This window comes from Rhinichthys klamathensis, unplaced genomic scaffold (assembly GCF_029890125.1).
Source record: "Rhinichthys klamathensis goyatoka isolate OS25496 unplaced genomic scaffold, OSU_Roscu_1.1 h1tg000330l_1, whole genome shotgun sequence".
Taxonomy (NCBI): domain Eukaryota; kingdom Metazoa; phylum Chordata; class Actinopteri; order Cypriniformes; family Leuciscidae; genus Rhinichthys; species Rhinichthys klamathensis.
In genome coordinates this window covers 1,227,433-1,299,521 of record NW_026606845.1, presented here as the reverse complement: position 1 = coordinate 1,299,521, position 72,089 = coordinate 1,227,433, and the positions used below count along the sequence as shown (strand labels likewise).

General features: G+C 39.1%; 1 protein-coding gene across 1 annotated transcript; it reads left to right on the top strand.

Annotated features, from left to right (window-relative positions):
• The first annotated feature begins 27,215 nt into the window (after nt 1-27,215).
• Nucleotides 27,216-42,748, top strand: LOC130105931 (B-cell receptor CD22-like). Its single transcript, XM_056272118.1, has 8 exons — nt 27,216-27,258; nt 33,377-33,724; nt 33,823-34,068; nt 40,437-40,691; nt 41,153-41,395; nt 41,479-41,572; nt 41,750-41,795; nt 42,674-42,748. Exons 1-8 carry the CDS (start codon nt 27,216-27,218, stop codon nt 42,746-42,748), a joined length of 1,350 nt encoding a protein of 449 aa, XP_056128093.1.
• Nucleotides 42,749-72,089: the final 29,341 nt, after the last annotated feature.

Here is a 72,089-nt window from a genome sequence, read left to right as displayed (position 1 = left end):
CGCTCCCGAGCCCCGCGACGATAGATTTGGATCAAGATCCCCGAGAGGACCTTACCATCAAAATTTGAGCGCGCAGAGACTTTCCGTTTTCGAGTTATGAGTGAATTTGTACTTGGGGGGCGTGGCCCAATGTTTTACTTTCGTTTTGAGGCTTCCTGTGACAATTAATTATAGAGGCAAATTTTGTCTGATTTGTCTGAAATTTTTCAATGCCGTACAGAGTGATATTACACATGTTCTTGACCGTTTTAAAGAAGATCTGAGCATTCATTTAAGAGATCAGCATTTACAGCCAATACAGGCAATTTACCATAGGAAATGTATGGTTTTAAAGCTTTTTGACAGTTTTAGCGCCAACTATGGTCCGATCTCCATGAAACTTTGCATGCTTCTTCACCATGTTATGACACATATGCTCACCAATTTTTGTTTAGTACTGAGTTTTTATTTATGATTTATAGGCTTTTGTGTGTATTTGACACGCCCCTTTTCTAAATGACCCTGTTATAGCCATACGAAAAATGCAAAAGTTCAACTTTTTTTCAATGATTATTGATCTAGAGAGTCCAGAGAATTGTCCTAGACTGGTCTGGTTCCGATCGGGCGAAAATCCAGGGACTAGTTCGCAAAAGTAGGTTTTTAACATATTCGTGAATATTTAATGAACGATTTGATTGACAGCAATGGTTCTAGAGGCAAAGTTGTTCAACCTGAGGAGATGTATCAAATGATATGCATATTTTGGGGATGTGTGCAACACCACGTGATTACAGAGCCGTAAAACTCGTTAGCACCAACTAGTGGCCAATTTCTTTCAAAACTCTTACAGACCTCTTTGGCCATGAGTCGAACATGCCCATCGAGTTTCGTTCCGATTGGCCTCCGTTAACCTCGTCTAATAGGTGCTCAAATTCATTGGCCAATGGCGGCCATGTTTTTTTAGTTACGCCAATTTCCTCATACACATACATGGCACCTTGGACCAAGACACTGCATACCAATTTTCAAGTCAATCGGACTAACGGTCAGGTTGTCATAGCCCCATTTAGGTTTTTTGTGTGTTATAGCGCCACCTAGTTTTAGGTCGACGCGATTTTTTTACTGTGACCTCAGATTGAACTCATACACATGTGTTCCAAGTTTGGTGAAGATATCTCATTTCTTTCTCGAGTTATAGCCATTTTAGTAAAATAGGCTCCTCCCACAACGATCATTTTACTCCCCCTAGCGACCGTGAATCGAAAATTCAACTTTTTTTCAATGAATATTGATATTCAGACTCCAGAGAACATGTATGCATTTGTCTGGTTTTGATCGGGCAAAAAACCAGGGACTAGTTCGCAAAAGTAGGTTTTTGACAAAATTCAAAATGGCCGAAAAATTTGCATACCGGAAATGAAATCGGAGATATACGTTTTGTTCTTCAGGCCTCCAGCTTTCCAATGATATAAGACACTTGAGCCTACGACATACGGTTTAGGAGTTATGAGCAGTTTCGCGCAATTGATTGCTGTAGCGCCACCTATAGGCCAATCGGGGTCATACTTTCTGAGGCTCTCCTCGATTTTTGTACTACCATCTGACAAAGTTTCAGAGCTCCAGCACTTACGGTTTGTTCTGCACGATGCGTTTTACGGCAGAAGAATAATAATAATAATAATAATTAAAGCTGCAAGCAGCATTTAGCGGTGTTCAAGCAGTTGAGGCCTTTAAGGCCGTTAAGCACAAAAGCATCAAAAGACATTAAGTTTTATGTAGCAAGCATTTAACCATTGACATCATAGATGGAATAGACCATGTTTTAGCATGATTTACCATGATATACCAAATTTAGTGTGATTTTTCATGATCTACCATGTTCCAGTATGATTTACCATGAATCTAGCATGATTTACCACAGTTTATCATGATTTACCATGATATACCACATTCTAGAATGATTTACCAGGATTGTAGCATGATTTACCATGATTCATCCCATTGCTAGCATGATTTGCCATGATACACCATGTAATAGTATTTTTTACTATGATTTACCATGTTTCTATCGTGATTTACCATGATTTACCACATTGCTGCATTGATGTGAAGTGTCAATAAAAATGAAGTGATAAACTCTGACAAAAAATGATTGTGTTATAATAGTTAACATGGAAAAACTGGTTTGCTTTAGTGCAGAAAAATGATGAAAATTAAGTGTGTCAAAATGAGAGTGAGCCAATAAGTGGTCTTCTACTGCCCTCTGCTGGCCACTCTACTTATTAATAAAGTGTTTTCACAGGTGCGTTTGCACTCATATGTAGACATTTGCTCACACACACACATACACACACACACACACAGAGACACACACACACACACACAAAGTCATTATGAAAATATATTTTGATGGTCTATAAGCATTTCATGTCTTTGCAAGCTATTAATCAGATTATTTAGAATTTATTCAGAAACATGGGACCACACACACACACATTATATTGTAGATTAAACTGTCTCATTCAGGGTTCACATTTGTCAGTGTGACAATTCATTTTGACTAAATGTGAGTGTAAATGTTAAAATAGTGATTATGTTAATTCTAAATAAGAATTATAGAATATTAGTAGTTAGTAGCATGACAAAATGACTATTTTAAACAGCAGGGGGCAGTAGAATACAACTTATTGGCTTAATGTGCCATTATGTTATAACTTTAACCTTTTTAACTGTTATAGATGCATTATTTCTTATCTTATTTAGAGTAACATGTTCTGACTTGTTTTTAAGAAGATCTGAGCATTCATTGAAGAGATATAGGCTTTCTTGGTCAAGGCTACATATTGAAGTGACCCTAATACAGCCATCCAAATGAAGAAGTTATAACTTTTCTGATAATTATTTATCTAGAGAGTCCAGAGAATTGTACTGCACTGATTTTGAACATTATGATATAAATATTATATGATCATAGATGGAACACACCATTTACAGCCAATACAGGCAATTTACCATAGGAAATACATGTTTTTAAAGCTTTTCAACAGTTATAGCGCCACCTATTGTCCGATCTCCATAAAACTTTGCATGCGTGTTCATGATGTTATGGCACATATGCTCACCAATTTTTGTGAAGTTCTGAATTTTTATTTATGATTTATAGGCTTTTGAGTGTGTTTTGACACGCCCCTTTTTATAAATGATCCTGTTATAATGTAACAAATGGCAAAGTTCAACTTTTTTTCGATAATTATTGATCTAGAGAGTCCAGAGAATTGTCCTAGACTGGTCTGGTTCCGATCGGGCGAAAAACCAGGGACTAGTTCGCAAAAGTAGGTTTTTAACATATTTGTGAATATTTAATGAACGATTTGATTGACAGCAATGGTTCTAGAGGCAAAGTTGTTCAGTATAAGGAGATCTATCATATGATATGCATTTTGTGGGGATATGTGCAACACCACGTGATTAAAGAGCCGTAAAACTCGTTAGCGCCAACTAGTGGCTGATTTCTTTCAAAACTCTTACAGACCTCTTAGGCCATGAGTCGAACATGCCCATCGAGTTTCGTTCTGATTGGCCTCCGTTAACCTCGTCTCATAGGGGCTCAAAATTCATTTGTCGATGGCGGCCATGTTTTTTGAGATATGCCAATGTCCTCAGACACATACATGGTGCCTTGGACCAAGACACTGTATACCAATTTTCAAGTCAATCGGACTAACTGTCAGTCCTTTATATGTTTTTTTCATGTTATAGCGCCACCTAGTGTTCGATCGTCGCGATTTTTTTACTGTGACCTCAAATAAAGCTCATACATACGTGTACCGAGTTTGGTGAAATTATTTCATTTTGTTCACGAGTTATACCCATTTTAGTAAAATTAGCTCCGCCTCCTGCGAACGTTTTGACGCCCCTTAGCAACCGTGAATCGAAAATTCAACTTTTTTTCGATAATTATTGATATTCAGACTCCAGAGAACATTTCTACACTGGTTTGGTTCCAATCGGGTGAAAAACCAGGGACTAGTTCGCAAAAGTAGGTTTTGGACAAAATCCAAGATGGCGGAAAATTTTTCCAGACGCAAATAAAATCGGAGATATACGTTTTGTCCGTCTTGAGCCAAGGATTACAGGGATATAAGACACTTGATTCTGGGATAAATGGTCTAGGAGTTATGTACGATTTCCTACTTTTGCTTGCTATAGCGCCACCTATGGGCCAATCGGGCTCATACTTTGATAACCTCTCCTCGATTTTTGTACTACCATCTGGCAAAGTTTCAAGGCTCCAGCCCTTACGGTTTGGGCTGCACGATGCGTTTTACAGGAGAAAAATAATAATAATTAAAGCTGCTAGCAGCATTTAGCGGTGTTCAAGCAGTTAAGGCCTTTAAGGCCGTTGAGCACAAAAGCATCAAAATACATTAAGTTTTATATAGCAAGCATGATTTACCATGATATACTACATTTCAGTGTGATTTTTCATTATTTACCATGAATCTAACATGATTTTCCATAGTTTACCTTGATTATACCATGTTATATGATGATTTACCATGATATAGTCAAGTCAAGTCAAGTCACATTTATTTATATAGCGCTTTTCACAATACAGATTGCATCAAAGCAGCTTCACAGTGATAACATGAAAGTAGTACAACACAGTTCAATAATATTGTTGAATATTAAATATCCCCAACTAAGCAAGCCAAAAGCAAGGCGACATTCTAGAATAATTTACCAGGATTCTAGCATGATTTACCTTTTTTACTATGATTTACCATGTTTCTGGCATTATTTACCATGATTTACCACGTTGATAGCAATTATATGAAGCATAAGAACAATTGAAGTGATAAACTCTGACAAAATATGAATGTGTTATAATAGTTATTGTTATATGAGTGATTTTATAGTGTCTATATACAAAAAAAGACTATTAATAAGAAGAGTGGCCAGCAGAGGGCAGTAGAAGACCACTTATTGGCTCACTTTCATTTTCAACTACTTTGTTTCTCCAGTATTCTCCACTGAAGCAAACCATTTTTTTCATGTTAACTCCATAATGCATGCTTACACACACACACACACACACACACACACACACACACACACACACATTTTTGGGATATGTTATTGTGAAAATCAGTTTTAATGGTATATGAGCATTTCACATATTTCTTTGCAATGTAATAATATAAAACTAATTAAAGAAAATGCTTTAAGCATTTGTTTGTTAGCCAATGCTGAAAGCTGATAAAAAAAGATTAAAAATGTCTAATGCTGCTGCTCCATCTAGTGGACAACAGTGCTATTACAGCCTACTTATACAATAGGCCATGTTTTTCATATAATTTAATCTACACACGCTCATTCTGATGTAGATAGAGACATTTGGAACTTCAGGATCCAATGTGACTCAATTGTCACTTCAATAGATGATTTTTGACTAAATGTTATTGTAAATGTTAAAATAGTGAATTTATAAAGTCTAAATATTAATTATAGTTGAGTAGTGTGACAAAATGACTTTTTTTAAACAGCAGGGGGCAGTAAAATACCACTTATTGGCTGTTAGCCTTTTTCAAGCTGTTATAGCTGTTCTTGACCTTTTTTTAAGAAGCTATGAGCATTTATTGAAAAGATATTGGCTTTCGCTCAAGGCTACATATTGAAGTGACCCTATTATAGTCATCCAAATGAAGAAGTTATACATTTTCCTATAATTATTGTTCTAGAGAGTACAGAGCAATAGATGAATTTTGACAAAATGTGATTATTAAATCATTATTTTAACATTTACAAAGTCTAAATATCAATTATATATAAAAATATTAGAGAGTAGTATGATGAAATGACAGCAGGGGGCAGTAAAATACCACTTTTTGGCTGTTATAGCCATCCAAGCTGTTATAGCTGTTATAGCCATCCGATTTACACTCTATTATAGCCATCCAAATGAAGTAATTATACCTTTTCTGATAATTATTGATCTAGAGAGTCCAGATAATTGTACTGCACTGGTTTTAAACATTAAGATATGAACATTATACGATCATAGATGGAAAAGACCATTTACAGCCAATATAGGCAATTTACCATAGGAAATGTATGGTTTTAAAGCTTTTCAACAGTTATAGCGCCACCTATTGTCCGATCTCCATGAAACTTTGCATGCTTCTTCACCATGGTATGACACATATGCTCATCAATTTTTGTGAAGTTCTGAGTTTTTATTTATGATTTATAGGCTTTTGAGTGTGTTTTGACACGCCCCTTTTTATAAATGATCCTGTTATAATGAACCAAATGGCAAATTTCAACTTTTTTTCAATAATTATTGATCTAGAGAGTCCAGAGAATTGTCCTAGACTGGTCTGGTTCCAATCGGGCGAAAAACCAGGGACTAGTTCGCAAAAGTAGGTTTTTAACATATTCGTGAATATTTAATGAACGGTTTGATTGACAGCAATGGTTCTAGAGGCAAAGTTGTTCATCATGAGGAGATCTATCAAATGATATGCATTTTGTGGGGATGTGTGCAACACCACGTGATTACAGAGCCGTAAAACTCGTTAGCGCCAACTAGTGGCCGATTTCTTTCAAAACTCTTACAGACCTCTTGGCCCATGAGTCGAACATGCCCATTGAGTTTCGTTCCGATTGGCCTCCGTTAACCTCGTCTCACAGGTGCTCAAACTTCATTGGCCGATGGCGGCCATGTTTTTTGAGATACGCCAATGTCCTCATAGACATTCATGGGGCCTTGGACCAAGACACTGCATACCAATTTTCAGGTAAATCGGACTAACGGTCAGGTGGCCACACCCCCTTTTATGTTTTTTTAATGTTATAGCGCCACCTAGTGTTAGATCGACGCGGTTTTTTTACTGTGACCCCACACTGTCCTCATACACATGTGTGTCAAGTTTGGTGAAGATATCTCATTTCGTTCTCGAGTTATAGCCATTTTTGTAAAATAGGCTCCTCCCACAACGTTCATTTTGCGCCCCCTAGCAACCGGAAATCGAAATTTCAACTTTTTTTCAATAATTATTGATATTCAGACTCCAGAGAACATTTCTACACTGGTTTGGTTCCGATCGGGCAAAAAACCAGGGACTAGTTCGCAAAAGTAGTTTTTCAACAAAATTCAAAATGGCGGAAAATCTATCATGGCGGAAATGAAATCGGAGATATACGTTTTTTAAGTTAAGAGTCCAGCTTTCCAATGATATAAGACACTTGAGTCTACGCCTTACGGTTTAGGAGTTATGAGCCGTTACGCGCAATTGATTGCTGTAGCGCCACCTATAGGCCAATCGGGGTCATACTCTGATAGGTTCTCCCCAAGCTGAGGCCCTAGCACCTGGCCAGGTTTCAAGTCTCTAGGCCTTACGGTTTGGGCTGCACGATGCGTTTTAGTTTTTTTTTTTTTTTCAAATAGCAATTACAATAGGTTTTCAGCACTTCGTGCTTGAACACCTAATAATAGGGGACCTTTTTGACAGTTATAGCGCCACCTTTGGTCCGATCTCCATGAAACTCTGCATGCTTCTTCACCATGTTAGGACACATGTGCTCATCAATTTTTGTGAAGTTCTGAGTTTTTATTTATGATCTATAGGCTTTTGAGTGTATTTTGACACGCCCCCTTTTCTAAATGACCCTGTTACAGTGAACCAAAGGGCAAAGTTCAACTTTTTTTTGATAATTATTGATCTAGAGAGTCCATAGAATTGTCCTAGACTGGTCTGGTTCCGATCAGGCAAAAAACCAGGGACTAGTTCGCAAAAGTAGGTTTTGGACAAAATTGGCCATAACAAATTTTGTTTTGCTCAAATCGAGAATCCGAGATATACATCTTGTCCGCCTTGAGCCAAGGAACACAGTGGTGTGCAAATCTTGATTCTAGGTCAAACGGTCGATGAGTTATGGGCAATTTAGTACTTTTGGTTGCTGTAGCGCCACCTATAGGCCAATCAGGGTCATACTCTGATAGGTTCTCCCCAAGCTGAGGCCCTAGCACCTGGCCAGGTTTCAAGTCTCTAGGCCTTACGGTTTGGGCTGCACGATGCGTTTTAGTTTTTTTTTTTTTTTCAAATAGCAATTACAATAGGTTTTCAGCACTTCGTGCTTGAACACCTAATAATAGGGGACCTTTTTGACAGTTATAGCGCCACCTATGGTCCGATCTCCATGAAACTCTGCATGCTTCTTCACCATGTTAGGACACATGTGCTCATCAATTTTTGTGAAGTTCTGAGTTTTTATTTATGATTTATAGGCTTTTGAGTGTATTTTGACACGCCCCCTTTTCTAAATGACCCTGTTACAGTGAACCAAAGGGCAAAGTTCAACTTTTTTTTGATAATTATTGATCTAGAGAGTCCATAGAATTGTCCTAGACTGGTCTGGTTCCGATCAGGCAAAAAACCAGGGACTAGTTCGCAAAAGTAGGTTTTGGACAAAATTGGCCATAACAAATTTTGTTTTGCTCAAATCGAGAATCCGAGATATACATCTTGTCCGCCTTGAGCCAAGGAACACAGTGGTGTGCAAATCTTGATTCTAGGTCAAACGGTCGATGAGTTATGGGCAATTTAGTACTTTTGGTTGCTGTAGCGCCACCTATAGGCCAATCAGGGTCATACTCTGATAGGTTCTCCCCAAGCTGAGGCCCTAGCACCTGGCCAGGTTTCAAGTCTCTAGGCCTTACGGTTTGGGCTGCACGATGCGTTTTAGTTTTTTTTTTTTTTTCAAATAGCAATTACAATAGGTTTTCAGCACTTCGTGCTTGAACACCTAAAAATCAGGACGATTACAATAGGTTTTCAGCACTTCGTGCTTGAACACCTAATAATAAAAATCAGTACAAATACAATAGGTTTTCAGCACTTCGTGCTTGAACACCTAATTATTAACATTACTTCCCAAACTACTTCTGAATAGGATGTCTACTTCATAAATATTTTTAAAAGTATGGAAATATGTGGTTAAGATCACTTAATCCAAATATGGAAATCGAAGAGTCCTTATATGGTCATCAGAGGAGTCTGGACGCCGTCTAGTGGAAAAGTACTGTGCTTTTTTTATTTTAGATAACCTCAAATTTGTCACAGAACTTGTTCAGATATTTAGCTTTGATTTTCTTGAAGTTTTAGTTGAACATGTTTTCCAAAATATATATTTTATATACAAATATATATATTTTACATTTTCATAAACTTAAACTTCTATGATGTTTTTGTAAACTTTTACCATTTTTCCTATTTATTTCTACAATAATCTGTGAAGTGTTCCCTTTAAAAAAGATACCAAACTTAAGTCTGTGCTCTGAAGTATTTAAGATTTTTAACAAGATTTTTAAAGGGCACCTATTATACAAAAATTCACTTTTACATGGTGTTTGAACATAAATGTGTCGGCAGTGTGTTTACACAGCCATCCTATAATGATACAAATCCACACTCTAAAAAATGCTGGGTTATTTCAACCCAAATTTGGGTCAAATATGGACAAACCCAAATGTTGGGTTAAAAATGTCATTAAAAAATTTACAGTTGAAAGTGAAAGTCTAAGTTGGGTAAATGACATTTTTAACCCAACATTTGGGTTTGTCCATATTTGACCCAAATTTGGGTTGAAATAACCCAGCATTGTTTAGAGTGCACCCATTCCTTTGTTTTAATCCCCATAAATCATAAACGGTGACTCAGAACAAGCTGTATGCTATGCCTTCTCACACCCCCTGCCAAACTGTGGAGCCGGTAAGTGTTGCTCTGCACACTCAGACTCCGGGTCGGGTCCCTGTCCTCCACCTCGCTGCCCCACCACGGGTACGTCTGTGGTCCCATTGGTCATGCTGGTTCGGTCACTGGGATCCTGGCTAGCGCTTCCCAGCCCGTCACGCTGGCTCATTGGGACGTTCAGATGTTGCTATGCGATTCGATCAGGCCCTTCACAAGCTTCTGATCAAAATGCTAACGCAGAAACATCTTTTCGAATGTGTTCGCCCCTAAGACTGGTTCGTAGCAATCGACCTGAAGGACGCATAATTTCATGTCTCAATTCTGCCTCGACACAGACCGTTCCTACACTTTGAGTTCGAGGGACAGGCATACCAGTACAAAGTCCTCCTCTTCGGACTGTCCCTGTCACCCGTGTCTTTACGAAGGTCGCGGAGGAGGTGGGTGTTCGCATCCCCAACTATCTCAACGACTGGCTCATCTTGGCCCACTCGCGAGATCAGTTGTGCGAACACAGGGACCTGGTGCTTAGACACCTCAGCCATCTGGGGCTTCAGGTCAATTGGGAAAGAGCAAACTCGACTGCAGTGGCATATCAACTGCCTCAAATTGCTAGCAGATTCCTTGCTCTCAGGAAACTTGTTGTCAGTGGTCAGGCCCTGTGCTAGACTAGGTGCCCGTATGTTGTGATCCTGTGTATTCTTCCAAACAGGGGCGGACTTAACCATTAGGCAAAAGTCGGCAATTGCCTTAGGCCCCGAGCTACCTAGGGGCCCCCCAAAATGCCCCATTAAATTATGCTTAAGTTGTTTTTTTTTGTTTGTTTTTTTACTTTTCGCAAATTATATATTTCTAAAAAACATTTGCAAAAAAAGGCATCAAATCATTAGTGTCGCAGACAGGAGGCCCCCCCCCCCCCCCAACCTCACTACATTGGACTATACCATCATCTCACTTTCTGCGTGCGAAAGTGACAAGGCTGTAATGCGCCAAAAAACTGACGGAGAAAAATAAGTGATTGACGGACAGTGTAGGCTACCCAAGCGGTGCTGAAAAAGCAGGAAGCGGGAGGAAAGCAAAACGTTTTTAGCAAAATTGCAGGTCCGGAACTCTGTAATTTTTTTACATTCAAAAATAAAAATGTCAAGCTCTCTGAATGATTAATCAGCCGTTTAAAGGTGGCAGTAGTCTTCTGGACCGGTTTTTCTGATTTAGGAAGTTATTAAAGTGCTTATTTCCAAAACACAAGCTTTGAACTTAGTTCGGATTATTATTATTATTTTGTTTTGTTTTTCGTAGCAATATCTGGCAACATTTTACTGTCGGCATTAATAAAAAAAAGCTTATAGAAAAACTGTAATTGCATAAAGCTACCACATTCGGTAAGACAAACGAAATGATCATCGTGATTATCTCTAAGAAATGTATAACACTATCAAAAACAATAGCATAATACAGATCTATATGTTACAGAATGAAATTTGCCAAATATCTTACTGGCCAGCTGGAAGACGGCTCATGCTGTTTAGTTAACCTTTCACAAAGTCATCATAAAAACATTAATTAAAGCATTGTTTCTCAACTAGCAATCTATTCAGTCAGCATATTTGTGTTTGATCTGTGTGAATTACAGAAATATAAGACTTGCTAGACCTACTTTTTTTTCTATATTTCTTTGCACAAAACTCAGCACAAAAGAAAGTGCCATTTAATGGTTTATTTTTCACAAAAAAAAATCAGCCCCCCCCCCCCCCCCCCCCACACACACATACACACACACACACACACACATACACTCACACACACAATAAATCCCAATTTAACCCCTGTATATGTCAAATTCCTTTCTTTTTTTAAAAAAAAGGGTCGCAGCTTCATGTCCATGAGGAAATGTGGGTCCAATGGCCTAACCATTATTATAGCACAATTCTTTACACCTCACCCCCGATCCTCACTAATTTTCAAACCCTGGTTACGGCCTTGGTTACAACCACCATCACGACCGTTAGCACTGCTGCTAGCAAGGAGGAGCTACCCGTTGCTGCCGACAGTGCCAGGTAGATTAGCTTTACCTGCCTATCCACCATTCAGTCGGTACATTTTTTTTTCGTTCTCTTTTAAAGATCAGATGGGGGGGGCCTCATACTACCCAGCAGCCATATCACCCTGTAGCCCAAGACTGGTTGCCCACTGAAGCTAAGCAGGGCTGAGCCTGGTTAGTACCTGGATGGGAGACCTCCTGAGAAAACGTCTCGGTTACTGATGGAGGAGGGAGGAGGAGGGAAGGGGAGACGTGGCGTCGACGTGACGACGTTAGGGGATTGCCTTGAGAGACCAATCTACTTCGAGAGTATTAAAACGAGCCAATGCACATTGGCATGCGATAATTGCATCGGCTGCTCTGTTTGCAGCGCGAGCATATAACGAGCAGCAGGTGTGTCGCATATTGTTTTACGCTGAGGAGCCGAGACGTGTTCGGCCGTACAGCGATGGTCAGTAACTGTGGCGGCCGGACGTCAGGTCTCCCGTTCCCTCCTTCGGGGAACGAGGGTTACATCAGTAACCGAGACGTTCGTGACGACGTTATGGGATCCCATGGAAAACGCCACGGTTGCTGCCACATCCAGCGCCCTACGCAAGACTCTCAGACCCCCAACTGGCTGGGGCGGAAGGCCTGCGTAGAGGGAGTTCGAACTGCTGTTCCATTATAACCCACACAGTGGAACTCTTGGATAACACTGGGAAAGCGTGCCCCTCCAGGGGAGAGGGACGCTGCGGATCCACATCCTGCCCGAAGGGAGGTACCATGTGGAGAATACACATATGGACTGGCCGAAGGGGCAGTGCAACATATGGAATGTCACTGGGGTGGCTCCAGCCTGAGAAGGGGGAGACAACACCAGGCAGTGACGGCAGAGTGGGCTCTGCCAGGGGAAAGACACGGGCTCACCGCAGGGAGCTGGTCGTGGAAGAATACACATATGGGATCGCCGCAGGGATCACCACATATGGAACCCAGTCTAGCACAAGTTACACAAGCATACGAGCACTAGACCTGGCGTCGGACGCTCTGCAACGTCTGACTGCCGAAGGGATGCGGAGGAACTCTACAGGGTTCGCCTGATGGGGAACTCGACTGGAGCAGAAAGCGCACGTATCCGCTCCATGTGGAGGGGAGTGGCGCAGCAAGCCGACACAAGAGCGGAAACTTCGGTGTTACCGGCTGGTTGAAGCGAGCACACAGGAAGAAACCGGCTCAACACGTAGGCTATAAAACCTAGCGAACGTGTTAGGTGTCGCCCAGCCCGCAGCTCTACAGATATCTGTCAGCGAGGCGCCGTGTGCCGGCGCCCAAGAAGAAGCGACACTCCTAGTGGAGTGGGCTCTCAACCCGGGCCGGCAAGGCACGCCTTGGGCTTCGTAAGCCAAGGCGATGACATCCACTATCCAGTGGGCCATCCTCTGCTTGGAGACAGCCTTTCCCTTCTGCTGGCCTCCGTAACAGACGAAGAGCTGATCTGAGGTCCTGAGGCTTTGCGTTCTGTCCACGTACAAGCGCAGAGCGCAGACGGGATAGAGAAAAGCCAGGGCTGGGTCTGCCTCCTCCGAAGGCAGCGCTTGCAGGTTCACCACCTGGTCCCGGAAGGGAGTGGTAGGAACCTTGGGCACGTATCCGGGCCGGGGTCTCAGGATCACGTGAGAGTTATCCGGGCCGAATTCCAGGCACGATTCGTCGACCGAAAATGCACGCAGGTCCCCTACCCTCTTAATAGAGGCCAACGCAACCAGGAGAACTGTCTTACAGGACAAGATTTTTAACTCAGCTGATTGCAGAGGCTCAAAGGGTGGTCTCTGAAGTGCCGAAAGGACCAGAGACAAATCCCAAGAGGGTATAGAGAGTGGGCGAGGAGGATTCAGTCTCCTCGCTCCCCTCAGGAACCTGACGACCAGGTCGTGCTTCCCCAAAGACTTACCATCAACAGCGTCGTGATGTGCGGCAATAGCGGCAACATACACTTTAAGGGTGGAGGGAGACAGCCGTACTTCAAACAACCCTTATCCGGATCATTCGCACATTCAGACGCACCAACCCTGCTCACAACGTTTGATAAACCATCTGGAAATATATATATATATATATATATATATATATATATGTTAAAGTTTTAAAATAAATTAAACAAACCATAGCAGCATATAATAATGTATGATAAGGCCGAATTACAAAACACTTACCGAGGGGCGTACCATCCACGTTAACAGGCGTGCGACCTCTCTGAGGCGCATGTACTAAGGCCTTATTCGTTACCCGCTTCACCCCTGGTAGAAAACAAAAAAAACATAGAAGATAAGGTATTTTTTCACACAGCCACAACACTGTTTAAACACACGGGCGTAACAACATTTAACATTACCGTCCACAAGTGCTTCCGAGCTCTCTCGTGAAGAAGCACCCTCGTGCGATACAGCTGGTGTACTATGCCTATGTGCAGCCACGCCTCCTGGCGAAAACAAAACAAAACATCATCCGTCACACACACGCGCACACACACACACACACAAACGTATGCAACATTTAAACATAATTATACGTACCGCTGGCTTGATTTAGGAAATTAATCTCCTCAACAAGATCGAAGAGACTCAAACTATCACCATCTGAAGCGGGCAGATAAAACCTTTAGTAACGCAATAGAACAGCGACACTCATATAAATAAAAAATCATCCTTAACAATGTTACTAAATAATAAAAAAAACTTACTGTTAAGACTGGATTCCATCTTCTTGCACTCACGTATCCAACAACACAATTTGTCTTGGTAAATAGTAACGTTATGAGAACGAGAAAAAACTGCAGAGGAGCGTGACACAAGACACAGCGCTTCAGTGACTGGGTTCGCGTACTACGCACCTTTATACACGCAGCTTTTGGCGAAGTGTGAAAACGGGCCTCCCCAGCAGACAGAATACACAACGACATAACACCTATCTCGCGCAGGTAGACGGCCAATAAACCCGGAAGGCCAAGGGCCAGACACCTTTCTTTTACACCTCTGGCCAGGATGTCACTGCAGGAGGATGTCACATGGCGTCGCGCAGCCTAGACATACCGGAGCCTGTCAGCGACCCATCATAAATCAGAGACACATGGAACCCCTCATTCCCTGGTCAGCCATGAGTGACATGGGCCATAAATCAAGTCATAATCATAGTTTGATTGACATTTTGACACATTGTATATGTTAATACTACTTATATTTGTTATTTCTTTTTGGTATAGTGCTTAACAAGCATAATTTAATTTTGCCCAGTTTTTGCCTGTTGAGGGGCAATAAATATAAAAAGTTCCAAAACATCTATTATGTTATTTGTATCGATCCACTATATAAGCATATATCTATGTAGCGCCTCTCTAGCGTGTTGGACTATAATGAGAGGTGGCTATCCTGCGTTCTTTAAATACAATCAAATAAGTGAGGTTTCACTAATAAACTAATCAGTTTTTAACTTGTGTGTGTGTAATTGCTAATTACATATGAAATACTCTTTCCCTTTAAATCACTATTTAAGCAGTAATATTTACACACTTTAACTGGAAATTAAATGTATTGGAATTGTTATCCTGTAAACACTTTCACATTTAATTAACCATCTCTCTGCACCACCCTATTCAACGACTGTTCTAGACGTCTGAGGAAGTCAGACAGCCTCTCACTTGGTTGTTGCTGCAGTAAACGAAATGCAAAATACAACTCTTCTCCGGACTCTGCTGTCCCAAAAGCATGCTCCAGTGCCTCTAAGCAGTCTTCGGGGCTCACCTCAGGATCACTGGCTCGTGCTGCTTTTACAATGTAAAGCGCTGGGCCTCTGAGACTTTCCATCAGTATCCGCCTCTTTTCTTTGTGAGAGCAGTCACACTCTTCCACCATGAGCCGTGCTTGACCCAACCAGTGGTCGAACTGCTCTTCTCCAGCTGGGGTGGGCAAAAACCCAGAGAAAGTTCGTAGGCGGCGATAGCTTCCATGCTCACTTGAGGACTTGGACGCCTTGTCAAGTAAATCACTCACAGCTCGCAGAATAGCCTCTGTTGACTTGGCAGCATCCTCATCTTCAGGGAACAATGTGCGAACATCTTCAACATGTTTACCTGGAGATTGTTGTGTTTCTAGACTCATAAACTTGTGTACTGGTTTGTGTAGCTGCATCTGCTATGATAACAGGCCACGGCCCTCCACCGTCAATAGGAAGCACTTCAAAGGGAACGATTTCTCCTTTTACGACTTCCTTACATTCACACAAGACCAAGTATCGGTTTAGTTGGTTGTTGAAAGTTCGGCCTCTGACTCCCACACGTCCCAAACACTTCACTGTTTGCATTGTCTCTTCTATTGCACTTGGGTCTACATCTTCTTGAATGAGCACCATGACTGCATGAGCCTCGTCTAATGCCTCGCCATCCCTTTAAATCTGATACTAGCTCTTTCATACGTTCCATTTTTAGCTTATACATTAGCACTATTTAAAACTTCACAATGCTAATTTTCAATGTAAAATGTACAAAAATAAACAAGAAACCCACACTAATTATCCCAGCGGTGCCTCCAATTTATGTAGCGCCTCTCTAGCGTATTGGACTATAATGAGAGGTGGCTAAACTGCGTTCTTTAAATACAATCAAATAAGTGAGGTTTCACTAATAAACTAATCAGTGTTTAACTTGTGTGTGTGTGTAATTGCTAACTAAATATGAAATACTCTTTCCCTTTAAATCACTATTTAAGCAGTAATATTTACACACTTTAACTGGAAATTAAATGTATTGGAATTGTTATCCTGTAAACACTTTCACATTTAAACCAAAAAATACTATTTTTCTTAATTAACTAAAAAATATCAAAAGAGTCAGTGACCACAACTGTTATATAGAAAAAAGTATAACAGATTTACTCAGAAAAATTAGAAAGAGTTAGAAAGAGTAATTAAATATTTCTGGTCAAAATCACTTCAGATCACAAATGGATTCAAATTCACATTCAAAACATAAGGGCCCAAGAAAATAAAACAGCCGGCAAAACCCTAGTTGAATCTGAAATACCCTTCAAAATGTTCAACTGATGCAGGCCTGAATGTAGCTCGGGTACGTTGTAGCCTCAAATCAAATGGCTGCTTCACCACACAGGCCAAACAAACAATGGTACCTTTACTCAATGTGAAAGTAATCTCACGCGCACAGGATCAAAGTGTCAGCAGCAGAAGACAGCTATATGGGGAGGCTGCAGACCTGGAGCCGGCAGATATACGCCCCTGGCAGTTTTACGCCCCTGACAGTTTTACGCCCCTGTTGTTCCTGATGCGTCCAGTAGGGGATATACTGCGAAATAACATAATTAAATCGACGCGTGCACATTAATAACTCGTCCATAGACTTGACAATTTTTTTGTTTTTTGTTCATTTAAATATAAACGCTACAGTGTAGATAGGCACGGATTAAAATGTCTGTAGATATTCAGTTTGGCTTCACTCTCTTCACTCAGCCTACAAAAGACTATGAGTTTTTGTGAATTGAAAAATTAAAAATACACATAGTTGGATCAATTATGTTATGACAAGTATATGACCTGCTGCAGTTATAGGCCTATTAACCGTAGGTTTTTATGGGAGACTGAGTGAAATATGTTATGAATTTATATAAAGTTACATTTAGAAATTTAGCCCATTAGACAGTACCATGTAATCATATGGATCCTCGACTAAATATCTGCTGTAGCTACTATTCTCTATTGGTCGTCATACAGCTACAAAACAGCGTCCTAGCATTTTATGAAGACCAACACAATTTATCCCTTTTCTAATATTCCAAGGGCCATTTAAAAGAATTAGAAAAAGAGTCTGTTATAAAGAACCTTTAATTTTTTATATTGACAAAATGTAAAATTGTATTGATTTGTGTATAGCCTAATTCAATCTCTTTTGATGTCCCCCTTGTTTTGTTTTTTCTCTCTTGTCACTGTTAATGTCTGTATCCTTTCATTTACAATACAAAATAAATAAATTAATAATAATTTAAAAAAAAGATTATTTAGCATAACTCAATTCGTGTCGCTGTACAGCCTCCCCCTACTGGACGCATCAGGAACAACCGGGGCGTAAAACTGTCAGGGGCATATATCTACCGGCTCCAGGTCTGCAGCCTCCCCCTACTCGAAGACAGGATGAGAGGATTCGCGATGAAGAGAAGATGAAGAGAAGAGTCACATGGTTGACGATCTGGGCAAAGTCCACCACTCGGTAACGCTATCCGGCTCCGTCGGGTCTTTGATCATCGTCGATCTCACAGCTCCACACTGGCTTAACAAATCGAGGTCGCTGGTTGCTAGCTTGTTAGAAAAGTCCAAGCGCAAACACTAACCACTAGATCAGCGGCTAACTTAAACTTATTTCGGTCTTCGTGTGCAGAGTATGTCACTCACACAGACAGAATTATCACCATTAAAGTTTCGTATAAGAGTCCGGGTTGAACACTTTGACTAAACTGGTGAATTTCATTAACATTAATCGTGTTTCTCTTTCCGCAAACCACGCGCGTTTTTTTTTTTTCACTTCTTCGACGCTCTCTCCCCACTTCCTTCCCCTTTGACCTCAAATGTGATTGGATCATTCACAAAACTTTCAGAAATAAAATAAATTCACAAAACATTTGTGTAATTCTTTCTTCCTACTCTTACAGGCATATTTAAAGTATTTTCACATATATTATTACACAACAAATATTTAACCTTTTAAATGCTGTAGTCAGTAAACCATGAACATAACCCAATATGCATTTCTCTCATTGAACACAATCATAAACTCATTACTGGTCAATGAATCTTAACTTTTTAACCTTACATTTTATTTATTAAACTATGAAATTATTTATTCAATATTATTCTAATGAATATATTTCAACATGGTTTCATACATACATGGCATTTGATTGGAGGCTAGTCTCACTTTGTCCCACAGCAACATTAAAATAGTTTAGATTTGTGTACATTGTTTGTGTTAATAATGTATTGTATTAAGTGTCCATTTCATTATAATATTCAGATTTATCATAAATAATTGAACATGCACATGTATTTTAAGTTCCGTTAAAGAGAGGTGGAGGTGGGGTCACATTTGAGCATTTTAAAATTCACTCAAAATTTAAAAATTTTCTTGAAAGTAACGAAATAGTTACTTTGTGAAGTAACCAGTTACTTGTATAATTTGTAACTGAGTAACTAATTTAGTTACTTTTTGGAAGTTACTAAATACTTTTTAAAAGTAACTTCCCCAACACTGGTGATGTCAAATTTAATTTGTTATTTTCATACCTGCCAACTTTTGAGTTTTGCTCGGCGTGAGATTTGTTGACGGGGGGGGGGTAGAGACGAGTGAGATTTGTTGACGGGGGGTGGGGGGGAAGAGACGAGTGAGATTTGTTGACGGGGGGGGGGGGGGGGGGTAGAGACGAGTGAGATTTGTTGACGGGGGGTGGGGGGGTAGAGACGAGTGAGATTTGTTGACGGGGGGGTGGGGGGTAGAGACGAGTGAGATTTGTTGACGGGGGGGTGGGGGGTAGAGACGAGTGAGATTTGTTCACGGGGGGTGGGGGGTAGAGACGAGTGAGATTTGTTCACGGGGGGGGGGGGGGGGGGGGGGCGGTCTCGCTCGCGCAAGGTCTCTCGCTCGCTCTACGCGGTTTGGAGCACAATCTCTGTCTCGCATGCACGCTCGCTCTAGATAACGGGAGATTTTTAACGAATTTGCGGTATAACTAGTCGATCACGAGTGGCTCAACAGGTAGATATATAGATAAACTCATCTTCCAGGCATTTGACCGCCCGGGTTGACACTTTAGCGTGAGAAATCGGGAGTGTGGCGTGTGAGCGTGTGAAACCAATCAAATGCGGGTGTCTCACGGCCAATGCGTGAGAGTTGGCAGCTATGTATTTTTTCTGTTTTAGACCCACCCAGGAACGTCTCAGTGTTGATGTGTGGATCTGGTGTAATAGTGGAGGGAGATTCAGTGACTCTGAACTGCATCAGTGACTCAAACCCTCCTGCTCTGAACTTCAGCTGGTTTAAGGAGAATGAAACCTCACCTGTTGGATCTGGACAGAGTTTCAGTGCACTACAGAGTGGACGCATCTACTGTCAGGCTCACAATCAACATGGATCTCAGAGATCAGACGCTGTAACTGTCACAGGTGAAGCTTTTATTAACACACTCCTGTATCTTCACATCATTCATCAGTTTGGAGAGTTAATCATGATGATCTTCCTCTTTCAGTTCATCATGTTGCTGGTAGGAATGTGATTGTGATCGCAGCGGCATCTGGAGGATTATTCTTCATCATCCTCATCATCATCTTCATCCTGTTTATATTGTGAGCTCAATAAAAAAAAACTGCAGTAATTGTATAAATTCACTTTTGGTTTGATGTAGGAAATGGCTAATTTGAGTTTTTAATGAATAATCTTTCAAATAAATTCATATGCTGCTAATGTCTGTGATTATAACAGAAAGAAACGAAGGAGTGTTAAAGCTGAAGATCACAGGTTGAAACAGGTAAATCATCTAAACATGACTTTACAAAAGCAGAGAATGAATCGATCAGCCGTTCTCTGTTTCAGACTGTAAATGTACAAAGTGAGAGGATTCAAACCTTCCCAATCCAGCAGTGAACAGTTTGTACTATACTATAAAAAAATCATGAAATAATCCCACTGATTTTAGTGGGCAGTTGTGAATGGCCTTGGCCGGGAAGTTTTTCAGTGAATTTACCCAATCTGGTTAAGTTTTTAATTATAGTTCACTGTTAAATTTATGATGACTCAACCCATTAAGGGTTTTGTACAAGATACATTTATCATTGATATATATTTTATCTGGTCAAAAAACATGGTCTAATTTCTGTGTTGTGGTTTAAATTTGTTTCAGCTATATGCTCAAATTAAGAGAAAGCAAAGTGAGAAAAACTGCAGAAACTATAAAATCTACATCAAGACCAAACTTTGAAGAAATTCAAATTCAGAAATTTTAGTTAATTTTATATAGCTTTTGCTCATATGAAACATGGAATAAAATATTTAATCGGTAATCATCTCAGATGAAGGATGTTTTCGCCATTGTTCAGCTCATACTTCTGTGCACCTTACCGGTCCAGTTGATTGGACAAGTTTTTAATATTAATAATTTTATATTATTGATTGTAGAAGCCCTATGATTTTGCAGCACGTGATCCATCAGTGATGTGATAATCTGAAGAGTTTTAAAAACATTGTGTGCATTAAAGGTTTTCAGACACACACAGACATCATCTGAATGAGACTGAATCACATCTACCCGGTACTCTCATTCATTTCATTCACAAACGAAATGTACCAGATCGTTCAATTCGTTCACGAACGAGATCGCTCTCTCGTTCAGATTCAAAACAGCGATCTCGGTCAGCAGTGTTGGGCAAGTTACTTTTAAAAAGTAATTAGTTACAGTTACTAGTTACTTCTTCCAAAAAGTAACTAAATTAGTTACTCAGTTACAAATTTTAAAAGTAACTAGTTACTTAAGAAAGTAACTATTGCGTTACTTTCAAGTAAAATTACATTTTAAATGCTCAAATGTGACCCCACCTCTACCCCTATTTAACGGAACTTAAAACACATGTGCATGCTCAATTATTTATGATAAATCTGAATTTTATAATGAAATGGACACTTAATACAATACATTATTAACAGAAACATGAAACATTGTACACACATCTAAAAAAAAATATGTTGCCGGTGGACAAAGTGAGACTAGCCTCCAATCAAATGCCATGTATGTAGATATTATGTTTATATAGTGGATCAATGCAAATAACACAATAGATGTTTTGGAACTTTTGATATTTATTGCCCCTCAACAGGCCACAACTGGGCAAAATTAAATTAAGCTTGTTAAGCTGTGGAGTTATATGTTCTCATTAACTATATTATTTTATGTTTCTAACTGTTATTTTGTTTTTACTTTATGCTATTGACGGTTGTATACTAAAAATGTGCAAGAGTTCATTGTGCGCATGTGTGAACAAATGGGGACTTTTATTTTGACTCAGCTTGTGTTCCTTCCTTGAGATGAATGTCGTGCTGCTGCTCCCTCGTGCACTGATGTTATGCCAGCGCATTGAGATGAAAACTAACAAATAAATAACACTGAGAAATTGTATCTGGATTGTTCTTTAGTGGATGGATGATCGCAACATATTGTGCATGGACATGACGGACGGAAATGAAAACTTAACATAAGCAATATACCATTTAGAGAAGGCTACTTTTGGATTATTTGGGCTCGTCGGCATACCTGTCTCTCGTTGACTGACTGGCTTGTGTTGTTCGTTGTGTGTCCTGTCCTGTCCGACTATGCGTTATGATGGGTCGTTCGCAATTCATGAGCGTTAGCTGTTAGTGATGATGGGTCGTTCGCGAATGAGCATTAGTGATGATGGATCGACTCGTTCGCGATTCGCGAATGAGCCGACTCTTTTAGGTGAACGTTGGTAGCTGGCTCGCATATCTGAAGAGCCGACTCTTACAAATTTAGCCTATAGAAATTAAATAATTATGTAATAAAAATTGAAATATTATAGTCAAAGTCATTTAAAGAGCCGTTTGTGAGCCAAAAGAGCCGGCTCTTTTCAGTGAGCTGAGTCAAAAGAGCCGAATGCCCATCACTACTATGCGTGCTTTAGAACACCCGCCCAACTCTCCCTCTGATTGGCTTACAATGACATTTTACTCTACCTCAGCCAATCGTCAGCATGTATGCGCTTGTCTCGTGCTCTGCCCACTAACCAAGGAAGAACAGTAAAAAAAAGTATTTGCCTCTCGCTCGGAGATCTAGTTGGTCTGATGAAAAAAAACAGCTTCATCAGTTATAGTAACGCGCCGCATTTTTTGGCAGTAACGGTAACGGCGTTATTAAGATGAGAAGAGTAATCAATTAGATTACTCGTTACTGGAAAAAGTAACGCCGTTATTCCCATCACTGTCGGTCAGTGATGTATTCGTTCAGTTGATCCAACCAATTACATGCCCCTTCACAGCTGAACGGAAATGCTATTTGCTGACATTACACAAAGGAGACCTAACAAATATACTATCATATTTTTTGTTCGTTTTACAGTTTTTAGAGAAGGGCATGACATGAATAAAACATAATGAATTAATTTTTGATAAATAACACAAAATGAACACAAAACACCAGTGCTAACAGTACTGTACAGTACTCAAGTAAATTGTTCAAAGTACAAAATACCACAAAACTAAGTGTAAAACACACAAATAAAATATAAGAAAAGCAGGTATAGAGTAGTTTCAATTTAAATCAAGTAAATAGTCGAATGCCCAAACTTAGCTCAAACCAAGTAAAAAATGACAACGTTAATTTGTCTGTTACATTAAACCATCAACTTGCGTTATTAAACTGTTTTCATTACAATGGTAAAATGTCAATTTCTTTCTTTGATGCAAATGTGCAACTACACGAGCCGAGCTCTATCTGTTCGCCATCATTATCATAAACAACTGGTTATTTTCATTTACGAATGACATGTGCCAGTTCGTTCAACTCGTTCAAACAAGAAGATCTCGAAGGTCGTATTCGTTCACTACATTCAACAAATCACTTGCTCCACCACATCTCATACTCAAAGGCTATTGGCTCGAGGTTTAGTCCACAGAGCTACCCGGTTCACTGAGCTACGCATGCACTGCTAATAGCGCTGGGCTGTTGTGGAGGGAGAGATTTCAGTAAATGAGAAATATGAGTTATTGGATTACGTGAATGATTCGTTCACCTGAAAGATTTGTAAAAAAAAAACAAAAAAAACATTTGTTCATGAACGTAACGTCACTAAAACACACAATTAAAGCAGTCAGAGAAACTCTAAAGTCAGAAAGTCAAGGGTCAAGAGCCCAACTAAAGCAAACACTGATGTCCATAATGGTGACTTCAAACTTTATTTTTTATTTATTTTATATTACAGGCAACCACAGCTGGCAGTTTTTTTCAATTAAAACAGTGTTGCCAGTACTTTACTGTAAAACAACCTGGTAAGGTCTAACAGTGTGTGCTAAATGTAGTATTCAGGTCTGGCCATCGGGAGCAGCGGGTGAAACGGTGGCCTGGCTACTTATTTCGCCCGTTGCCCCACTGGTTTGTATTTATCTAGGCTAGCCTACTTATTCGTTATTACTTATATGCATGCCTCAATGCCCCGAATGATTTAAGAACTAGCCATTTGATAATTAAGTTCAATGCCATAAAACCCAAAATATTGTCAGGGAACTTTTTTGATAGTGTTTCCATAAAATTGTGTATGTTCCAAAGTTTATCATTGATCATGTTTTTAATCATTTTTATTTATTATTGTGATTGTGATATTTTGTGATGTTAGACTTTCTGTCTCTCCTGTAGATCTGTGATCCCAATGAAGACACATATACAGCTCTTGAGCTCAAGTCCACGACCTCTGACCTGTACGACACACTCACAGTAAGTGAGACGTCAGTCAGATACTCCATCACAGATGATCACATGACCGATCTCTCGCTCTCTTTCACACAGACCGTTGATCGCAGACCTCCTGAAGACTCCTGAAGACTCTTGATCCTCAGAGCTTTTCTAAACATGAGAATCCATCAGTAAGTGTCAGAACCTGCAGCTCTTCTCAATATAATCTATGAAACTCTCTTCAGTATAGTCTGATTGTGTTATGTATCTTGTGAAAGGTTTTATAATGTTGTTGAGGAACTTCAGTCAGTCTTTCTTCATCTTATTGTTTGTTCAGATCAACAGGAAGTGCAGTGAGAGGCGGAGCACAAATGAACCAATCCTGAGCTCTATGGGCGGAGCCACTGATGATTGACAGGGATCATCAGTAATGAGTCACAAGAGACTTATTTCTGCATAGTTTAAGAAACATGATGTAACGGTGGAATTAAATAAAAGTTAAATGGTGATTTGTCATGTGTAAATATATAATGTTAAAATTAAGTCAGCAGAGCAAAACACATAAAGTGATGTTCAGTTGTGGCAAACAAGCTATGCTTTCTCATTTTACAACATTTCCCTGCTTTTAAATCATAATTGATCATTTTATTCTGATATACTGAACAAACTCCTAATTGTGTGCATTCACAATGGAAAATGTATAGGTTTTTTTTTTTTTTTTGCTCTCAAAGTGCTCAATATTATGAGCTTCTGTTATTCTGTATTTTGTGTTCCTGTAATTCTTCCTTTTAATGTTCAGTTTTATTTGTGATCATCTCATATTTGCTTGTACAAACTTTATGAGCACATTGATACTGAAGTATATATAGATTCTCACAAGCTACTTATTTGGTATTGATTGCATTAAAATATCAATATTAAAATGGTATTAATTTCAAAACATGAGTTTCTGCATCACTTTTATTTGTTTTCAATACTTTTTCATGTTTGATCCAAAACACTCCTGACATTTAGCTGGGCAGTTTATGGATATGATTTTGTAATGTGTAATGTAATTTTTGTTCTAAAAAATATTTAGAAAAATCACATATCCTACCATTTAAGAAATAACTGGTTTTGACATTGGCATTGTAAAAACTGTAACAACAAGTATTGGTATCATATCAAAATAAAAAAGTGTGTTATGTTTTTGGACCATGTGTGTCCTTAATAAAGCTTTGATGATGATGATGATGATGATGATACTGATGTTCTTTCTCTCAGTGAGAGGTTCAGACAATATTCATCATTATTCTCTTGTGATTAAAGATGAAAAGAAGTGATGACGCAATGTCCACGAGTAGGCTAGCATGCATAGGACAGGATAGGATCATAGAGACACAGTATATAAGAGAAGAGATGACTGACAAAATCAGGATCAGCCTACGCGCACCACAACAAAAAAGACACTGGTGAATGCGCACCATAACACATTGTTACTCACTGTTATGACTACACACACATAGACCTAGGTCCAAATACATAAAAAAAAGATGCATTTTCCTCTGTGAGAATATGCATGTTCACTTGCCGACCCGGGGATTCCCCAGTCGCAGTTTTTGCGGTCGCTCTGTATATTTCCATGGCATCGCTGTCCAGGAGTAATTAGCTGGCGAAGTTGATTTACTTATTGTAGAGTTAACGAAAGTTATCATGAGCATTGTAATGTTTATGATAAGCATTGTAAAGCAAATGTCTTAACAAATGGACCTTGGGAATTTTTTTAACGAGCCGTTCATTCATAACTACGCAAGATCGCTGTGAAAATACAGACCGGAAGTCAAAAGACAATGAGCTCAGTGCGGAAAAGGGGCGTGGCTACATAAGGTCTATAGGGGGCGATTCAGACACAGCCTCAATGATGTCAAGGCTGTAATGTGATTGGTTATCAAGGCACATGTGATCCAAGTTAGCGTTACACTTTTTCCAGTGGTAGAGCCACAGATCCTGGTATCTCCCAGTAATAAGACCATCTCTGGTATAAAGCAGGCTTTAGGTGATCGTCAGCTCTGTTCGGTCTGAAGCTGCTGGCCTGAAACTGCTGACCCGTATATAGTTCTGCAGTCAGACACATCTCGTCTCATACGTTCAATCCCTCAAACTGCCACCAGAGGTCACCATCTCCTGCCACTGACATCCACCTTGATGATCCTCACCTGTATATCACTATCATTCACCTTCACAATTATTCACCTTCAACTTACAGAAAAATATCATAGTTTTTCTTTAGTTAGTTTTAGTTCAGTAATGTTGTTCTCTTGTTTAGGGAGGGACTGTGATATTTCCGTCGCTGGTCATTAATAAACAGTGTTAACCACACAAAGTCCTTCACTGTAGAGCTAAAAGTGCTTGTGTTAAAACAGTCAGTCATTTGGTTGCTGTTGATCTGATGAGCTTCAACACGGTAAGACAAACACACTCTTGCTTAAATTAAACTGATGATTATTGCTCATTATAACATACGTGTCTTTACATGAAAAATGTTAAGAATAGGGGGATTTACATGTACTTATTAATGAATATATTAATGCAAGTATTCATTTCTTCAATGAGCTCATTGTTTCTGTATTAAATTAATACATTTTTATCTAACTGTGATTTTGTATATGTACATTTCTGAAATACATAACTTACAGTTACATCTGATGACAGATCACTCTAAATTGTAATGTGGACTCGTGTATTTTCTGTAAAGCTGCTTTGAGACGATGTGTATTGTGTAAAGCGCTATACAAATAAATGTGAATTGAATTGAATGCTGTTTTATAGATGTATTTTATGCTGATGATTATATTAATGCTGTATTATAGATGTATTTTATGCTGATGATTATATTAATGCTGTATTATAGATATATTTTATGCTGATGATTATATTAATGCTGTATTATAGATATATTTTATGCTGATGTGGGTCAGAATGGCTCCTCCTCTTCCTCTGATCTTTCTGCTCATGATTCACGGTGAGTCTCTCTTACATTCACATTAGAAACACTGATGTTTTATTTAAGGCGTCATGAGCGGCTGATCTGCACTTTCTTCTGTCCTGTACTCGCATATTTCTCTCTGAAACAGGAAGTTTGTGTTGAACATGTCAAACGCTCCTCCCTTTTAGAAATGTCCAATAGTCTTTTTCTACTTGCTAGTCAGTGTCACATGGTTTAGGGGGAGGGACTTTCTCAGTTCAGAGCATTTGATTGGACAAAAATCACTATAGCAGCAGATCAGGGCTAGCCTGTACTTCAGCTCAATTTTCATTTTCCTTGTACGAGAGTCTGGTAGGACCCGGCTAGATCAGGGCTGCCAACTTTTGAGTTTAGCTTGGAGTGATGGGGTGTAAAAAGACTTGCATCACAATAAGTGCATTGTGATTGTCAAAACATTTGTTAACTAAACAGATTTTTATTATTTAAAGGGGTCATATAATGGTACATGCACTTTTACAAGTTGATTGTACTGAAATGTGTGTTGGCAGTGTCTGTACACAACCATCATATAATGATAAAAATCCATCCAGTGTTTTTGTTTTAATCTCCTTATATGTTTTCCCCTGCCTCAAATCGAGCCGTTCGAGCCTGTGACGTCACACGGTCGCACGCCCCTCCCGCAATTGTTGATTGACAGCAGCGTTTCAACACAGACCCGCCCTCGCTGGTCCTGTCAATCATAGTCTGCGCGGACCGGCGCGGTCATTGTTGATATGCTGGAGCTGTCTATGAGCAGAATGGCGTCTAAGCGATTGTGGTGTTCTGTTCTTGGGTGTAATAACGAACACAGCAGTCATTTTAATGTTCCTAAATCCGAACCGCTGAAGACGCAGTGGCTGAGTTTGTTTTCGAAGGGAATATTCCCCACGAGCAACGTCAATGCTCTCATGTTTGCGTGAATCATTTCACACCAGACTGCTTTATAAACGAGGGTCAGTATAAAGCTGGTTTTGCTAAGAAGCTGCACCTGAATAAAGGATCGGTACCTATTCGTGTTCCTATTGAACCTCTTGAACAACTGAAGTGAGTGTAACGTTTTATTAATCATTATATTAATCTTTATATTAATCTTTGCAAATCGCTAGCTGCACGCTTCACGATGAATGCGTCGGTTTACACTCAGGGTACATTACGGCATGTTTTCTATGTACAACGTTCTCAATATAATTCATACTCCCACGTTTATAATGAACAACTCGTTATGGTTATTGTGTTACAAACGGTGTACACACAGAACAGAGAGGCGGGGTGAGCAAAGCTCATTATCATTTAAAGTCATATGCACTGAAACGGCGTGCTGAAAACAGAGCTGTTTTTGACCAAGTAAAATAAGTGTTTTCTTACAACACACTGTAATGAATTGCTGTAAAAATTACAGCAATATTTTACAGCAGCTGGCTGTTTTCTAATAATACAGCATATTATTGCTGTAAACTGCAATGCATTCTGGGGTCGCGTGGCGGTTTTATTCAAAATACAGAATATTGCTGTAAATTTCAAATCTACAGAGGCATTGTGATCTTCAACGGTCGTGTCGTCGAATTTCGGGTAGCGGCAAGAGGAGTGATTCTCAACTCTGTGGTAAGTGACTTATTATTTCAGTTTCATATTTTTATGTTGTCTTACTCGTAGACTATGAAGGTAACGTTATATTCGCGGTTCATATTGGTAACCGAGGATCACGCATCCTCCGTACGGGGCGCGAGGGAGACTTGCGCGGGGCTTCAGCATCGCAGACGCGGTAGTATTTCACACATTCCTCGGGATCTATGGGCTCTTAAGAAGAATTACATGCTTTAATGACAACAGTCGGTATTCACACGAGCTTCGTGTTGATCTGCACACTTCGTCGTGATTATTTTATGGTGTAAATCAAATCAAAATCAAGTCATCTGTTAAAATGGGCGCCATAAAACCTTGCGTCAGAATCTGAATGTTGCTGTGTCGCATGTTTAATATGCCGGTGTAAAAATCCTTTATATTTCAGTACGAATATTGGCTAGCCTATATCCTATATATTTTAGCTATAGCCTACACTGTAAAAAAAATCTGTAGAAATGACAGTATTACTGGCAGCTGTTTGCCAGTAACTTACTGTAGATTTAAATTGATGTATATTTACTGGCAACAGTTTGTTCAAAGTTAAATGAACATTAAACATTTACAAGTCTTTATCTTTACAGAATAAAACTAAAATAACAGCCTCATGCAAAGCATTCTGGGAACCAAAATCTGAAGGAAAAAAACAGAAAAAGGTTGATGAAGATTTCTGGTTCCCAGAATGCTTTGCATTAGATTGCTATTTTATAATTTTATTCTGTAAAGACAAAGACTTGTTAATGTTTAATGTTCATTTAACTTTGAACAAACTGTTGCCAGTAAATATACATCAATTTAAATCTACAGTAAGTTACTGGCAAACAGCTGCATAATTACAGCAATTTTTTTACAGTGTACTCTCTGTGTGTAATTTGCTTATTGTTTTCATAATTCCTTTGTTCGTTTTATTTAAAAGAAAGAGTTCCTGCACTCTAAATACTAAAATATAGTTTAAATTTAAAAAGCTGAAAAATAAAAATAAACTATTGTCACATGTGGTATTGTTTTAGGAGACACTTTGACAAGTGGACACTGGAAGACCAAGTTGTGTGTGAGGAGAGCATTCAGCTCAGCTTCCTTTCTTGCCTTGCTACTGTTCACTGCATATTACATGAATCAGGAGGAGGCAGCCTGCACCTTGGAGTTCATTTAAAGGTAATGATTGAATTCTTAACAACCCCAGTACATTTTACACAGGTATTCAATATCAGAACTTGCCTTTAGATATATTATCTGTTGACTTAATTAGTTAAATCAGGTGTTTTAATTAGTTTCAAAAACAGATTTCAAAAACATGATTACAAGCATCAAAACATAAAAAACCAATCCTAATTACATATTGTCTGTTTCCTGACCCGTTAGGTGCTTTGTAAAAGAGGAAAAAAGAAGAAAATTGCCATCTAAAACGACAGGGCAAATGGTACAGAAGAAACAGGTTGCAGTGCACCCACATGTTGCCACTCTTCCCAGCAAAGTGGTGTGTTATCAGTGGAATTTCTGAAATGTAAGTAGTATACACACACACAAATATCTATTTTTCCTTTTCTTTAATTGTAACCTTTTAATGTTCTTTAACTGACTCTAACTGTATCTGTCATCCCTCTGTCTGTCTCTGACTGTATCATTATGTTTTGTAATATATCTAATGAATTGTCCTTTTCAATATGTCTAGCCACTCTTTGCATCCTGTGATGGAACAGCATCTGGAGCTGAATTATTCTCCATTTTTGATCATAAGTTTTTGGGACTCACTTGGGGCCATGTTGTTTGGACATGTTTGTCTGGTAATGAAGTGGTGAAAATTTATTCGTGTCTGTCTTTTTCAGAATCATTTTATTATGGTCATTTTGGTCAACTTGTGGTTTTAAATGTCATTTGCGTATTTCTTCTTTGTGTGAAGGGCCATGACGGCTAATTTGTTTCAAGTAATTAAAAAAAATATTTAATTTCATGTCCATTTAAAAAAAAAGTTTGTAAATAAAAATGAAATCAAAATAATACAAAATACACTGTTTTATGACTTTTTTTCATGCATATTTTAAAGTTATAAATTAAATAAATGTTGACCTGTTTTTCAAGATTAGGATGTTGAATAATTTTTCTGTTTTGTGAAGTAATAGGGGAATTAAGTTGTGCGTTATACAAGACTTAATGTATTTAAAAACAATTGTTTAAAGCTTATGCAGTTGATAAATAATTAACATTTAAAATTCAGCTGCCAGTCATTAATATTCAAAAATCAGGAAAATATATTGTATATACTGCATTTTACATACTTCCTCTAGATATAGTGAATACAAAGATTCATGTAACTTACTGTAAAAAAATACAACAATTAAAAAATACAGTTATTTACTGTAATCAGAGAATACAGTAAAAATCTGTAAATTAAATTACAGAAACGCTACTGTAAAACATACAGTAACTGGCTGGCAACCCTGCTGCCAGTATTTTACTGTAAAATTTACAGGAAATTTTTAACAGTGTACTAATGAGAATTTTTAATTAAAGTATATTACAAACTTTTAATTTAGACCCTAAAGAATCATATTAGCTTGTACAAAAATGGCATTATATGACCCCTTTAAAATAACTTAATTTTAGAAGTTTAGTGACAACATGTTCAAATGTTTACATGGTACAATGACTGGTCTACTGTTGTTTTTTATAGCTTGACAAAAATTTTCCCTATTTCAATTCGTTCAATCTCATTCACGAATTCAAATCTTGTGATTTGATAGAATATTACACAGCAAAATCCCCAGTGTTAAATTAACACTGCTCAGTGTTTATATGAGTCCACACTCAGAGAGTGTTAAATGAACACTGAAGCAGTGTTAAAGTTAATGAGATAATTAAGTGATTAATTGAGTGATGATTGAGCATTATTGAAGAATGATGTTAACAAGCAGAATCACTGAAGGAGAAAATCGTAATTGGTATGTTACCATTATGGATATCAGTGTTCGCTTTAGTTGGCAGTTGCACCTCACTTTTTTTGCACCTCATTGCAGTACACGAGATCCAGGGGGCGGAGTTGGATCCAGATCTAAGGGGTGGAGATGGCTAGGATTAGGGGTGGGGTTAGGGATCAGGGGGTGGAGATGGCTAGGATTAGGGGTGGGGTTAGGGATCAGGGGGTGGAGATGGCTAGGATTAGGGGTGGGGTTAGGGATCAGGGGGCGGAGATGGCTAGGATTAGGGGTGGGGTTAGGGATCAGGGGGCGGAGATGGGTAGGATTAGGGGTGGGGTTAGGGATCAGGGGGCGGAGATGGGTAGGTCCCAAGTGTGAAGTGCAGGTAATAAAGTCTCTTTAATATAACAAAGGTAATTGGCCACGTTACGGGCAAAAAGGCAGATCAACAGAATGTCTTCTTGATAATAAATAACAAAGGAGACCGGAAACCCTGGAACGGGCTGCAGTTGTCAGCGGGCAGACTCTGTAGTAAAGCAGAAAGCGGGAGGCGGGATGCAGAGCCGGGCCAGCTTTCAGCAGCAGGGTGACTGGGCAGAACACAATCAAGTGAACATAGAGCCATTAACGAGAATAGACTTTACCAAGCAGGACTCCGACAGGACTCCGACAGGGCTTGACATGATTGGATAGACAGAGGGACCTCAGACATCAGTTTGATACGAAATAATCTCGCAAGGAAGCAGACAGAGAGAAGGCTAGAAGTAGCAAACATTAGCAGAGGAAAGGGAGGACAGGTGTGAGATGATCAGCGCAATTGCTGGCAATAATGAGAAACAGCTGAAGTAGAAAAAAAAAGGTGCGTGAGGAAATGTGTGTGTGTGTGTGTGTGTGTGTGAGTGTGCTTTTGTGATATGAGGACACAAATGTGTATAATGATATGCATATTACACTGGTATTACAACTTACACGTGATATATGAGGACATTGCATGAGTCCTCAAATGTCAAATAGCTTAAAAAACATAAAAACCAATGTTTTTTTTTTTTTTTTATGTAAAAATGCAGCATGTCTCCTGTGATGGGTATAGGTTTAGGGATAGGGGCAGTTTAGGAGGATAGAATATACAGTTTGTCCAGTATAAAAGTCATTACGCCTATGGAATGTCCTCATATATCACAAAAACAAAGCTGTGTGTGTGTGTGTGTGTGTGTGTGTGTGTGTGTGTGTGTGTGTGTGTGTGTGTGTGTGTGTGTGTGTGTGTGTGTGTGTGTGTGTGTGTGTGTGTGTGTGTGTGTGTGTGTGTGTGTGTGTGTGTGTGTGTGTAAATGAGTGCGCGAGAGACTAGATTAGATTAGGAGAGATAGAGAAAAGAGAAGAGAAACCTGGTTCATGACACAAACTCCATCAAAGCTGACGAAGTAATTCACACAGAGACATTCTGAGAAGATGAGCTTATAATTCCTGTAATGAGTGTTTTCAAATCGTAATAAAGTATTGTCATGTTTCCATGGCCCAATATAACTGATAAAAAAAAAAAAAAAAAAAACATTTACAGTTTGATGAATTCTGTGTTTCAGGGGTTTCTAGTGATGATTGGAGTGTGAGTTACAGTCCTTCACACATCTGTGCACTAAAGGACTCAACAGTGATAATGAGATGCACTTATACATACCCTACTGGACATCAGATCAAGGAAGTGTTCTGGACCAACAAGTCTGCATCTGGAGGTGTTGAGCCTCCAGATCTGTCTAATGACCCTGAATACAGTCAGAGGCTTCAGTATCTGGGAGATAAACAGCAGAACTGCACCGTCAGACTGAGTCATGTGACACTGAAGGATTCACACAAGTACTATTTCAGATTCATCACTAATATAACAGATGGAAAATATACTGGTTATCCAGGAGTGACTCTTACTGTCACAGGTGACTTTGATGAGGTTTATCTCTTCTTCTGTGCATTATGTTGAATAATAATCAGTGTATGACAGCAGCACTAGATATAATGTGTGTGTTGTGTTCAGATCTTCAGGTGGAGTCTCCTGAGAGAGTGACAGAGGGAGATTCAGTCAGTCTGACATGTAAAAGCAGCTGCGCTCTGACTGACAGAGCAACATTCATCTGGTACAGAAACTCACAGCCATTAACTGAGATTAAATTCACTAACAAACTCTCCATCAATCCAGTCAGAAGAGAGGATTCAGGCAGATATAGCTGTGCTGTAGACGGACACACTCCCGTCTCTCCTGATGTTCAGCTCAATGTCATGTGTGAGTACAGATTCACTTTTTCTCTTTAACCCTCATTCACTTTCGATTTCTGGTTACAGCCTGTGTGGTCCGGGTCATTGTATTCAATACTCAATAAGTCCCCAATAATCACACTATAAAAATTATGCACAAATAATTAACTTTTAAAATCAATACTTTTCACACATTACAAAAGAAAAAAATCTGCATTTATGATTTATATGTTTTTAACCACTATTTTTAAGACTCCCCCTCCCCAACACCTGTGGGACACTTGCCATTATACATTTATAACAATAATATCTTAGTCTAAACCTAAAGTAATCTTGACAAACTATATAGCATTTGAAAGCGTTCAGACTGTAGTTTTCATATTTGGCGACTGATTTTCAAAAGATGTGGTGAAGAACTATAACACACGCTCTGACTCTTTCCGTATGTTTTTTAGAGATTGAATTCAAATCAAATTATTAACATTACTTCCCAAACTACTTCTGAATAGGATGTCTACTTCATAAATATTTTTTAAAGTATGGAAATATGTGGTTAAGATCACTTAATCCAAATATGAAAATCGAAGAGTCCTTATATGGTCATCAGAGGAGTCTGGATGCCGTCTAGTGGAAAAGTACTGTGCTTTTTTTTTTAGATAACCTCAAATTTGTCACAGAAATTGAGCGTCAGCGTCAGTTCTGGCAGGCCAGGTAGTCAAGCCGCTGCTTATGCTATTTGCTATCAACACTGTCCCGTCAGCTGATCTGCTCCAGCTGAGCCGCATTAGCTGGTTAACTCCCCTCGCTGCTCAATGGCCAAAGCTCAAACAAGGCGCCCTATTTAAAGCTCATTCACCTTGCTCATACATGCTCGCTGTTCGCTTCTGCTGCCCGCCACCTCCCCAGCTCCTCCTTATGCATAACGTGGCATTTGCTATGTCATGTTGCCTGCTCTGTTCACAGGGGGATATTTTAGCTCTCACAGTCTAAAACTGTGTGAGCGTTCCCTAATGCTGCTGCTGCTGTCCTCTGACTCTCTGCTATTTCATGGTGCTCATGAAAGTTCAGAGGACTCCCTGAACAGAGCCATACCGCCAAATTTCAATCATTCTGCAATCATTCAATTAAATTCTAAATTATTTTGTCTTTGTGTTCTTGACTTAATGGACCTGACAGAACTTGTTTAGATATTTAGCTTTGATTTTCTTGAAGTTTTAGTTGAACATGTTTTCCAAAATATATATTTTATATACACATATATATTTTACATTTTCATAAACTTAAACTTCTATGATGTTTTTGTAAACTTTGACCATTTTTCTTTTTTATTTCTACAATAATCTGTGAAGTGTTCCCTTTAAAAAAGATACCAAACTTAAGTCTGTGCTCTGAAGTATTTAAGATTTTTAACAAGATTTTTAAAGGGCACCTATTATGCAAAATTCACTTTTACATGGTGTTTGAACATAAATGTGTCGGCAGTGTGTTTACACAGCCACCCTATAATGATACAAATACACCCATTCCTTTGTTTCAATCCCCATAAATCATAAGCAGTGACTCAGAACAAGCTGTATGCTTTGCCTTCTCACACCCCCTGCCAAACTGTGGAGCCGGTAAGTGTTGCACTGCACACCCAGACTCCGGGTCGCCGCCCCACCACGGGTACGTCTGTGGTCCCATTGGTCCTGCTGGTTCGGTCACTGGGATCCTGGCTAGCGCTTCCCAGCCCGTCACGCTGGCTCATTGGGACGATCAGATGTTGCTATGCGATTCGATCAGGCCCTTCACAAGCTTCTGATCAAAATGCTAACGCAGAAACATCTTTTCGAATGTGTTCGCCCCTAAGACTGGTTCGTAGCAATCGACGTGAAGGACGCATCATTTCATGTCTCAATTCTGCCTCGACACAGACCGTTCCTACACTTTGAGTTCGAGGGACAGGCATACCAGTACAAAGTCCTCCTCTTCGGACTGTCCCTGTCACCCGTGTCTTTACGAAGGTCGCGGAGGAGGTGGGTGTTCGCATCCCCAACTATCTCAACGACTGGCTCATCTTGGCCCACTCGCGAGATCAGTTGTGCGAACACAGGGACCTGGTGCTCAGAGACCTCAGCCATCTGGGGCTTCAGGTCAATTGGGAAAGAGCAAACTCGACTGCAGTCGCATATCAACTGCCTCAAATTGCTAGCAGTTTTCCTTGCTCTCAGGAAACTTGTTGTCAGTGGTCAGACCCTGTGCTAGACTAGGTGTCCGTATGTTGTGATCCTGTGTATTCTTCCAAGCAGGGGCGGACTTAACCATTAGGCAAAGGTCGGCAATTGCCTTGGGCCCCGAGCTACCTAGGGGCCCCCCAAAATGCCCCATTAAATTATGCTTAAGTTGTTGTTTTTTTACTTTTCGCAAATTATATATTTCTAAAAAACATTTGGGAAAAAAAGGCATCAAATCATTAGTGTCGCAGACAGGAGCCCCCCCCCCCCCCCCAACCTCACTACATTGGACTATTCCATTATCTCACTTTCTGCGTGCGAAAGTGACAAGGCTGTAATGCGCCAAAAAAAAACTGACGGAGAAAAAGAAGTGATTGACGGACAGTGTAAAGAGTGACAGACAGAGTGTACAGAGTAGTAGACAGAGTAAAAATGAAGCGAAGCTACCCAAGCGGTGCTGAAAAAGCAGGAAGCGGGAGGAAAGCAAAACGATTTTTGCAAAATTGCAGGTCCGGAACTCTGTAATTTTTTTACATTCAAAAATAAAAATGTCAAGCTCTCTGAATGATTAATCAGCCGTTTAAACCACCTCATATGAGTGTTTGCGATTCATGTTGCTGCGAGAAGCTAGCGCAGTGAACGGGGCTTGAGAGCGCGCTGTGAGTGAGGGCGCGCGCGGGTGCCAGATCCAGTGTTGCCAGATCCACCTAATGGAAAGGTGGCAGTAGTCTTCTGGACCGGTTTTTCTGATTTAATGTGACACTTTAGGAAGTTATTAAAGTGATTATTTCCAAAACACAAGCTTTGAACTTAGTTCGGATTATTATTATTATTTTGTTTAGTTTTTCGTAGCAATATCTGGCAACATTTTACTGTCGGCATTAATAAAAAAAAGCTTATAGACAAACTGTAATTGCATAAAGCTACCACATTCGGTAAGACAAACGAAATGATCATCGTGATTATCTGTAAGAAATGTATAACACTATCAAAAACAATAGCATAATACAGATCTATATGTTACAGAATGAAATTTGCCAAATAACTTACTGGGCAGCTGGAAGACGGCTCATGCTGTTTAGTTAACCTTTCACAAAGTCATCATAAAAACATTAATTAAAGCAGTGTTTCTCAACTAGCAATCTATTTAGTCAGCATATTTGTGTTTGATCTGTGTGAATTACAGAAATATAAGACTTGCTAGACCTACTTTTTTTTCTATATTTCTTTGCACAAAACTCAACACAAAAGAAAGTGCCATTTAATGGTTTATTTTTTTTTTTTTAAATCAGTTTTTTTTTTCGTTCTCTTTTAAAGATCAGATGGGGGGGCCTCATACTACCCAGCAGCCATATCACCCTGTAGCCCAAGACTGGTTGCCCACTGAAGCTAAGCAGGGCTGAGCCTGGTTAGTACCTGGATGGGAGACCTCCTGAGAAAACGTCTCGGTTACTGATGGAAGAGGTGTTAGTGAGGCCACTAGGGGGCGCTCACCCTGTGGTCTGTGTGGGTCCTAACGCCCCAGTATAGTGACGGGGACACTATACTGTCAAAGAGCACCGTCCTTCGGATGAGACGTTAAACCGAGGCCCTGACTCTCTGTGGTCACAAAAAATCCCAGGATGTCTTTCGAAAGAGTAGGGGTGTAACCCCGGCATCCTGGCCAAATTTGCCCAGTGGCCTCTGTCCATCATGGCCTCCTAATCATCCCCATATATTTATATATATATATATATATATATATATATATATATATATATATATATACCAATTGGCTTCATCACTATGTCTCCTCTCCACCAGTAAGCTGGTGTGTGGTGGGTGTTCTGGCGCAATATGGCTGCCGTCGCATCATCCAGGTGATGCTGCACATTGGTGGTGGTTGAGGAGATCCCCCCTTCTATGTAAAGCGCTTTGAGTGCCAAGAAAAGTGCTATATAAATGTAATGAATTATAAAAATGTAATGAATTACCTTCGCCTTGGGCCCCAAATTAGCTAAATCCGCCACTGCTTCCAAGGGTAAATAGACTCGAAAAATAATTCACTGAAGCTTCTCCTGAAAAAAGAATCGGTACCAACTATTCGTGTCCCTGCTGCACCTCCAGAAGAAGTGAGAGTAAAGTTTTATTAACCTTTATATCAATCTTTGCAAATCGCGAAAAAAAAGTTGTTCATGACCATTAACTGTAACATCAATCTGTCAATGAACTAACGTATACATCAGTAAACACATATAGCGTTCGTATCTCACTACTCTACCGTACCAGTACATACAAAAATAGATCGAAGTGACGTTACGTTAACCAACCATTCAGAAACGTCCTGTTCGAGCCTTAATTGTCGAACTTCTTTGCGGCGGTCATCTTGTTCCGGGTGCGACTCCGGTTCAAACTGATACGGCTGCACAGATGTGTCCTCAGAGACTCCCGCTGCCATTCTCTCTCCAAAATATACCCTCAACTTGTCAAGGCAACACTCCACGTGCGTTGTGTCAAAACGCCCGCAGAACAGAGGGGCGGAGTCAGCGAAGCTCATTATCATTTAAAGGCATATGCACTGAAACGGCGTGCTGAAAACAGAGCTGTTTTTGACCAGGTAAAATGAGTGTTTTCTTACAATACTAATGAGAATTTTTAATAAAAGTATATTACAAAGTTTTCATTTAGACCCTAAACATTCATATTAACTTGTACAAAAATGGCATTATATGACCCCTTTACATATTGTTACCTACATCCGACAAATCCGTATCCTTTCTAGAACAGGCAAGAGCTTTCTAGCCTCACAGCTTGCATCAGCAGTAGAGGTCTGCTACCCGACCAGAGCCCGACGGGTCCCGAAAAACTCATGGGTTTCGGGTCAGGTTCGGGTTAATGTTTAATGAATACACTCAAAAATATGATGAATGATTGTGAAATAATGATTATGTTAAAACACAACCAACACCATCAGATGACCTTTGTTTATTGTTCATCTGGCTGTTATAACTCATGTACAGCAACCAAACAAAATCTAAAGTTAATAAGTTAATGGTCAAGAGCGCAACTAAAACACACACTTATCTCCATAATGGTGACTTAAACATTCCGGTTTTCTCCTTCAGAGATTCTGCTTGTTAACATCAGGTGTCTTCAATAATGCTCAATCATCACTCAATTATTCACTTAATTAACTCTTTAGCTCAGAGTTTAATTGGGTCGCTTAAAATGACCAAATTCCATGATGTTGAAGTTACATGAACATATTATGTTTGTTTAACGAAACATAGTTATGTGGAACCGGTGGAACCTGTTTACATAAAAAAGTTAAGTAAAGCCAACATATCATTTTTTTTAGTGTAGCCTCGGGTTCACTGTATATATAGTGTGCGTGGCGTGTGTTTGGCTGCTTGCTGTGTTCTGATCATAATTATATGAGCACGCGAGAGAGAAAGTAGATGTGTGTTTCAGCCGTCCTCCTCTGATTGCGGTGTTGTGACCGAAATACTGCGTGCGGGAGCACATGCGTAAAACAGTTTTGTAAAATTATATATGAATCATTTTTATTTTATCATTTTACAAAACAATATCTACCAATTTTCTAAAGTTTTGTTTTATTTACACTTCAAAGAGTGTATATATTTGTTATTTATTTTTGGTATAGTGCTTAACAAGCATAATTTAATTTTGCCCAGTTTTTGCCTGTTGAGGGGCAATAAATATAAAAAGTTCCAAAACATCTATTATGTTATTTGTATCGATCCACTATATAAACATATATCTACATACATGGCATTTTATTGGAGGCTAGTCTGACTTTGTCCCACAGCAACATTAAAATAGTTTAGATTTGTGTACATTGTTTGTGTTAATAATGTATTGTATTAAGTGGCCATTACATTATAATATTAAGATTTATCATAAATAATTGAACATGCATATGTATTTTAAGTTCCGTTAAAGAGAGGTGGAGGTGGGGTCACATTTGGGCATTTTAAAATTCACTCAAAATGTAAAAAAAAATTTGAAAGTAACGAAATAGTTACTTTGTGAAGTAACCAGTTACTTGTATAATTTGTAACTGAGTACCTAACTTAGTCACTTTTTGGAAGCAGTAACTAGTAACTGTAACTAAATACTTTTAAAAAGTAACTTGCCCAACACTGGTGATGTCAAATTTAATTTGTTAATTTTTCTGTTTTAGACCCCCCCAGGAGCGTCTCAGTGTCCATCAGTCCATCTGGTTTAATAGTGGAGGGAGATTCAGTGACTCTGAACTGCATCAGTGACTCAAACCCTCCTGCAGAAATCAACTGGTTTAAAGGAGGAACGATTGTAGGATCTGGAAGAATCTACAACATCTCAAAGATCAGCTCTGATGACAGTGGAGAATACAAGTGCAAGTCCATCAATGAACATGGAGAGAAATACTCTGATACTGTGACTTTAAACGTCATGTGTGAGTTAATGATAAAACATACGATGCAAATTTTCTGTTTTGATAAATTCAGTCCATTAGTAATTTTAAAAATGTGTAATTCCTTTTAAAAATAATAATCTGATAATTCTTATTAGACCCACCAAAGAGCGTCTCAGTGTTCATCAGTCCATCTGGTGTAATAGTGGAGGGAGATTCAGTGACTCTGAACTGCATCAGTGACTCAAACCCTCCTGCTCTGAACTTCAGCTGGTTTAAAGGAGGAACGATTGTAAGATCTGGAAGAATCTTCAACATCTCAAAGATCAGCTCTGATGACAGTGGAGAATACAAGTGCAAGTCCATCAATAAACATGGAGAGAAATACTCTGATAATGTGACTTTAAACGTCATGTGTGAGTTAATGATCACCTGCACATTGGTTAAAATTTCCAACCACATATTTTTTTTTAGTTATTTTGAATTTTCATTTTTGTCTATAGACCAACCCAGGAACGTCTCAGTGTTGATAAATGGATCTGGTGTAATAGTGGAGGGAGATTCAGTGACTCTGAACTGCATCAGTGACTCAAACCCTCCTGCTCTGAACTTCAGCTGGTTTAAGGAGAATGAAACCTCAGCTGTTGGATCTGGACAGAGTTTCAGTGCACTACAGAGTGGACGCTTCTACTGTCAGGCTCACAATCAACATGGATCTCAGAGATCAGACGCTGTAACTGTCACAGGTGAAGCTTTTATTAACACACTCCTGTATCTTCACATCATTCATCAGTTTGGAGAGTTAATCATGATGATCTTCCTCTTTCAGTTCATCATGTTGCTGGTAGGAATGTGATTGTGATCACAGCGACATCTGGAGGAATATTCATCATCATCATCATCTTCATCATCTTCATCATCCTGTTTATATTGTGAGCTCAATAATAAACTGCAGTGACTGTATAAGTTCACTTTGGTCTGATATAGAAGAAAATAGCACATTTTTATTTGATTATTAGTAATCTTTAAAAACAGCGTTCATATTTTCTCTTAATTGAATACATTCGTCCATATGCTTTTAATGTCTGTGATTATAACAGAAAGAAACGAAGGAGTGTTAAAGCTGAAGATCACAGAGTGAAAGAGGTAAATCATCCAAACACAACATGACTTTACAGAAGCAGAATATCAATTGATCAGGTGTTATCTGTGTCTCAGACTGTAACTGTACGAACTGATGGCAAACTAACATTATCAAAGTCTTTATTAACACAATCCAAAAAATGTTGTATTAATAAATAAAATTGAAGAAAACATTTAACTAATTTCTCCATGGTTTAATGGAGTACTTATAAATTTACTGTTTTAGGTTTGTTGGTCTAATTGATGTAGCAACATCGAGATTTGCCTTAATTAGCTCAAATTATTTAGAGGGAATTTTAATAATTAATCATGAATATGATTCATATCTTGCATGTTACAGTTAAATTATCGAAATTTAAAATAGATCGATCGTATGTATGAATGGTAAATCATAACAAATTATAATTCCTCATTCATATATCAATGGTCTCATTACAGATCGATTATATGAGATAACTTTAAGGGAATTAATTTAGTTATCAAACAATCGGTTTGTCCAGAGAGGATGAGAGAGGAAGACAAAAATGAGGGAGAGGGAGAGAGAGAGAGTTGGGAAGAGAGAGAGAGAGAGTAAGATTGAGAGTAAGGAGATCTGGAGAGATCTTCTTGTGGCAAAAGTCACAGACAACCTTGAGAGACACACAGATCAAATCCCCTGAATGGGGCAAACAGATGATTTAAATCGATAGGAATTACGATACTTGCATGGGTATTTCTCGTGGGCTGAGAACGAAAACATGTGTGTGTGTCTCTGTCCTCGTGTCATGCGTTCACGTGGTCTTTCAGAGCGGGCAAAGCGCGTTAGTTTGAATGAAGGCTTAAAGGTCTTTGGTTCTCCTGGTGTTGCTGAGGAAAACCGCGTCTTGCGTGTGTATCCTTAGGAGCGGGTGCGTGCTTTCTCAGCTCTTCCAGGCGAGCGTGGTCGCTGCAGATTCAAAGAGTCTCCTTCAGGTTGAAGTTGCCGATTACGTTCATTTCACTGAAACTAAACGTAAGAAAAAGTCCGAAGACGAAAATAAAGAAAGATTAAAGAAAACGGAGAAAGCTCCCTAAGGAGCCATGGACCCAGAAACCTCTCACAGGAAAAAGCTCTCGTGTGTACCCAAAGAAACTTCTGTGTCTCTTATGGAGAGGAGGGTTCACGCCTCTGTTTGCGCGAACCACACATGACCGTCCGCGGATCTGGAGCGGACACTTCTCTTTGTCCTGTGGGGGATTCCCACTTGACTGAGTCATTAGGAGATTGTATTTGAGCCGTTCGGCTCCTGAAATATGAAATGTGTAAAATAATGCACCTTACTTCATTATGCTATCGGAATTCGGCTCCGTTAGATTGAGCGAATTACAGACATATCAGACACGTCACATGAAGATTATCGGAATACAGAGTTACATAAGATATGCATTTTATAAGCATTTAATGTTCCTTTACACGACTATAAAGCCATAATACCGGCTACCATGACCTAGGAACTATCAAATTCATGTTTATGCATTTCTTAAAGGAGAACTCCGGCGCAAAATGAACCTTTGGTCTAATTACACATTGTTACCTAGTCAACCGTTATCTGAGATTTGTTTTCATGATTATCGAATGTAAATAGTTTTATCTCTAAAAACAGTTTAGCCTATAAAGCTAGTATAACGCTAGTATATTGGGCATAGATCAATGACAAATAAAAATCGCTTGTTAATACCACTAACAAGGCTCAAAATAGCCCCACACTAGCACGGGAGCATAATGAGGGTCCCTACCTTCAAACCGAAGCATTGAGAACTTTGTCAGTGTCCAAACAGTTTAATAAGAAGATATTTTAAACATACAGTCAACTTCGCGTATACAGGCAGGAGCCATCTTTGAAATACAGCCTTTACCAGTCGATCTACGAACGCCGATCCAAGTGCGCTGGTGAGATGTGAACGAGCTATAAGTTGTGATAAGGTGAGCGCGAACAGCAGGCTTGGATCGGCGTTCGTAGATCGACTGGTAGAGACTGTATTTCTAAGATGGCTCCTGCCTGTATACGCGAAGTTGACTGTATGTATTAAATATCTTCTTATTAAACTGTCTGGACACTGATAAAGTTCTCAATGCTTCGGTTTGAAGGTAGGGACCCTCATTATGCTACCGTGTTAGTGTGGGGCTATTTTGAGCCTTGTTAGTGGTATTAACAAGCGATTTTTATTTGTCATTGATCTATGCCCAATATACTAGCGTTATACACTCAAAAAAATGATATGTTGGCTTTACTTAACTTTTTTTTGTAAACAGGTTCCACCGGTTCCACATAACTATGTTTCGTTAAACAAACATAATATGTTCATGTAACTCAACATCATGGAATTTGGTCATTTTAAGCGACCCAATTAAACTCTGAGCTAATGAGTTAATTAAGTGAATAACTGAGTGATGATTGAGAATTATTGAAGACACCTGATGTTAACAAGCAGAATCTCTGAAGGAGAAAACCGGAATGTTTAAGGCACCATTATGGGGATCAGTGTGTGTTTTAGTTGAGCTCTTGACCATTAACTTATTAACTTTAGATTTTGTTTGGTTGCTGTACATGAGTTATAACAGCCGGATGAACAATAAACAAAGGAGATCTGATGGTGTTGGTTGTGTTTTAACATAATCATTATTTCACAATCATTTGACCTCAATCACTGAACTTATATTGAACCCAATTTCTGAGTTAAGTTTACCTTACTGTCATTGTAGAGTATTTACTTTTTTTAGGAAGTTTCTTTTTTATTTATTGATTTGATCATTTAAATTTCATTGAAAAGTCTAAAAATAGTATGCTCTACAATGACAATGCTGCTATTATTCGTAAGGTAAACTTAACTCAGAAATTGGGTTTAATATAAGTTCAGTGACTCAGGTCAAATGATTGTGAAATAATGATTGTGTTAAAACACAACCAACACCATCAGATGACCTTTGTTTATTGTTCATCCGGCTGTTATAACTCATGTACAGCAACCAAACAAAATCTAAAGTTAATAAGTTAATGGTCAAGAGCCCAACTAAAACACACACTTATCTCCATAATGGTGACTTAAACATTCCGGTTTTCTCCTTCAGAGATTCTGCTTGTTAACATCAGGTGTCTTCAATAATGCTCAATCATCACTCAGTTATTCACTTAATTAACTCTTTAGCTCAGAGTTTAATTGGGTCGCTTAAAATGACCAAATTCCATGATGTTGAAGTTACATGAACATATTATGTTTGTTTAACGAAAAATAGTTATGTGGAACCGGTGGAACCTGTTTACATAAAAAAGTTAAGTAAAGCCAACATACCATTTTTTTGAGTGTACTAGCTTTATAGGCTAAACTGTTTTTAGAGATAAAACTATTTACATTCGATAATCATGAAAACAAATCTCAGATAACGGTTGACTAGGTAACAATGTGTAATTAGACCAAAGGGTCATTTTGCGCCGGAGTTCTCCTTTAAGTGGTTATACTTATAGACAATATAAGATTGCAGAGTCTATTCATCTTTCTTTTAGAAATAAACTTAAGACTCGAAGTTACAGACAGTCTCAAATTACATCTATAGAATAAGACAAAACTAATTAGATATGCATGCATACAGGAAGGTCGGATACAATTCTGTGTTATATACATTTAGGACATTCCTATCCTAAGTTGCACACAAAGGATGTTTGTGTGGTGTGCATCTGTCTATCCGTGGTGTGTACCACATGAGGGTTTAGTTCGCAAATGGTTGTCTTCAAGACAAAGGGTAGTTTTGTGTTTAAATCCACTTCTCAGACATAATAATTGATGAGGGGGAAAACTAGCTTGAGACCCTGAATGGATCAGTTCTTTTATTCTTTATGCCTGAACACAAATTGCATGCAGTGTAAGGATGAGAACAAGGGGGACCTGTTTCTTGATTGCAATGCGTCATAAATGAAGTTAATCAATGACCTGCACGTCAGAGACATTGGGGCACCACATCACATGATTCAAGGTTTTGTGAATTAAACATATATGTGTTCATATTTATTCAGTAGTGAAAGGAAAACAGGATTAGGTCAGTCGCTACATTGAGTAATCATTAACATATAGTGTGATAAATGAACATGTCACTTAATTTACTCATTCCGCCCTATTCTTCTCCACTCCATGTGTAAATCAATTAAATAAACATGTATTTTAATTCACTACATGGATTTCATCTGACCTGGTACCTGATTTATGTCTTAATAATAATTACAAATGTTCTTGTATTTTAGAATGATCTCTATTCTGATGCGTCACAGAGAGTTTCAGTCCATGATAAGCCTCTTTCTGAACCGGATTCAGCCAATGACTCTCCGTATGCCAGTGTGAAACCCAGAAGATTCAGAGGAAAAAATCCTGAATCCAGAGACACTGAGGAGATCCAGTACGCAACTGTCCAACATCACAGAAAGATAGAGACGAAGAGAGCAGAGGAGAATGAAAGTCAATATGATGATATAAGAGTTTATCAGCCGGATGCTGCAGTGAGGTGAGAAAAAAACAACTTAACCAGTACCAGCTTAACCAGTACCAGCTTAACCAGTACTAGCTTAACTAGTACCAACTTAACCAGTACCAGCTTAACCAGTACCAACTTAACCAGTACCAGCTTAACCAGTACCAACTTAAACAGTACCAGCTTAACCAGTACCAACTTAACCAGTACCAGCTTACAGTACCAGCTTAACCAGCACCATCTTAACCAGCACCAGTTTAACCAGCACCAGCTTAACCAGCACCAACTTAACCAGCACCAGCTTAACCAGTACCAACTTAACCAGCACCAACTTAACCAGTACCAACTTAACCAGCACCAACTTAACCAGTACCAACTTAACCAGTACCAACTTAACCAGTACCAGCTTAACCAGTACCAACTTAAACAGTACCAGCTTAACCAGTACCAACTTAACCAGTACCAGCTTACAGTACCAGCTTAACCAGCACCATCTTAACCAGCACCAGTTTAACCAGCACCAGCTTAACCAGCACCAACTTAACCAGCACCAGCTTAACCAGTACCAACTTAACCAGCACCAACTTAACCAGTACCAACTTAACCAGCACCAACTTAACCAGTACCAACTTAACCAGTACCAACTTAACCAGCAACATCTTAACCAGCACCAGTTTAACCAGCACCAGCTTAACCAGCACCAGCTTAACCAGCACCAGCACCAGCTTAACCAGTACCAACTTAACCAGCACCAACTTAACCAGCACCAGCTTAACCAGCACCAGCTTAACCAGCACCAGCACCAGCTTAACCAGTACCAACTTTACCAGCACCAACTTAACCAGTACCAACTTAACCAGTACCAACTTAACCAGCACCATCTTAACCAGCACCAGTTTAACCAGCACCAGCTTAACCAGCACCAGCTTAACCAGTACCAACTTAACCAGCACCAACTTAACCAGCACCAACTTAACCAGTACCAACTTAACCAGCACCATCTTAACCAGCACCAGTTTAACCAGCACCAGCTTAACCAGCACCAGCTTAACCAGTACCAACTTAACCAGCACCAACTTAACCAGCACCAACTTAACCAGTACCAACTTAACCAGCAACATCTTAACTAGGGATGTGCACGAATATTCAAATTTTCGAATATTCGATCTGTAATTATTATTCGAAAAATAAAATACAATTCGAATTTTACTACGTTGCTTTGCTGGCCGTAAATGCAGTGAATCCATGATAAATCCCAAGCACTAACTCGCAATTATAATTAAATGCACTGGGTGGTGCTGTGGAGTGTGTTAAGTTGTGTGTATTTGATCACATAATGTTGTCGTCTACTTTGCGAAGTTTGGAATTACTTGAAAATGATCTTACTAAATGGAATTACTTTTGATCAAATTAATTAATTAATCTGAGTTATAATATCATCACCACAATGAGAAATCACATGAAATCCAAACAGTCGAATTAGGAAAGACAGCTGTCCAACACTGCAGACATTCACGACTGCAGGTAAGCGCAGCTGGACCCCGCGTGATCCGAAATGATAACTTATCTTATAGCAAAATTATTTTGAGACGTATACTTCCTTTAAGTTTCGTTGAGGGAGACCGGTTTAAGAACAGAAAATGGCACGCAAAGTGCTGTTAATCAGAGGTGTATAAAATAGAAGTAGAAGTAGAGAAAAAGTAGAAGTCCTGCCATGTGTTTATTCCAGCCATGAACTGATTGACAGTTGATTTCAGCTGATTTCTGTGTCCTGGCTGAAAACTGCTAATAAGCAAATCCAGGTGATTGGAACAAAATACTGAGGAGGAACAGAAAAAGAGACGAGCAGAAACACAAGAACTACAACTGACTTCAGACACAGTCTTAGATGAAATCACCTGAAGAGAAAAGAAGACATTAAATCTGAAGATCTCAGCAGAGGAGAATTAAACAACTCCACAAACAGCATTACCAGCTTCACTTATTACTCACCAGACTCACTTTATTTCTGTCAGACGTCTACAGAAGATTTACTGAGAATTAACCCTTTAGGCGCAAGAGGTTTTTTCCTAAAACATTCGATTTTGACATCTCAATTTCAAAAGGCTATATCTTAAAAGTGATACAAGATAGAGACTTTCTGTAAATTAGAGAAATATTAAGGATGACCCAAAGTTTATGTAGGGATTACATTTTTCCATCTAATTTGCATAGTATGACGTCATATGGTGGCGGCAATCTTGGATTATAGAATTTTCATGAAAAGTCACATGTTTTAATGATAAAATGCAGCACTTCTTTCCCCCTAAAATGTCCATCACCTTCTGTATGCTATATTGCACAATACTGAATGCTCAGGTATATAGTAAGTAGTAAACAAACTGTGTAAATCATTACTAATAAATGGTAGAAACAAACCGAATGCATGTAGTGGTTGCCTTTTGCTGTAGAGGTTTTCCATTTACTAAATACAGTAGACACTCTGATTCCATGTATGGGGCACATATATATTATTCATATGACATACAAACACAAGTAGACAAGACCTGTTTAGTTCAAACGCTCACTCGCACAGATCATGAGTGAGATGATACGAGCAGCGCGGCCAGATCTGCCTCGCGCGCGCGCGCCGAGTGTGCACAGCTCGGACTACTGTCATTGTCATTGCGACTCCCCACCCTGCCTCCACATTGCCTCCTAACTGTCCTATGAATACTTCGACCTCGTCTAACATACCCAGTGGCATTAGACAAAGTCTCCACCACAATACTGTCGCCGCGATTGCGGAGAGGATCTGATAACATGGCTCACTCGCACACTAGCTCCGCTTTTGATCTCACTGATTCAATGCGCTCTAACTCGAACATTTTGTATAGAAACATAACGTTTTTTTGATTCGGGGATGAAGTATGAGATGTCTGCCATCCAGTGGAGGGGAGGTCGAACGAAATTTGACACCCAATTTGACAAAATCGGTCGTTTTATTCAGTGCCTCATCTTGTCGAGTAAACTCGACCGTGGCGCCTAGAGGGTTAACAGAGGTTTAACTCTGTTTCATTTAAAGTCACCATAACAGTGATTAGTGTTTCCATTAGTAGGGCTCTTAACTCTTATTGTTTATTTTATCTCTTTTGGCTGCTGTGACAGTGTGTTTGTCAAACACATTTACAGTAGCAAAGTAAGTTAAAGTTAAATGGGATCAGATGACGATGATGATTACTTGGTGATGATTTTGTGATCATCATGAAATAGCCTGATTCAATTAGATATTTTAATTTAATAATTATTTTGTCAAATTAATTTATTTTCACAACACAAAACATGTTACTGCACTGTCATGATATCCAGCAATATTATAACAATAAGTTAGTAGACTTGAACAAACATGAGAACAAAACAGTCAATTTATGATGACAAAGACATCAACAATCAGCGTATGAATCTCAACAATGGTGACAATCAAAAGTATTTTTTTGCAATGCAAGCTGGGTACCAGTCTAGTACAAAACTCCCAGCATGCATTGCAACATGAATAAATTATGCTGAATTGTCCTATAATTTTGTTTGATTCTAAGTATTTGCTTTTATTTTTTGCTGTTGTTTTTGTTGTGAATTGGTAGCTTTTCCGTGATGTTCTGAATTAATCTGTTTATCTAAATATTTGTGATCGTCACCATTGTTGAGAGTCATGTGCTGATTGTTGATATCTGTGTGTGTCGTTTGTAATGTGAATACATTAGTGGGATAGCATAATTGTTAGATTATAAAATCCTCAGTGAATCAAATCAGTCTGTTTCATGACACTTACACAACCATGAACAGGTAACCATCATCACCTGATCTCATTTCTCTTTTGCTTTCTTTGCTTGACAAGCACACTGTCACAGCAGCCAAAAGAGATAAAATATATAATAAAAGTTTAGAGCCCAACTAATGGAAACAGTAATCACTGTTATGCTGACTTCAAATGAAACAGAGTTAAACATCTAAACCTGTTAATTCTCAATAAAACCTTCTGTAGACGTCTGACAGAAATAAAGTCAGTCTGGGGTGCGTTTCCCGAAAGGATCGTTATCCAACTATGGTCGCAATTCCCATTGAACTCTATTGGTAACGACGGGACTTGCGACCATAGTTGGCTAACGATGTTTTCGGGAAATGCACCGCTGGTTAGTAATAAGTGAAGCTGGTAATGCTGTTTGTGGAGTTGTTTAATCCTCCTCTGCTGAGATCTTCAGATTTAATGTCTTCTTCTAAGGCTGTGTCTGAAGTCAGTTTTAGTTCTTGTGTTTCTGCTCGTCTCTTTTTCTGTTCTCTTCTTTCCTTCAGTGATTCTGCTTGTTAACAGGCTTATTAAGGCTGAAATGACTCCATATTTAATATACACATATTTTGCCAACCAACACCAGCTTAACCAGTACCAGCTTAACCAGTACCATCCTAAACCAGTACCAACTTAACCAGTACCATCTTAATAACCACAGATCCTATAATCTGGGCTGTAATATTGTTGTGCTGCTGTTTGTTTGATTGTTAGGCGATCATCTGTTCAGATTGTGGAAGATGCATCAGTGATCTACAGCAGCATCAAATGAGTGATGGAGACCAGCGAACACAAAGCCTGTGTTCAATCGTTTAATGAATGATTGTTGGATGATTGTTTAGTTGTGGAATAATTTACTCATCTGTTCAGACCACAACCAATATAAACATGTTCATCACACACATTAAGACTCTGTTCTCTTTGACCCTGTGTGAGAGAACATCTGTGTGCTGGACTGATGTAAAGTCTGTTTCTTATTTGTTTCATTTTTTGTGTGTAATTTTTTTTTTTTATATAATTGACTTTTTTTTAAGTGTGTTTGAGTTTAATCTGTTAGTATAGACTTTGCTGTTATTCAGTATTTTTTGGTCTTTAGTTTGGGGCATAAGATTAGAAATCAGACAAGTGATATCTGCAGAACTTATTAATATTCAAATGCAAAAGTATTTTATTTTATGTATTAATGTATGTTATAAAGAGTTTCATCTGCCTGTTTTACTTTGTATGTTTTTACAACTAGGACCAGTGCTTCAATAAATTCGATTAACCTTCAAGACATGTAAGTCTGTCGTGTCTTTACTGGACTCACAGCACTGGTAGGACATCTAGTGGTTGACTTGTGAATTATTGTTCTTTGATGAGACATAAACAATATCCCATATTACATTGGCATCCAACAACTTTACACTCCTGAATACTGTATATTCTGTCAGTCAGGATCGACAGAGTCTCTTTCAGTCTGTTTCAGATATCAAGCAGACAGCGAAGAAAAAATAAAAATGTTTCTATTTGGGCTTTCTGGGTTATGGTAATAAAATGCTAAATAATAGGGCTGCACAATATATCGAAAGATTAACGTTATCGCGATAATAGTATATGCGATATCTGTATTGTAGAGAGGTGTGATAAATATTTTTTTATGTGCCAAGCATTTGTGTGTTGCATGCATAGGTTGTTTATCCAAATGTGACCAATCAGATGGGGTCTTACTATCTTTATACCCTAGTGGCACAGAACCTAGTGGGTCGGAGCAGAGGGTGGGAAATAAAAACTAATGTCGGGAGTTGAGACAAGCGAGGGAAATGACAACAGCAAAGGACTTGTGGCTAAAAAGCTATTTTTTTTGGCTTCAAGAGAGAAGACGTGTCACAAAAGCAGGTACTGTGTAAGTCGTGCCGAAAAATTGTGGTCACGTCGAGAGGAAATACAACAAACCTCCACAGTCATCTGGAACACAACCACAGGGAGTTATGTAACGACTTCAAAAGTAAGCCCAAAACTGCCAAAGAAATGCCAAGTAACGTCGTTAACAATAACAGAGTATCCCAGACACAGACAACCATTAACCCTCTGGGGACGGCAAACGTTTTTTTTTCACATAGCAGCAACATAGACTTAAAATACTCCGTCATTTATGGTCATATAAATAAAATCAATACATGATTTTAAACTATAGAGGGTCTTCTTTTTTTTGTGTACACTCACATTAACATCAAAACCTTGTTTTAAAAAAAAACAAATTTAAAATAAACAGGGTGCGCTTTCAGCTCACTCTGTCTCTGCAAAAATCTTTCTGAAACATGTCTGGAAAATGAACTGAAACTCAGCTAATACTTATCACACAAACATGAAACATACGTCTAAAGAACGCTTTAAATTTCTACTTTTAAATAAAACAATTCACATTTAAAACAAATATTCTCCTGCAATGTAATCTGTCAAAAACTAAAGAGAAGTACAGTTTCTCCAGTCTCAGCTCATTATCGTTAATTTGTTCACACCCACTCGCAGAGCGCGCTATTCATAAGATAATGTGTTGAGGCCATTTGCAAAATAGATAAACGCCCCCAGGCAAATGCTGTGAACTCTGTAAACACACTATATTTTTTAGTCAGATTAAGATTCGTCTTGCGCGGCTATTTACCACAGAACAAGTGCTGGTTTCACTTCGAGGAGGAGCAACAGATTCCGCTGAGAAGTGTAAGTGTTTTATCATGCTGTTGCTTTGTTCTAATCGCGATATAGAATAACGTTAGTGTCTGTAAACGGAAAAATAGCATACTGTTTAAATGTGAATCATGTTTCTGTGTGTGTGTGTGTGTGTGTGTGTGTGTGTGTGTGTGTGTGTGTGTGTGTGTGTGTGTGTGTGTGTGTGTATGTGTGTGTGTGTGTGTGTGTGTGAATGAATGAATGAATGAATGAACGTACAGATACGCACTGTTACAGACAAAATAAAAGACAACATTTCGTTGACTAGTTTTGGATAAAGTTTTTCAAATCAAATAAGCATCAAATAAGCTTCAAATCAGCTTTTGTTAGGAGTTTCTGGGGATAGAAGTGTCCAGACGGATGCACCCTGTATTTTAAAGAAGAACATTTAATTATTTGCGATACATTATTCATTCACAAAGAATTCAGGGACATTATTCATGTCCCTAAAGGTTAGAGTTTTCCTCATTTTTTTAATTAAGGCATTAAGATTTTTTATTCCTCTTTTTAGTCAACTTTAGGATGGGTGTGTTCTAGGGGTGTAACGATTCATTCGTTTTCTCGATGCATCGATTACAAATCCTGACGATGCATATGCATCGATCTTGAAACATGTATTTCGAATCGTGAATCGTTTATTTCGGTCAATATTCGATTTAAAATGCTAAAAATCGGATAATTTGCGATTCTATATCGATTCAGTGCTTTAAAACATATAAACATTAAATGACTACATGCGCGAATTAATGAGGCGTTGTGCGGCGTCATTTTGTGTCCTCACAGCTCTCACATACTCGCTGCACTCTTATCATCTTTCACTGGATTTCGCTCGCGCTCGGTCCCATATAGCTCTCATCTACTGATTTTTGAGCAGTCCGTGTTTGAGCTCTCCTCAGGACAGCCATTGGTGTTCACATGAGCAGATGACAGCTCTCTATCGAGAAAGCAAGCCATTGATAAAGCTGCCATATCATTGTGCGGGCACTGCTATGAAACAACGCGTTCGTTGCGTGGAAACGTCACCGTTATTTTCTTAAGATAAGATACTGAAGTTTTACGGAAATGGGTCATACCCGTCCTGAGCAGTTAAAGTAAAACCCCACTTATTCAAGGGTGCGCATTTATAACATGGAAAGAGAAAACGTATAATAGGTGTCTAAAATGCACACGCTTCCGATCAATCATGAATGATGAATGAAATGTAACTTAATGTCGTTAAACTGAACTGATGAAATAACTACAACATTAATTACACTGAAATAAGAGCGTGTGGTTTATCCATCAATCAGATGCGCATTAAAGTTGCATTTGTAATCGTTAATATAGCACAAGTAGACAGCCGGCGCGTTTTCTTTCAGAATCACAAGGAAAATGTTCAGTCGGATAAAGAGAACAAAGAGTAGCTATTCCATGAGGAAACGTTAGTTAAGGTTTAGTTGGGAAAGTTCATGGTATTTTTAGTCTCACAATGGAAGGATGTTTAATGTGCCAAGAACACTTTAGGGTTGTGTATCCATTCCTACAAAATAGTTAGCATGATGAACTAACTATACTTTTAAAGCCTTTTTAAACCTTGGTTTACATTTTTACAAATGCTAATTTATAGGCTTTGGAAATATTTTTTATAATAATAGATTCATTAAAAACTAACATGAACTAACGTTAACAATAGACAAAATGTCGTTGTTTTTTTGTTTGTTTTTTGTTCCCACTCTCTGACCCCCGAAGGCCGCTGTATAATTCACACCCTGACTAAGACCCATTGGGGGAAGCATTTAAATAATCCTATGAATGCATATAAAAAATTAAGAATCGAATCGAATTAATCGAATCGAATCAAATTTTAATGTGAATCGCATTGAATCGAATCTTTCTGAATTTGCAAAAATCGTTCTTGAATCGAATCGAAAACCTATCGTGAATCGAATCGATTCGCTGCCTACCCAAAGATTCACAGCCCTAGTGTGTTCACTTATTCCAAGCAGTGTGTGTGTGTGTGTGTGTGTATATAATTAAAAAGCCATTTTAACCAGAAAAATCTATAATGCATGCCCAAAGTCGTGCAGCCATATAGTTTCTCTTGATATCAGCATGTTCACAGGTGTTTATTTATTTTTTACAGGGACAAGATGCCACTGATGAGTCCTGCTAACTTCAACATTCACAGGAGACTGTACATGAACATGGTAAAATTAAAAATCAAACACCTTGGAAATGACAGGTATGTATGTTTCAGGAATGGGACAATGCTGTGTGACTGTGCAAGCCTCTGTCTTTAGATCAGTGTGTTTACTAATGTGCTTTTTTGTCCTTTGTTGTGTATCTTTGGATTATGTTGTGTTGTAAATAAATCCAAACAATCTAAAAGCCATTCTTTTTTAAATCTCCTCATTCTTTGTGCAAGGCTCCTGATAATGATATGGCCTGATAGCACCTAATAGGGCCATTATGGGAGGGTCTTTGTCTTTCTCAGGTATGGAATGCCACACATATTAATGAGAGATCACGCCTCCTTGCATAAAGCTTTCTCAAACAAAACACGTCATTAAAAATGTAAAAGACTTTATTGACTTATCTGAATGAGTAGTCAGGATGATTCTCACATAGTTTTGGAGCAAATATTCTAGACTATGTGATACAATTTTCAAAAGTCTTGTGAAGAAATAATCAATATGTGTTTTGTGGCACAGAAACTTTTATTTTTAAGTTTTTCAATAACCATGCATAAATAATATTCTCTCAAAAATACAAACATGTACATACATGTTGCTCACATATTATGGTAGCCCCGTTTGTGCTATATAGAGTGAATTTACACATTTGCCTTTAACATGTTTATAAATAACTGAAAAAAGCACAATCATGTCAGGGCAAAAACCCCTTGGTCCCCAGAGGGTTAATCAAAGTTTCGCAAGTTTAACTCCTTACGAAACACCACAGGGAAATAACAGAATCAATAGCCAATAACAGAATCAATAGCCAAGTTTCCATCCACTTGTCAATCGAATTATCTGAAGTTCGGTAAAAAAACTCACGCAAATAAAGCTGGTGAAAGTGTGTTTCCATCAAACGGCTTTAAACCGAATAAAAACGATGTTTTTGCAAGCTGATAGCGACATATGTAAGGGATAATGTATAGCGAGGCGGTTGCTAGCCTGAAGGGGTTGTATTCGCTATAACAACCGCCTCGCTATACATTATCCCGCTTATTACATGGCTACCTACCAAATAAATCAATAATTTGACACAAAATATTGATTTAAAAAGGAGTTTATTGATTTAAAAGCGATTGTATTGCTTCCGCTAAAGAAAATAGTCCATTCCGTCTCTGAACTACGTCCATGGCAACGCTCTGTTTTTCATGGCAACTGTGTGTTATACTTAGCAACGGTGTGTTATCAAGAAATAACAGACCGCATTCTACATTAGAATTCAACCAAGCCATGTAATAACAAGCTATAATAAGAAAACAACAACGCTATCAACACATTGCCCATATGATGCAGACGCACGTAAATGCCCGACGACAGGAGGCGGCCCGTGGTGTGGGAACGACAGCGCTCCATCAGTTCTGGGAGATCGCGGTTCAGAGACACTTCACGGAAACCCTTTGGTTGAAGCATTTTTTTGCTTTGTCCACTTACATCTGTGTTTGTTGACACCCGCCATGTGTGCGCAAACAGAGCGGAAATACTGGGCGGAAATTAACTAAAACTTCTTCTTCAATGTTTTGTGGCGTGTTGCAATCATAAAATGACCTAAAACTTCGACTTCGTATTCGATATCACTTAATTCGGATAAAAACATGTGGATGGAAACATAGCTTATCACACGCTTTTTAGCTAAAGACATGATGCATGTTAACACCGTGAGCAGAGAAGGCTTTGTGAGTCTAATTAACAAATTGGACCGGAGATATCAGCTGCCATCGAGAAATTATTTTTCTCAAGTCGCAATTCCACAGATGTACGACACATGCGTCAAGACAGTGAGCTCCGAGTGCGCCAAGTGGACTTCTACATGAGCACCACTGACATGCGGTCCAGTCGTATGACTGAGCCCTACATGAGCTTTACCGTTCACTTCTTACTCAAGACTTGAAATTAACCCCCTTGGGACCAAAAACGCGCCGGCGCGTTTCGCTCATTTTTTTTCACATAGCAGAAAAATAGACTTAAAGTACTACCATAATTTCTGTTCATATAGAGTTAAGAAATATGAGAAAATAATCTGTTAAATGTCTACTTTTTTATGTGCCCACATACAATCGAAATAAAATATTGTGCTTTTGTAAAATAAAGAAAATAAACAGGGTGTGCGTTCTGCCTCTCGGTCACCGTGAACTTTTTTTCTGGAGCACGTCTCTAATCTTCAACACAACTCAGCTAATACTATTCATCCAGCCATAAGCAATATATCTTTTAAATCATTTGAGTTTGTACTTTTAAATGATCCGATTCAAAACTAAAATAAATATTCTCCGTTTATGTCATCTATATAAAAAGAGAGACGTGTCAGGCGTTCTCATTATCTTTCTCTCAGCTCATTATCTCTGGTAATGTGACACGCCCACGGAGAGCACGCGCTATTCAAGCGCAAATATGTGAAGCAACACATTGAGACGCGTTAACGCCCATAAACTCTGAAAACACTATATTTTTTAGTCAGATTAATCTACTGTCGTCTTGCACGGCTATATGAGGAACAATCCTGGGACATTTACCACAGAACAAGTGCTGGTTTATTTTCACTTAGAGGATGAGCAACAGATTCAGCTGAGAAGTAAGTGTTTTATGCAAGTGCTTTGTTCTAATCGCGATATAGAATAACGTTAGTGTCTGTAAACGGAAAAATAGCATACTGTTTAAATGTGAATCATGTTTGTGTGTGTGTGTGTGTGTGTGTGAATGAATGAATGAATGAATGAATGAATGAATGAATGAATGAACGCACAGATACGCACTGTTACAGACTAAATAAAAGACAACATTTCGACTAGTTTTGGATAAAGTTTTTACTCTAAAATAGACATCAAATAAGCTTTTGTTAGAAGTTTCTGCTCATATGTTAAATATATAGTATGTTTTGTCAATAAACTAATCAACTAAGATGTTAAAGTGTTTGTTCCAATGCAAGCTATATCAAAATAACGAATCCTCAACTTTGAAATATGTATGATCAAACTAAGACATTTATGGAACTAAGACAATTTTCTTTTCAAGATGTTTCCAACTCTAACTCTAAACCATGTCTATATGGTGAAGGGTGTGATATAGAAGTGCCCAGACGTATGCACCCTGTATTTTAAAGAAGAACATTTAATTATTTGCGATACATTATTCATTCACAAAGAATTCAAGGACATTATTCATTTCCCTAAAGGTTGGAGTTTTCCTCATTTTTTTAATTAAGGCATTAAGATTTTTTATTCCTCTTTTTAGACAACTTTAGCATGGGTGTGTTCACTTATTCTAAGCAGTGTGTGTGTGTGTGTGTGTGTGTGTGTGTGTGTGTGTGTGTGTGTGTGTGTGTTGTAAATAAATCCAAACTAAAAGCCATTCTTTTTTAAATCTCCTTATTCTTTGTGCAAGGCTCCTGATAATGATATGGCCTGATAGCACCTAATAGGGCCATTATGGGAGGGTCTTTGTCTTTCTCAGGTCTGGAATTCCACACATATTAATGAGAGATCACGCCTCCTTGCATAAAGCTTTCTCAAACAAAACACGTCATTAAAAATGTAAAAGACTTTATTGACTTATCTGAATGAGTAGTCAGGATGATTCTCACATAGTTTTGGAGCAAATATTCTAGACTAAAGCTGTGTCCCAATGTGAAGGCTGTGTCCTCCGAAGGCCGCATTTGAAGGCCGATTGCGTCACAGCGGCGCGACGAAGGCTGTCCCAATTCAAAGGCTGCATCTTCGAAGGACGCATTTGAAGGCCGATTGTGTCACCGCGGCGCGATGAAGGCTGTCCCAATTCAATTCCGCATCCTTCGAAGGCCGTATTCGAAGGCCGGTTGCGTCATCGCGGCGTGACGAAGGCTACCCTGATTCAAAAGCGACGCCAAATGCACCCTTCGTTTCCCCGTGAAAGGAAGGATACATAAATGGACACTTAGCGGCCTATCCTACCCTGATCCTACCCCATAATTAATTGCGCGCCGGTGACGACAGCATTTTTGGTGCAGCATTTGGTGTGTAGCCTACAGTTCAAATTCAAATGTTGGTGTTCAACTATGCCTTTTAAAACCGTTCATTTTTCGTTTTTCAATTACGGGTTAAAAAAATTAAAAACGAATGAATGCAAATTTACACAGACTATTAAACTAAAGATATTTTAGTGATCGTTTTTTAGATTAAAGTCTTTGATTTTACTAGCATTTTGATTGACTATCAAACCTTTCTACAAATACATTATTTTAAATATTTAATAATATAAGGTAGCCATAAGGTAGCCTACTTTTGCGTCCATTTGTTTTTCTTTTTTTTAACCCGTAATTGAAAAACTAAAAATGAAAGGTTGTTGTATTTTTAAAAGCCAAAGTTGAACACCAAAATTTGAACTGTAGTACACAAATGCTGCGAAAAAAAAAAAAAAAAGACTTTTTGCCCCTTTATTAAACATTTAAAATATTCACAAATTACTATGGGACAAATGTCGATTTTACTGGTTTTCTAAGGCCAGATTAGAACCTGGAAATTATATTTTTCCCGCAATGTTGAATGAGAAGAGCCATGTCTCTGGAACCATGATTTATAGGCTAATGATAATAAATGTGTCTGAATAAATAACGAGGCATTTTAATTGTTCGTTTAAAAGTCAACATTTCAAGCTTTAGGCTAGGTATATTTTGTTTCAGTTCATTTATGAGACGCGCTCCAGTTCACGGAGATCATGAAAGCGCGACTGATTTTTTTAAAAAAAATTTACAAAAGCACAACGTTTTCTTATTATGTGAGTTTGGACAAATAAAAGTAGTTGCGAATGATGTATTATTCTTTTCTGTATGACCAGAAATTATAGAGTATTTTTTAAGTTGTTTCCACTGTTTATGGGAAAATGCAAGTGTTCGCGGCCGCGCCTCTGTGCCATGCAGTGCGCGCTCACACTCCCACACACATTTGCGTCAAAATCTTGTTTATTTGTGATAATCTTAGCCCTGTATTATGACTGACATTTGACGAATTTCTTTGTTCCTTTTTTTGATAAAACCGCCTTCTAAATATGTAGCCTAAATGTAGGCTAATAATAATTATATTATCATCATTTGCGTTGAGTTCAATGAAGACAGTAATAATCATAAAATAATTTATGAATGTTTCATTTTTATATAACCTAACCTTGTGTTTGTGTTATATTTCTTTTTTATATGTGAAGTCTTTTTTTGCTTATTCTATTATACTGAGCTTTTTCCTCCTAAAAAATTGACTTTAAAGACAAGTGGCCTAAATGTCGTTTAGAAAATTCATGTATTTAACATCCTCATTAAAATATAAAACATAAAAATGACAATAGCCAATTCTGGCTCCATAGCTGTTTACTCAATTATAACAAATTAATGATCAGGACGGCAGCTCCATCTCGCACTGTTGCTTGGCGCCATGGAGCGGTAATCGGGAACACCTGGATGCGCAATTAGGAAATCCTATGAAGGCTACAAGGTGCGTCCTTCGAAGGACGAATAGGCTGCATCCTTCGAAGTCCACGGCCTTCGGAGGATGCAGCCTTCACATTGGGACACAGCTAATGTGATACAATTTTCAAAAGTCTTGTGAAGAAATAATCAATATGTGTTTTGTGGCCTTATTTCATAAACTTTTATTTTTAAGTTTTTCAATAACCATGCATAAATAATATTCTTTCAAAAATAGAGTGTTGAATGTTTATATTTGCAATTTGAATTAAATGAAAACAGAAAAAGGTATAGTTGTTTGTAGTTGAATGTAGTATAGGCATGATTTTGGATATTATCATATTTAAGATAATGTGTTTATTTCAAAAATACATAGTAAATTGTAGCTGACTGTTTTCTGTCTCAAATGCAAGCAAGCAAGCAACTTTATTTATATAGCACATTTTTTAAACAACAGACGTTGCCCCAAAGTGCTTTACAGAATAATAACATAAAAGTCATACAACAAAACAGACATACTTTATTCAAAAGCTAAAGAAAATAAATAAGTTTTTAAATAAGACTTAAAAGTTGTAATCGATGGGGCTGACCTCACATGGAATGGGAGACTATTCCAAAGTTTGGGACCTACCACGGAAAAAGCACGATCTCCTTTTGATTTTAAATTACAACGAGGTACCTTTAATAGTCGTTGATCGGAGGACCTTAGAACTCTAAAAGGAGAGTAAGGAATTATAAGATCACTGATGTACTGGGGGGCAAGGCCTGACAATGCCTTGTAAACAAACAAGAGAATTTTTAAATCAATCCTAAATTTGACCGGTAGCCAATGTAGGGATTGCAGTACCGGAGTAATATGTTCTCTCTTTCGCACCCCCGTTAAAAGCCTTGCCGCTGCATTCTGCACTAACTGTAGGCGGACAAGAAGAGTTTGGGGGAGACCGATATATAAAGAATTGCAGTAGTCAAGCTTAGATGTAATAAAAGAATGAACTACAATTTCTAAATCCTCACTAGATAAAACATGCTTTACTTTAGCAATTGATCTCAGGTTAAAAAAGCTTCCTTTGACAAAGGCACCGATCTGTTTCTTAAAGTTAAGTGCTGAGTCCATAATTACCCCTAAACTCTTTACATGATTCTCAGTCTTTAGGGATAAAGAACCCAAATGATCAGGAAAGCAAGATGAGACGGGAGAGCCTACAATCAAAACCTCAGTTTTACTCTCATTTAATTGGAGAAAGTTGCTAGATAGCCAGAGTTTAATGTCACTGTAACATTCCTGTGCTTTGTCCAACAAACAGGTTTTATCTAAGCTCACAGGAAAGTAAAATTGGAGATCGTCTGCATAGCAATGATATGAAATGCTATACTTTCGAAAAACACTGCTTAAAGGAAGCATGTAGAGCGAAAACAGCAACGGTCCCAAAATCGACCCCTGAGGGACACCACAAACTAAAGGGGCCAATGTGGAAGAAAAGTCTCCCAGATTCACAACTGTCCTGCCTTTTAAATACGATGCAAACCACTGAAGAGCTATACCCTGCACACCAACCCAACACTCCAGACGATTGAGAAGAATTTCATGATCTATTGTATCGTAGGCAGCGCTCAGATCCAATAAAACCAGAACAACATGTGATCCAGAGTCCAACGATAATAATACATCATTAGTGACCTTGAGCAGTGCCGATTCTGTACTATGACAGGTCCTAAAGCCTGACTGGAATGTATCTAAAATATTATAAGTATTCAGATATGTATTCTGTGAATAGACCACTTTCTCTAAAATTTTCGAAATGAAAGGTAATTTAGAAATTGGCCTATAGTTGTGATATACTGTATGATCCAAGTTAGGTTTTTTTAACAAGGGATGAAGAATTGCATGTTTAAAACTACTGGGTACTACTCCGTTCATTAGAGAACTGTTAATTATAGCTGTTAGGATAGAACTCACAGTAGAAAAAACATCTTTAAAAAGATGAGTAGGTAGTACATCCAGTCTACTGCTACCTCCGTTCATTTTAGAGACAATATCTGCCAGCTGCGCTGGTGAAACTGGTTCAAAGTTAGAAGAAATATTAGACAGCGCAGGATTAATTAATGAACAGGAATGTACAGGTACTATTTCACTCCTGATCTTCTCAATTTTTTTAGTAAAAAACAATAAAAAATCTTTACAAGTCTCTTGTGTGGCATCTCTCATAACATTCCTTGAGGGGTTTAAAATAGAATCAATTGTGTCAAATAGTACTTTTGGCCGATTTGCATTATCTGTAATTAGCTTAGAGTAAAATTTCATTTTTTCCTCTTTTACTACTTTCTGATAGTTAGCCAAATAATTTTTTAATATCTCAGAGGAAACTTGAAGTTTATCTCTCTTCCACTTCCGTTCAGCTTTTCTACATTCTTGTCTAAGAGTGCGAGTTACATTATTTAGCCAAGGTTGCGAGGTTCCCTTGTGTTTCTTTAGTTTAAGAGGGGCAACACAATCTAAAACAGAAGTACATGACTTCGTAAAAACCTCAACCTGCACTTCAGTGTCCTCTCCAAAGACTTTGTCTGTAACATGCGATAAATACAATTCTGAAAAAAAGATTTGCAGTTGTAGAATTAATGGACCTAGCATAGTGTAAAGGCTGAGAAGAGATTGGAGGGATGTAAGAACAAACAGCATCAAATACCACTGAATAATGGTCAGAAATGCCTACATCTGAAACTTCCAGGTTTGATAGAGAAATACCAAATGATAACACAAGATCTAATGTATGACCTTTCTTATGAGTAGGACCAGTAACATGTTGTATAAAATTAAAAGGTTCAATAATAGAAAGAAATTAATTAACCAATGGCTTTGATGGACAGCATAAATGGATATTAACATCCCCAAGGACCAGAAGTTTATCACAGCGAGACACCAAACCAGAGAGAAAATCAGAAAATTGCTGGATGAAATCCTTATTTTGTTTGGGAGGTCTATATACCAAAGCACAGAAAAATGAATCCACAGTGTCAATCTTCAGTATCTGTGCCTCGAAACTCAGATATGTTTGTGTGGATAGTAGTCTGCATTTAAAAGTGTCTCGGAAAACAGTGGCAAGCCCACCTCCTCGTCCTGAGGTCCGTGGAGAGTTCAAAAAGTCACAGCCTGGTGGTGTCAGCTCACCCAGAGCCATCTGATCGCCAGGATTCAACCAGGTCTCAGTAATAAACAGGAAGTCCAGCGAACGTGACATCAAAAAATCATTCAAAACAAAAGCCTTGTTTGATACAGAACGTGCATTTAAAAGACCCATTTTTATGGAGGTGATTTCTGTCTTTTCCAATGGGACACTGGCAGTATATTTTAACACGCTAAGATTCCGTTTTTCGTCATTTAGATCATTCAGTTGATGGCGGTGAGAAGACCAAATGATTGGAATATGACTGTCAGAGGAAGCCATCTGAACACTGCTATAACAGCGGCGTGATCCACGATGCACATACCGTGGTCGGCGCGTAATTCCCAGGGCAGCACATCGATTATAAACTCCGGCTGGCAAGCGGGGCGAGGATTTTAAACGTAGCAAGTCAGATGATGAATAGTATAAAGCCATATCGAAGGAATGATACGATTGAAATTGACGATGATTAGTAGGGAGAGTCAAACAGACCAAGAAAGTTAACAGGGATAGCATTATCAGCTTCCGCTTATAATCCAGAGTTAGACGACGCTCAATCCTACCATGGATGGATGAACAAAAGACAGGAATCAGGTGGTATGGTATCACCCTTGTGCGCGTCCTTCACCGCAGATCTTGACCGAAACGGTAGAAAAAACAGTTGCATAGTTTCCAAACCATGAACCGAAGACAGGGACCGAGTGATATCAGCCTGTTACACGTCAATCGTTTGCAGAAAAACAGCAGAGCAAACAGGAGCGTAGTCTCCAAACCTGTGAGGACAGTCCTTTTCCCAACTCCTTTTAAATCCTTTAAATCGCTTAAAATTCGTTTAAAACTTTAAAATGTCTAAAAAACGCTGGAGAGCAGCGGCAGAAACACACGCCAGCGTTCGCTCCCTAGGAAAAGTGGAGGTCCATTAATTCTAAATGCTGTTATATAAAATTGTAATTATAATATTGCAATGTTATTTCACCCTGTATATCATTGTTTCGTTTGTTCTTCTCTCTTCAGAAAATGCTGTTAAATGTGATGAGCGCATTACTCGAGCTGTTGGTCTTTGCAAAAGATTAGTGGGACATTTCTCCCACAGCTGGAAGGAGAAGATGGCCCTGAGAAATGCACAGAAAGAGCACAACCTCCCGGAGCACTACCTCATGACAGATTGCCCTACAAGGTGGGGTTCGAGACAGAAAATGATTCGGAGAGTTCTGGAGCAGCAGCGGGCCATAAGCGACGTCCGTCAGCAAACAGAAAGTCAATACATTTGGTTCCTTCTTGGCAGGACCTAGATGTACTTGAGTCTATAAACCAGGCATTGCAGCCTCAGCAAGAATTTACAGATGCTCTGTCAGGTGAAAGTTACGTTAGTGTTTCATATGTGAAACCTCTACTTCACTTGATGAACACCTCAGGTATTGCTGCAAAGGAAGAAGACAGTGATTTAACAAAGTCCATAAAGATGAAGATTCTAGACTACATGAACAGTAAGTACAACAACCCAGCAACTCAAGAACTTCTGGACATGAACTCCTTTATGGACCCCAGATTTAAAGTTGGCTACATCAGGTGTCAGACATCAAGAGCCAGGGTGATGTCCGAAATTGAAGCAACTGTATCAAAGGTAAATGTTAATTTAACAATAGTAATAATGCACTATTGATTTGATTGCAATATTTACTTTATTTCTCTATTTTAGGAGCAAAGCCTAAGTAATCAAGATCACCAGGGCATGGGTCCATCAGATGTCATCCTAGCCTGAATGCCAGCCCGAACCCCGCCCACAACATTTTTTGGTCGGGAAGTTCGGTCTGGACTCGATCCATTGAGGAGTAATTATGATCGGTTCAGAATTAGTCGGGCCAATCAAATTGCCAGGGCGGGCTTTATACGATGATGGACAGATGATCTGCAGTTACGCAATCATCACGTTATCAAAGAGCGCTTGGGTTGAGCTGGTTTCCCTCAGAGACGACTGCAGCTGGAGAACTGAGATGTAGAGATTCCGCTATCGCGTCTGTTGTAAAAGAAATCGACAGCGCATTAATTTTAAAAGACAAACAGAGAACTGCAGTCAAGGCATTTGTCGATCGGAAAGATGTGTTTGCCGTCCTTCCTACGGGATTCGGCAAAAGTTTAATTTATCAGCTGGCTCCGATGGTCGCTAAGAAGACGGGACGCAATGAAAATCCTGTGGTCGTTGTGGTTTCTCCTTTGGTCGCACTCATGGAGGACCAAGTAAAAGAAGCAACACTTTACTACTACTTCCAGCGTGAGTGTAGTTGAGTTCTATTGACAATTTGCGTAGCTCATAAAAAAACACTTACTGCGTTGCTCTGATTGGTTGTAGCTCTATCCAATTGAGTGCAGAGTTGTTGTTTTTTCCTGGTTCGGTTAAGACACGCCTCATAATCAAAGCCCTATGGAGCAGCATCAGACTCACATTCTGACTAGAATATGAATATGACGAAGTCAGGCTAATGTCATCCTAAAGAAGGCCAAAAAATCCCTGAGCAGTTTCTTCAAGACATCCCCAGCTCCGTCGTCATCTATGGTACCATCGCACGCTGCGGAGGCTGAACTGAACGGCTGGTGTCTCCCACCATAGACAGTGAGATGGACCCTCTCACTTGGAGGCGATTCCATCAGGTCAACTTCCCACACCTGAGTAAACTAGTCAGGAAGTATCTCTGTACCTGCAACTAGTTCGCCTTCAGAGAGACTTTTGGAAATGTTGTGACATGCCAACGCACATTTAAAACCAACAAAGGTCAATATGCTAGTTTTCCTGGCAAAAAACCTGAAATAAAATTGCTTTCACTGTTAAGCACATATGGCATTGCATTGTGCTAAAATATAGGTTTACATTTTATTTCTTAATTATTTTATTCTTGTGGATGTTGACAAGATGTAAGTATTTCCACTAAATACACATTTATTTAAGGCCTGTACACTTTGTTTAATAGTATATTATTTTCATTTAAAAATATTATTTTATTTTATTCAAAATATTATTTTATTTTATTAAAAATATTATTTTATTTAAAAAACAGGCAAGAAAGGGAATATTTTGTTTAAAAAAATGCTCTTGTTTCAAGATGCTCTTGATGATTGCATTACATGTGAATAAAAAAGTAATGTTTGAGAGTAATGCATTTTATTGTGCTTTTCAGTCATTCATAGTGTTCCCCTTCAGGGACTACCGCTGCGTGTAATCGCAGTGGGAACGCCCTCAGCGTCTGAAGCATGAATGAAATCAGTCAATGGGCTCTATGCACGGCGGTATTTCCGGTGAAGGTCTAAGGATGCTGGATTACTTCCGCCGATCGTAGAGTCCAATGCTATACCGAGAATTTATATTGGTTTTTATACTCTATTGCTATACTAAAGAAACGTTAGTCACAAAAACAGACAAAACAGACACCCCTCGTTCTGTTTATGCTTCTGTGTTTATTATATTAAATAAACATAACTATATATAAAATTAAATCTAAACGTATTAAAGTTTCGTTTCAAAGACGAGAGGACAGTAAATTTTGAAGACTCTGCCATAATCCCGTTTTCCTCGGTTTTCCTCCGCTTTAAATCTTCCCAACCGGAAACGCACGAGCATCCTTGCGTCAAACGCGGAAGTTATGCGTGCATATAGCCCATGGAGAGAATGAGCGTACGGCGAGTGACGTGACCAGGAAGCTATAAATATCCCCTGAGCACACAATACGCCAGCTTTTCGTACTTCAGCAAGCTCTGTGTGTGTCTGAATCTGTCAATTGTGTTTGTCTGCTTTGTCAGGAGTTTTTCACTATATATATTATATATATAGCGGCGATCGCTCTTCGAGGAGAGTGGTTTGCTGCGAGCTCCCCAAGGCTCGGGTCCCGCTTCTGTTGAGGCAGAGCGGCAGCGCCAGGGATGTAGTGGAGGCTAAACGCACGTAAAAGCCGTTTACGCACATCCCAATATTCGTAAATAGCGTTTACCCACCTCCAAAGTGCGTTTATCCACCTCTAAATAGGGTTTACCCACCTCTAAATAGCTATAAATTAAGCTTATGTCGTTTTAGTTTCATATTGTTCATTATTAGTTCCATAGGTTGTTAAACCTAAGACGAACTCTTTCATATTGTGCTGCATTACTGTCAGTGTTGTTGACTATTACTGACGGTAAGGTTGTGCTGTTGACGCTCGCGCAGCCTCTCGAGGAGAAATCTACACAAATGAGCGCGCACACACACACACAGTCAGTTAACAACATACTGCCTATAAAACATCTAAATGTGGAGTTTTTTTTTATTTTTAACATATGTTAAGCAACCTCAATTATTTTTCCTAAACACCATCACGATTGAAAATGTGACATTGATTTCCTACAACAGTTCAATAAACAGTTAAAATTAAGTCACTTACATTTTAGATGCAATATTGGCTGTTTTTGTTCTGTTTCAGCAGCGAAAATAGTTCCAAACAAAAATCACAGCAGAACCATGGCGCATCTCACAGGAACACTCGACCTGTTTTCATTACTGAATGATTCAGCATTTTGAACGAATCGGTTGAATCAAACATTCAATGACCCATTCATAAACATCTGTCTCATTCTTGAATGAATCAGCCGTTTGAACAAATCGTTTGAATGAATGAATCAATGACTCACTCATTAAGACGGTCGCCTGCCGCCACCTACTGGCAGTTTCGTGTTATGTTTAAAAGTAGTATCATTCTTTCTAACGTTTCTTATAACATTATTTTATGCAATTCGCTCTGTGCACGAGAAAAATGCTAACTTCCGGCTTGAGGGTGGAAATTGGGTACTTCGTTTCCGGTTGCCGTCTTGTTTACATCAGTGGACCGGCGTTAAGTTAGTTTAATCGTTCGCAATGGACCTAAAACATAAAAAAAAACCGATTCACTTTTCAAAGGGCAGTCGGTGGTAATACCATAATTCCTCAAATAAAAGCTGGGGCCTTTATTTACCTAAACTGCAGAAGGTAACAGGCTTTTATTAGAGGCAGGCGCTTTATTTAAAAAAAATCTAAATCAAATTTCCGTCTGGGTTCCATGCTCCTCAAGACAATTTCGTTTTCATTAAAGTTGTTGAAAAGACCGTTACACTAGCAGCACTAAATTATATGTGTGTTACATCTATTGTCTACTACCATCTATTGGCTGTACGTTACGATGAACTTGAATGCATATTAGGGGATGTTTACACCTGGCCACTTCATGTGTTTTCTCAGATCGGAAAGCTCTCTGATTTATCAAAACAATTCTACTTAAATCTGCTCACAAATGCGTTTTCGCAAAACGGATATAAATCTTCAATTCCCACGCTATATGCGGATTTAATGGAGTGGACGTCACCGAAAGCAACAGATATGAGCTGCATTTGATAGATCAGCTCATTTCTAAATCAAAAGACCGCAATAAGCGAGAGCGGCAACAAGCCTGGTAAGATCATTTCGTTTCTTTACTTTTAATGATGAGGAGAATTGTCTGCGACTTACTTTCACTTTAATTTGCAATAGTTTGCACGTTGGCTTTATGGATAGATGCTCGGCTGCCGTGATGCGTGTTGCAGTAGCGTTGTCACATCTTGCTATAACATTACATAGCCTATAACACGCTCTCACACTTATTTTTTAGCGTTTTTGGGAGGAGTAAAATTTAGATACGTGGTTTCAACAATCAGATGCATTTGATTTACACTTGTGCAGTTTCGTCTGGAATCTCGTCTCAGATCTCCTCCTGAAGAAGTGGTTTGAGCGATCGGATTTAAATTGTCTCGAATGTGCTTCGGATGGCATTTATACATGGTCTTTTCACGATCAGATCACAGAACACGCATGAAGTGGACAGGTGTAACATCTCTTCAATGAAAGTCATTTAGGAGATTATCCACACTAATTTTCCCCCGGCCTTTATTTGTCCGCGTTGATCACGCACCCGGCCATTATCAGAGGCCCGGCGTTTATTTGAATACCGGTTTTTATTTGAGGAATTACGGTAACCAGGCGCTGCTGCATTGTGAAAAGTAAACAATGTTTAACGTTACTTCTACGTCGTCCATCAGGCTACCGGAAACTAGACACCCCCTATCGGTTTCGCAGCCGGAAGTAGCATATGCTAACGTGCACATAGTCTATTGTAATTTTTCAGTGTAAATTATTTAATTTAATCAGCCCTATAGTGTCTTATTATTCAAAATAATTGAATTTATTGATCAAATTTAGGAATTTAAAATGAAAGATGAAGCATACATTTAATAATATTGGGGGAGGGGATGCCCTTTAAAGGTGCAGATATTACAATATGCCGATTTAAATATCAAAGCTGATTGAACACTGATGAGAATATTGTTTCAAAATAAATTAACACACACAAAAAAATAATAATAATATGGACGAGAAACTTTTTTACTCGGACAAGTGAATGACAGATTTACTTATCCCAAGACAAGCGTATGAAAAGACTTAATGTCGAGCCCTGCCTATAGCAATGTCATCAGGATACACACACACCGGTAGGCAGTGGCCCACCTTACCGGGTGACCACATCGTGGTCCACCAGAATTTATAGTTTACCCACCTCTTTTTTTACCACTACACCTCTGGGCGGCGCTTGTCTTGGGGTTCGCAGATGAATCTCACCGACGACGTTGAGACGGGCTCCGCCCTATCTCAGCTTTCTCCGGCGGGATCCAGTGCCTCTCACCCGGCTTTGGAAGCACGGTTTGCGGCGGTTACTTCTGCCCGGGTGAAGGCACATGATGATGTTGAATTAAGATTATCCAGTTCTGAGGAGCTGGATGTCGAAAGTTTTGCATCAGAGGAAACTAGTTTGTCACATTATACTGCAAATGAAGAAGGTTTGATGGATGTGTTATCTAAAAAAAAACAAAAAACGGGCTGTTGAAAAGCTCAGTATCGAGTGGCCAGCTGATAGACAGGAGTCTAGTAATAAAAGTAAACTCAGGGCCGGCCCGTGGCATAGGCAGTATAGGCAAATGCTAAGGGCGCAAGCGCCTTAAACCCTAGGGGGGGGGGGGGGGGGGGCGCCAGAGCCGCGTAAGGAACTTTCCGCTTTTATTGTACTTCATTAACACTGCAACGAGTGGAGCAATTACATAAGCCTGCCAGTGGCGCAAAAAGTGGGTATACCGGTATGTGTAGCGGAGGCGCCCTCATAAGATTTCATCATAGAATTTTGACAGGGGACCCCCCTCCAATAATATCGCGAGAAGGGCGCGGGCGCCGTGAGCGCTGAGCGAACAGGCACGAGTAGTGAGTTGTCGTTGAAAAAGATAGATAAAGCAAAAAAGCGGCCGGGGGGCTAAAATATAAACAGCCCATTCGTTTTGTTTTGTTTAATCGGCGGTGCTGGGTTACTGCTGGTGTAATGCATTGGTAGAAAAAAAGCTTTTTTTCTGACACCGCATGAAACGCGTAGATCAGCGGCCCATTGGTTGTTTTCTTGATTGACACTGGGCTGGCCCAATCACATCTTTAATGTGAAGTACAGAAAAATACTCTTTCTATTAGTATAGAAATTAGTACAAAACTTATGAAAGTTTCCTTTATTTTTTAGTGCATTTGTCACCGGTGGGAGGATGAACGCCAGATGACCAGCCGTTCTAACCCCCCGACTCCGTGCCACCGCGAGGAGCCAACACCACAGAAGACACAGAGACCGAACAATCCAGAGTCAAAGTACGGGGTCTTTATTGAATACAATGTGTTTAAAATGGGCTCCAGCAGGATGACTAACTCTCCTCTCAAGGCAAGGGTTCGCTAGTGTCACTGGCTTTCGGCACAGGCAGACGGAGAGAAGACGAGGTTTCGACAGCGAAGCTGGCTCTCTTTACAGGGCTCAAGCAGACAGAGAGAAGATGAGGTTTCAACAGCGAAGCTGGTTCTACTCACAGGGCTCAAGCAGAAAGAGAGAAGATGAGGTTTCAACAGCGAAGCTGGTTCTACTCACAGGGCTCGGGCAGGCAGAGAGAGAATGAAGATTCCACAGCGAAGCTGGCTTTCTTTGCAGGGCTCAAGCAGACAGAGAGAAGATGAGGTTTCAACAGCGAAGCTGGTTCTACTCACAGGGCTCAGGCAGACAGAAGATGAAGATTCCACAGCGAGGCTGGCTCTCTTTACAGGGCTCAAGCAGACAGAGAGAAGATGAGGTTGCAACAGCGAAGCTGGTTCTACTCACAGGGCTCAGGCAGACAGAGAGAAGACGAGGCCTCAACCGCGAAGCTGGCTCTACTCACAGGGCTCAGGCAGACAGAGAGAAGATGAGGATTCCACAGCAAAACGGGCTCTCTTTACAGGGCTCAAGCAGACAGAGAAAAGATGAGGTTTCAACAGCGAAGCTGGCTCCACTCACACGGCTCAGGCAGACAGAGAGAAGATGAGGATTCCACCGCAAAACGGGCTTTCTTTACAGGGCTCAAGCAAACCGAGAGAAGATGAGGTTTTTAACAGCGAAGCTGACTCT

Excerpts from the sequence above, each read along its gene's own strand:
- LOC130105931 (XM_056272118.1), top strand. The coding sequence starts at position 27,216 with ATGGCTCCTCCTCTTCCTCTGATCTTTCTGCTCATGATTCACG. Across the intron at positions 33,725-33,822 it reads AGTGACTCTTACTGTCACAG|ATCTTCAGGTGGAGTCTCCT; the intron begins GTGACTTTGATG and ends TGTTGTGTTCAG. Across the intron at positions 41,396-41,478 it reads AGACGCTGTAACTGTCACAG|TTCATCATGTTGCTGGTAGG; the intron begins GTGAAGCTTTTA and ends TTCCTCTTTCAG.